This window comes from Papaver somniferum, chromosome 8 (genome assembly GCF_003573695.1).
Source record: "Papaver somniferum cultivar HN1 chromosome 8, ASM357369v1, whole genome shotgun sequence".
Lineage (NCBI taxonomy): Eukaryota > Viridiplantae > Streptophyta > Magnoliopsida > Ranunculales > Papaveraceae > Papaver > Papaver somniferum.
In genome coordinates this window covers 88391437-88461459 of record NC_039365.1, presented here as the reverse complement: position 1 = coordinate 88461459, position 70023 = coordinate 88391437, and the positions used below count along the sequence as shown (strand labels likewise).

Genomic DNA, 70023 nt, shown 5'->3' with positions numbered 1-70023 from the left:
CGCGCCATACCGTGCCGGTCTCTCTATGCGACTACCAAAATGAAGGCGTGCGATGATCCACGACCACCCTTACATCTTAGATGCAAATCTTAGCCATCACCTTTGGCCCAACGCCAAAACCCTAGTTTGGCCGAGCCTAAACCACGCCAAGCATGCCGACCATGCCACATGTGCCAATGGCATGCCACGCGCCATCCACCTTGCCGCGCCTAAGCCATGCCATGCCGGCCTTCCCTTCGTGGCTTCCAAAACGAAGGCGTGCGAAACTCAACGGCCACCCTTCCATCTTAGATGCAAATCTCATCCGTCCAAGGTCACCAACCAATACATGGTAACCTTTGGCCCAATGCCAAAACCCTAGTTTTGGTCACGCCCAAACCGCACCAAGGCATGTCGGCCATGCCACATGTGCAAATGGCATGCCAGCCACCTTGCCGCGCCATACCATGTCGGCCTTCCCTACGCGTTTACCAAAACAAAGGCTTGCGACGATCAATGATCATCCTTCCATCTAAGATGCAAATCTTAGCCATCCAAGGTCGCTAACCAACGCGTGGTAACCTTTGGCCCAAAACCCTAGTTTTGGTCACGCCCAAACCGCGCCAAGGCATGCCGGCCGTGCCACATGTGCCAATGGCATGCCATCCACCTTGCCGCGCCATACCATGCCGGCCTTCCCTATGCGGTTACCAAAACAAAGGCTGGCGACGATCAATGGCCATCCTTCCATCTAAGATGCAAATCTTAGCCGTCCAAGGTCGTCAACCAACGCATGGTAACCTTTGGCCCAACGCCAAAACCTTTGTTTTGGACACGCCAAGGCATGCCAGCCATGCCACATGTACCAATGGCATGACAACCACCTTGCCGCGCCATACCATGTAGGCATTCCCTATGCGGCTACCAAAACGAAGGCTTGCGAAGATCAACGACCACTTTTCCATCTAAGATGCAGATCTTAGCCGTCCAAGGTCGCCAAATAACGCATGGTAACCTTTGGCCCAACTCCAAAACCCTAGTTTGGACGCGCCTAAACCACGCCAAGGCATGCCGACCACGCCACATGTGCCAATGGCATTCCGCGCCATCCACCTTGCTGCGCCTAAGCCATGCCATGCTGGCCTTTCCTTCACGGCTGCCAAAACGAAGGCGTGCGACAATCAACGGCCACCCTTCCATCTTAGATGCAAATATCATCCGGCCAAGGTCACCAACCAACGCATGGTAACCTTTGGCCCAACGCCATAACCCTAGTTTGGTCGCGCCTAAACCACGCCAAGCATGCCGACCATGCCACATGTGCCATGCCGCGCCATCCACCTTGCTGTGCCTAAGCCATGCTATGCCGGCCTTCCCTTCACGGCTGCCAAAACGAAGGCGTGCGACAATCAACGACCACCCTTCCATCTTAGATGCAAATCTCATCCGTCCAAGGTCACCAACCAACACATGGTAACCTTTGGCCCAACGCCAAAACCCTAGTTTTGGTCACGCCCAAACCGCGCCAAGGCATGTCGGCCATGCCACATGTGCCAATGGCATGCCATCCACCTTGCCGCGCCATACCATGTCGGCCTTCCCTACGCGGCTTGCGACGATCAATGGACATCCTTCCATCTAAGATGTAAATCTTAGCCATCCAAGGTCGCTAACCAACGCGTGGTAACCTTTGGACCAAAACCCTAGTTTTGGTCACGCCCAAACCGTGCCAATGGCATGCCATCCACCTTGCCGCGCCATACCATCCCGGTCTTCCCTATGCGGTTACCAAAACAAAGGCTGGCGACGATCGATGGCCATCCTTCCATCTAAGATGCAAATCTTAGCCGTCCAAGGTCGCCAACCAACACATGGTAACCTTTGGCCCAACGCCAAAAACTTTGTTTTGGCCACACCCAAACCACGCCAAGGCATGCCAGCCATGCCACATGTACTAATGTCATGCCAACCACCTTGGCGCGCCATACCATGCCGGCATTCCCTATGCGGCTGCCAAAACGAATGCTTGCGAAGATCAATGGCCACTTTTCCATCTAAGATGTAGATCATAGCCGTCCAAGATTACCAGCTAACGCATGGCAACCTTTGGACCGACGCCAAGCCCTAGTTTGGTCGCGCCCAAACAAAGCCAAAACCCCAACTTTTGGCCGCGCCTAAACTAGGCCATATTAAAGCCGTACCAGCCATGCTTTCAATCCACTGGCTACCAAACGAAGGGTTGCAATAATCAACGGCTACACTTTTTCTCAAGATGCAAAATCTCGACCGTCGAAGGTCACCACCGAGCCGGCAAGTCTCCTAAGCTCAACTTGCCGAACAACAACTTGCTACATGTTTTTCACGAAAACACTCGAGACATCAACACATGTCACAAACTGGGGGATGCTAATTGGGTATTGATTTGGCGGTTTACAGCGTGCGGCGTACACTACGCCCGTTATAAGACAGTGTCATAAGGATGAGGCGGTTAGTAAATACAGGGAGTAATGGTGAAACGCTTTCTTCTATGGAACATCAATTCCAGGCGTTACCGGTTACCACCTCCTCCCATTTACTCATCCATTTTCCATTTCTTACGAGACTAGAGTACGTTTCACTTCGACTTATATAAATAGGTCTTACCTATTTCCACTGAACAACAAGTTCATGTCAGTAGGATACAACACTCAGAAAATATTTGCTAGTTTTCCATCTGTTAGCTTCCCACTTTCTGATACAAGTCGTGAAACAACTACTCTTCCAGAATCTACTATTCTGGTCTCAACACTATCTTCGCTTCCCTCCCCAAAACCAACCCTTCTCCTTCACTTTGTGACCGAAGCAAGTCTGGAACGACCATTTCTTGGTTTATGCCGGATTTGTACAGATTGATCTCTCGATTCTAAAGTACTCCCTTGCAGTACATTGTTTAGGGTTTAAACTCGTTTCTCACCCACACACCCGAAATTACCAAAATCAGCAGAAATCATTTTCACCCTCAAAAAATTGGCGACCACAGTGGGAGGTTGATCTTTCGGTCACGATGTAAATTTTCAATCCTCGATCTCATACCTCGACCCAGACGTCAGGACAGTAAAATTAAACGATCCGTTCAGGAATCGACGACTCAGCTACTAGGCGCCTCGATTACCAGTCGTGGCACGACAAGGGACGACTTGGGACTTCCGAGGGGTTAGAAGCAAACGATCCCTCCAGGGATCGACAACACGACAAGGAATTACTGGGAATTTCCACAATCACGACGATGTTTCCCACAAAACTCGGTCTTACATCCGGGAGATTCCTTTTTCACCAGAAGATCCAAAAACCGAGTAAGTCTTGCCTATACAAAATACGTGGTTTACTACTTCAGGTTTTCACAGGAATGATGAAACTAATAGCCATGTTATGTTTCATCTCATGCTCACTGTCGACAAGCAATGCTCACGATTCAGTGGATTTCCTGGGATGTTTGCACCATTCGCAATCGTAACAAAAAAACATCGTTATTCTAAAAATTGTTCGTTCAAAATAATAATCCAAAACCCTCAAGGTAACATTTGTTTGTCAAACCAAAAATCCAGGAAATCAAAACCGTAAACTAGGCGTTCCATTTGCCTTTCAAAAAAAAAACCTAAAATAAGAAGTTCAGAAGACAGAAATGCGTTCAAGGAAAGTTTTTCAACAATGGCTTGCTCTTCTTGGAAAAATGCTCTTTCGTGCTTTGGAGAGCCGCCCTCTTCAACTTCAGCTTCCTGGACAACTTTTCGACTTCTGCTTCATGATTCTTCACCATATCCGCAGAAGGACCTTCGACTGTTTCGGCCAGCAACTTTTCAACCTCAGAGAAACCTTCAACGAACCAAGGAACATTGAACTCGAATTTTACACACGTGTCACGATGGAACCTCCATCTCGAGACTACATCCTCAGAAACAGTATTACCAGTTACATTGCACATGTCGTCAATCAAAGACAAATCTTCCTGCACACGCTTAACCAACGCAAATCGAATAGTAATTTTCTTGGTCGTGGCGATATGTCCGTAGATTTCCCATATCCTGGTGTATAGCGGCCGCGTGTTTGGCTGGCATGCTAAATCCCCCGATGAACACATGATCCGGATATGGAACCGGATATGGAGGGTTGAAAGTGGCGCCCGCGACTGCATTAGAAACCGACTAGGGATTCCTAACGACAAATTCACCGGCGGCCACTGGAGTACTCTCCATTTTCTGAGTCACAACGACGTTTTCATCTCGATCAACATCCATTTCAAGGTCGCTCGGTGCAGTTGTCACAGTTGAAGGCAAAGCTGTATCTCCGCCAGTCTCCGTCTCAGGGCCATCTTCAGAAACGGCTTCCCCCTATGATATCACGGATTACATATTTTCCAAATAGAAAGGAAGAGAGTAAATAAGAAAAAACATGCGGGAGACTCACTGATTCGCTTTCAGACCGACTAGAGGAAGATTCAGCACTGCTGTCGGAAGAACTACTCTCTCCATCACTGGACTCTGAACTTTCATCCTTCTCGGGTTCCGCATCACCATGGATAGGCTCAGCACCGCCACCCTCCGTCTCGAGAAACGATGTTTTATGACTACTTGCAAGTTTGGTAAAGGTGTTCACGCTGCTGAGACCCTGGGAAAGATACAAAGATGGATACTCAGAAAAGAAACAAGGATATACGCGATCCAACTAAAATCAAGAGGAAAAGCATACGTACCCGCATATTAGACGAACTGAAAGTCGGTAGGTCTGTCGAATCTGACTGGGAACCGTCTGCACGGTTTTTAGACCTTCGCTCCTTCACTTGGGGACTATCTGCATTCGGGCTAACGGATTTTCGCTTGGTCGAAGAAGGATCCCTAAGTAGTGGGTGCTCCACTAAAACCGCAGGAGAAGGCTTACCGCGACGGTTTTCTACCACATCATTCACGAATCTATGGATAGCAAGAAACTCATTCTGCCAAAATATGTTATATTTGGAGGTTGTTGATGGATTTCGTTCCGCGAGCAGAAAAGGGAGACTTTTACCCGACACAAGAACACTAGCATCGAGAACAGTTGGTAACGAGTCTTCTAGAACAACCGGCTGACGCACGAGTGGGACCCCTTGGTCAAAACCCATATGCCGAGCCGCCCTATCGATATTGTAAGAAACTTCTTTGCAAGATCCTCGAAATAAAGACGGCACATGACCGGGCGTGCAGCTTCGCATGAACACCATCTCTCCAACACTCATATCCTCTTTATCAGAAGATGCTCGGAGAAGGAGCAAAGGTATTGATCTGAGTTATGGACGCATGCATCGGATCCCATGGACGAAATTGACCGTGTGCAAGTTGTCAAGGAATCCAACCAGGTTCGAACCAATCTTTGGGCGCCTATTATACCAGTGCAGTATCCTAGAACCACCCCAAGACTCGGGAAGTACGGCCAACGGTTTTGGAGCATACCTTTCGAAGTGCTCCCACAACCACGCTTGGAGAAAGACGGCATGAATATACGAATCCAATTTCATGTAGCCATTTGAAGCGCACATGTATGCCACCAGATGATCCAAGTTTGTGTACAAAGAACCAAGAAATAAGACGCCAATAGGGAGAACGACACCTTTTGCCAATTTTAGGGCAAAATTGATAAGTTCCTGTCTTATCTCCTTCTTACCAGAGCCGTTATCGAAAATATCTCTGGATAACCAAGGAGCCAAGAACGCTGCGACATAAAGTGTACTATTTTTCTGATTTGGTTCCAACTCAACAGGAAACCATTGAGACACCCACCATCCATAGAAGCACCTCGTCTCGTTTTCTTTCCAAACGAATCCTTTTGATTTCGCAACCAGAGCGGCGCGCATTTCTTCTTCATCTGCAGACAACTTGACATCGAGGTTTCCTATTACGGGAAGGTTCAGCAAGACGGCCACGCTCTCTAAAGAGATAGTCATTTCACCCCACTTGCATATGGCCGTGTGAGTGTTCAGACACCATCTGGAAATAAAAGCAACCAAGCCTGGATATCTTTCCTAATTTGAAGCACTGCGGAAGCCGCGACATCACTCATAATCTGCGCTTTGGTCAAACTGGCTTTTACACATTCCTGGCTCATCATGAATCGCATCCATTTGTCAAAGGGATGCAACAGACTCACACAGATTTTAAAGTCAATGGGAGAAGCAGAATACTCTTTCCTCTGAAGACAAAACCTTATTACACCTCCAGGCCGAACTGACCAGGCCTCTCCTTCATTTTCCGGACCAGTCAGAAGAATCGACACATACTTGGGATGATTTTTCCTAATTGTGGCGGATGTTGTAAAGAACTCATCGTTTATGTTTGGCTTGGAATTTCCAACATCTTTCGGTACGGCAGAACTTTTCTCAAATGACATCCTAACGAAATTCTCTCACGCTACTTTCACCTTCGAAATAACTACAATGGAACAATACGAAGAGAAATTATTATGGAAAGTGCATGGAAATTATTTTATCAGACACATGAGATCCATCCTGGATGCAAACCAATTTGTTGCAAACTCATAATGCGCATGAGCAAAGAAATGGGGACTGACAGACCCTGCATCACCACCTCATGCCAAGGCCGTATCCTGCAGCAGGAAATTTGCGCCCGGACGAGGAGGCGCTCCCCACCATGGGAACAATACACACGGCTACACCAGGAAAAGGGAGGAAACCCTAGGATCTAGGTTTTCACGGGAAGGGAATGAAAATTACTAGCTCATGCATGCCTACTTTTCACATTAATTGAGGCGGCCAACATTACTACGGTATTCACGCCTAAATTTTACTACAAGTTCACTTAAAGCATATTTACGGATAGGATTCATACCAACACAAAAGAACAATATTTTTACAAGTTCATGAAAAGGTACGCCTACAACAAGGGTTTGCACTAACACAAGAAAACAAGAAAAACAAGTTAAAGAGGAAGTGCTGGAAGACATACCTGGGATTCGCTCGTCCGCTTTACTGTTACCACATGTCCAGAATAAAAAAAATAATATAAAGGTGTGAAATAAAAGGAGAGGCAGACCCCTTTTATAAGCATGGTACTTGGGAGTTTGAATAAGAAAAGGACTTCCTATTTGAGTCAAATAAGGAAAAGAGGCAACCAGGCCCGCGAAGACAAATCACCATGCCAAGCCGTCCGCGCATGCTTTGCCTCACCAAACCGCGTCATTGCCTTGGCCCTTCCATGCCAAGCCGTCCGTACCATGCCTTGGCCCCACCACGCCAAGCCGTCCACATGCTTTGCCTCACCAAATCGCGCCTTGCCTTGGCCCCACCATGCAAAGCCGTCCGCGCCATGACTTGCCGCGCCAACACCAACAACTCGCCAAGCCAGCGTCATGATATTCCCTAACCCATCCAAGGTGATACACGGCCAAACTAAGCCGACGATCTTCATCTCACCACTTCATGGTCTACACCATAAATAGAATCTACGCAAGGCCGCCAAACATGAGCTGGACTCCTTTTTGGGGTCGTACCATTGGCACCAAGTATGAGGAATGATACTCAACTCTTCTATACAGAAAAAATTAGCGAGGAAGCTTTACGCCCGATTCTAGAAGGAAACAATAACGGGCCCCCGTTTGACGGAATCCATGATTGGAATAAGTTGCACCCAATAGTTAGATCTTTGAACGGTCTGATATGTTTTTACGTTTCACACCACGACATATAAGATCCTGTACATGTTATGAATCCAGAAACGGGTGAGTACCTCTATCTGCCACAACTATGCATCTCAATTGCACGAGATCAAGGGTGGTGTGCACGGTACAACATTATTGGGGTTTTTGGATATTGTCAACGTACCAACGAGTACAAGGTAGTTCGCATTCACATGGATGGTAAAGTTCAAGTACATACTCTAGGAGACGAGATGGGATGGAGGAACATAATAAGGGAGATTCTTATACTTTCCAGAGTTCAGGTGTGTACGCACATGGTTGTATTTTCTGGAATAATTGTCGTCCGCAGGATACTTGCATCGTATCTTTCAATTTGGACACCGAAACTTTCCATGAACATTCGATACCCCCACATGATATTCCTGGGAGTGAATTATGGGTAGATTCTTACCCATCACTTGGTATGGTCATGTTCGGAGGTCGCCTATTTTTTTTACTACATCCATCTATTGCCTGATGAGCCCCGGATAGATTTCTGGACACCCATTTCCGAAAAAAAAATATTCATATATGGGCGCCTGGCGGGGAATGGGATCGGAATCATAAGATGCGCATTTCCTTGGAAGAGGATAGGGATGTATGGTGGACGCCCAGTTATGAACCGATAGCTTATGGAATGAACAACGACCTCCTATTTTGGCAGAATAGGCGTTTATTGCGTTACAATACACTCAACGGAACTTGGACGGAAATTTGGGGGAAACTACCGTTGGAAACATGAATTAGAATTATTCCTCACATGAGGAGCGTTGTCTCTTTGAAGAATTTTGGTAGACGATAGGAAACGTATTCTCATATAGTCCATGCCACTAACACATTCCTAGTTATCTAAGTAGATTCTTTTTTCCTGTTGTTTTAAAAAAAATTGTATTTTGATTTTTTTCTATGCTGAGATGGACAATTTCGTTTTTCAACATGATAGTGTAGCCGCTAAATGTTTAGTTATTGTTTAACCAGCCAACCATTGGTTTTTTCATTTTTTCATTTTATTTTTTTTACGTAACACACCTATGGTCCAACCGTCTGGGACATCCAATCGACCTAGGTAAAATAATGGGAAAATAAAACAAAATTTAGTATGGTATTTCCTAAGATCTCATGATTTAGAGTCAATGGGTACCCATTATCCGGAACCGGTAGATTTCAGTCTGTTTCCGGGTCCTAAATTGTACTCATTAACACCATTGCGATTCAAATTATTGTTGGGCAATCTGAAAAATGTACGCCTGATTTCCCACCTCTTCAGTTTCTGGATGAAATAACCTCGACTAGAAAATTCTTTTCGAACTGCCCCATCCTTGAAAATTCTTTTTGTAACACGTAAGAATATTTTATCAAATAAGCCAGATAACAATTATTTACATTTTTTTTGTTAGTAAAATGAATTGGTACTAAAATGCAAGCGTTGTTAAATGGATTGATGATACAACAGTTTTATGTTGTTTTAGTTGTGATCATCAAAAATAAAATAAGATAACACGATAAAACAATTTGACTAGCAAGATTTAATTTCAGAAATTACTCTTAAATCAACTGCACTTTAGACCAACTTTAAAAATTATTTATATCAAACTTCCAGGTTCATAAGTTCTTATATGTAGAATTCAGTCTAACAAGACATCAGAACCTAATTAAATATAATCCTTAATTATATAATGTCGAATTACTCTTTTTTTATATGTTTTTATTAGCTATTTACTATAACCCTATATTAGCCTCATGTCGTGCCGTTACGGCACGTGATATTTCTAGTGGGTTATACTATAAGATTGGATCAACATACATTGCATTCATGTAATTATTTCGATACCATGGGTTATGTTATAAGACTGATTGACCTAATTCGACATATGATCCATCATATTCTTTCGATATCATGGGATATACCTTATGAAATTGACATAAGTATATATGTATTCTTACAATCCTATCGATATCATGGATTACGATATAAGATTGAATTAATTCGAAACATGATCCGTCGCATTCTTTCGATATCATGGGATATACCTGCTACAAATGTTATCCCAGACGACTTTGCGGGATGGCTTCCCGCAAAAGCAGCTTCTTTACCGTTGGATGATCAAATCAATGGTTAGATTCACACTCAGGAAAGGACCTGTCAGTATAAGGAAGGACCCACCAGTTTCAGGAAGGGACCCACCATTTTCCCTATAGAGTTCAAGGCTGTTAGATCTGGGTTATAGCATGATCTAACGGTAAAGAAGCCGCTTGAGCGGGATAGCTTCCCGCAAGGTCGTGCGGGATAGCACTGCTCCCTTACCTTATGAGGTTGACCTAAGTTATTGATAAATGATGTATTCCTAAAATCCTATCGAAATCATGGATTGTGATATAAGATTTACCTAATTCGACATATGATCAATCGTATTATTTCAACATCTTGGGATATACTATAAGACTGACCTAATTCGACATATGGTCCATCATGTTCTTTTGATATCATGGATATACCTATGAGATTGACTTAACTCATTGATATATAAGGTATCCTATAGTTCATTTGGTTTGGTGGGTTATACTATATGATTGACCTAAGTCGGCATATGGATTCCTGGGTGAATTTAACCATCCAGTATACGAGCTCAGGTGCCCAGGTTACGAGAGATATATAGACCTCAGGTTGTCATTCCGATGAGATAAACTCAGGTTACAATAGACCTCAGTTTGTGTGCCGGACAGTAAAATTCGCAGAGGAACAAAAAAAAATCTGAAATTTTACAGCCCCAGTTCATCGGAATATGAAGGTAGTCTAGTTATTTGCACAGGCACCCGGAATTTTTCCCAGTAAGAATAATCCGGTCATTTTCATAGTCTCCCGGAATGTCTGCTGCACTTATTTTTGGTAAGTTCATTTGGTTTGGTGGGTTACACCATATGATTGACCTAAGTTGGCACACAAATTCCTAGGGTGATTTTAACCATCCACTATACGAACTCAGGTTACCAGAGATAGCCCTCAGGTTGTCATTCCGATGAGATAAACTCAGGTTATTAGGTAACTAGAGATAAAAAACCTGACATTGTACAGACCCAGTTCATCGGAATATGAGGGTAGTCTGGTTAGTTCCACAATCACCAGGGACTTTTCCCAGTAAGGATAATCCGGTCATTTTCATAGTCTCCTGAGTATGTCTGCTGCATTTATTTTTGGTAAGGATGGTCCGGTCATTTTCAAAGTCTCCTGAGTATTTGATGCACCAGGAGACTCATTGATATATAGGCTACCCTATAATTCATTTGGTTTGGTGGGTTATACCATATGATCGACCTAAGTCGACATACGGATTCCAGGGGTGAATTTAACCATCCAGTATACGAACGCAGGTGCCCAGGTTATTAGAGATAGACCTCAGGATGTCATTCCGATGAGATAAACTCAGGTTATCAGGTTACAAGAGATAGACCTCTGTTTGTGTGTCGGACAGTAAATCCACTAAGGAACAAAAAAAAACATGACTTTTAACAGCTCCAGTTCATCGGAATATGAGGGTAGTCTGGTTATTTTCAGAGTCACCCGAAACTTCCCATTAAGGATAATCCGGTCATTTTCATATTCTCCTTAGTATCTGATGCACTTGGAGACTCATTGATATATAAGGTATCATATATATCATTTGGTTCGGTGGGTTACTAGAGATAGACCTCAGTTTGTGTGCTGGACAGTAAAATCCACTGAGGAACAAAAAAAAACGTGACCTTTTACAGCCCCAGTTCATCGGAATATCAGGGTATGTAAAATATCATATTCTCCTTGTCGAAAAATGTCAGGTTTTAGTTATCTAGCTTACCTTTAACACACAAACTCATGCTACAAATTTTTACCGTGGCTGCGAAATTGACCCGATTACAGAAAATGTTTAACAATTTTTACGGTGACCGTGAAGGAATGACCAAATTAACCATGCAAAAGCGGTGCAACGATTTTTCCTGCTACTACTCAAATGACCAAATTACCCTTCCAGGGAAACTACAAATTTGTTTTACGGTGACCGCAGAAATGACCAAATTATCCTTGCCCAAAAAATACAACAAATTTTACGGTGATCCATAAAATGACCAGACTACCCTTACCATGCCAAGTTCACGACACAAAACAATGAGAAATGTCGGACACGAACATGGTTACCCTTATCAGAATAAGTTAAAAAAAATCAACACATGCGTGACAGTTTTTTCCACCCCACACCAAAACGAATTAGAGGATTCCCTTGTATTCATCTTCCACCGACTCGACTCATCCTTTTATTTTTCTTTTTCAGTCTCTCTTTCGTTCACAGCTGCAGTTTTCTTCCCCTTTTTTCCCACTAGCTGAATCGATTAAGAGGTTTCTATATTTTTTAGGGTTATCGTTTGCGCAAGTGTTTTGTCATCATCAATTTCGATCTAAATGTTTATTTTGTGAAATCTGTTAATCTAAACTGTGAATTTGTTTTTAATTTTGTTTAGGGTTTTAACTCCGAAGAACTGAAGGTATAAGTTTGGTCTGTTTTGATTTAATGATTTATCAAATTTCTATTTTATGGTTTGGGAATATGATCTGATTTGAAGGTTTGTTGTTCTAACATGGGTGTTTGTTTTATGATTTTAGGATTTGTTGTTGCGCATCGGGATCTGAACTTTGAAGAACTGTTCAGAGTTCGAACTGAGACCATAGCCAATGTGTATGTTTCTATGAACTAGCAGGTACAGTAGTTTTGATTGATTTGGTTTCACTGGTATTATTTCATGTTAAGAGATTTGGGTGATAATATTATCATGATTTGGCTGATAATATTCTCTTCTTTGAGAGGATACTGCTGTCGTTATCCGACAGGGATTTCGCACCCCTATATCAGAAGGACTAGTTTGTTTAATTTGTGAAATGAAGTTTTCAACTGCTGAAGAAGTTCTGTGTACTCTACCCCCTTTTGGTTATCTCTCTTTGTTTGATTCGCATACAAGCCAACTGTTTGATGAAATGAGAAGATTTGACTCATGTTCTTTTATACTCACTCCCATTTAATTACCTTTTCAGGAGAAACATCACTTTGAATCATGGGAGAGGATAGGATAAGCATTTTACCTGTTGATCTGTTGCACCATATTCTTTCACTGGTACCAGCTAAATGTGCTACGCCTACTTGCATTTTGTCCAAAATATGGAAGTATGTGTCCAACTCTATCCCTACCCTTGATTTACGTAAATGGAAAACTCAAAAACCTTTTAGGGAGGAAGGAAATATGGAAACCAAATCGTTCAAAAAATTTCTGGACACGGTACTGTTTCTCCATGAAAAGCCTAGTATCCAGAAATTCTATCTTGATTTGGATGAGGATTTTGACAAATCTCAAGTTTCTAGATGGATCAGTAATATCATTAAATGTAAAGTTGAAGAATTTTATCTTCACATGATATATTCGAGGATATTCTGCACAATTCCTCTGTCATTTTTTACTTGTGATTCGTTGACACTGCTGGATTTACGTTGCAACAAAGATGGTGTTGGAAAGTTCATTATTCCAAATAATCCAAACACAGTTTATTTTCCAAAGCTCGAGATCCTTTGGCTCCAGTCTCTTCAGTTTCTGTATGAAATAACCTCGACAAGAAAATTCTTTTCGAACTGCCCCATCCTTGAAGAGTTGAGTTTGAATGGTTGTGAGATGTCCGAGCGGTTATGCATTGCAAACCCCACACTGAAGCACTTGGCCATTACTCACTGTAGATTACTAGAGTCTACGGTGGAGATTTATGCTCCTAAGCTATTGACCATTAGCTACATAGCAGAGCCAGCAGAAGACTATATCCTCAGTAGCTTTCCGTCACTAGTCGAGGCCAATATTAAAATTGATTTGAAGGATTTCAGCCAATACGACCACCCAATCGAAGTATTTGTCAAGATTTTTGAAAAGCTTTCAAGTGCAAAGTTCCTTAGAATCTGTGCTGACTCATTTCTGGTATGCGTCATTATTCTGGATGATTCTTTACATTTATTATGTTGCTGTGAAAATATTCAGTATGGAACATTTGTAGTATCAGTTTTATTTTGTCTGAATCTCAACCAGTGATTTACTCCTTTTTTTTCTTTCTGTTATTAAGTTCTAAGAGAATCAGATATCCAGATTAACGATTCACTTACATTTACCAATTTGATCCATCTGGAAGTTGATTACCTATTACATTACAATAGGTTTGATTCACCCGATTTGATCAGAACATTCTTCAAGTTTCTCCATAGGTTGCCTACTCTAGAATCGATTCTCTTTCCTCGGGTGAATTGCTCATCCCTTACCTCTTAATGTAATAAAAAAGGATTTTCTTTTTCTTTTTGTTACCATTGGTAGTCGATTGAGAACTATTGTTACCGTATTTTGGGAAACTGCTGATTCGTTTTTAAAAAGTCAATTGTCTAAACTAGAATAACTCGTCTTCCCCTTTGCAAGTCACTGAGCTTTCATTAACTTTTTATTTTTTTGCACACCCATTTGGGTTCTCTCATATATACTAAGTAGCATTCATATTTTGCTGAACATTTGCTTTGATTACTGTGTAGAGTGTTAAAATCACTTGCGTAGAGGATGATGATTGTTGGTCACTTGATCCTAGACGTTCGCCACCGCACCTCAAGGTAATCAAATTCAAAAATTTCGAAGGGCAATCAATGGAGCTAAATGTAATTAAACTCTTTCTGAAGTATGTCCGATTTATTGAGGGTGTTACCATTGTAGCTTCTCTAAGGCTCTCCGAAGACCATTTGGAACAAAACATTTTTATGAAGCAGCTTCTAATGTTACTGAAACCCCCAAATTGTATGGTTAAGTTCTTGACAAGATCTGAAGACACTTAACAGTTCTTTCAATATGTCAAACGAGAGTTGTTTTTTTTCTGATAACCGTTTAACTAAATTTAATTAAAATTTATATAATACCGGTTGAAATTGGTATGCAAGGGATATTACATAAAAAGTTTATGTAGCGCAGATTGCCGAACTTAGTTTTAACGGAGTTTTGTTATCATTGATTTGCTTAAAAGCATTTTTGTGCGAAGGATATTGGAGAGGATAGAATTCAGGATATATATAATAAAGGAGAAATATTGATGTATTATACTACAGGAGAGGAGAAGCAGTAGTGAAGGTTTAAATGCAATTTGTTAGTTTGGCATTTAATCTACTTTTTTTTACTCCTAAAACGAATTTTTTCATTAATTTCTATCTACCGGGGCCTTTGGCTACATAAGAGTTAATTTTCTAACACCCAAGCTTTAATGGGAGGATACAGTAACAGAAGCCATCTTCGTCGAATATATTCAATTTTTTTTTATGTCCAAATGACTTGGAATTTTCGCGATATTTACGGGAACATTTGAGAGTTTTTTTCCCCTCCTGTTTCGTGGAGTTAATATTGAAGATCCAACAGTATTGGAATGAAAAAATAAAGTGATATATAAATGATGATGAAATTTGATTGTGGAGGCCACTTGTTAGTTTGCAGGTTGACTTTCTCTTGCTGTAGGTTCATTTTGGAAGGTAAATATTCTTATCCGAGGGTTAACAAGTGCCATATTACCAGTCCCGAATATTAGGGACTTTTCTAATTTTATCAACGAGCTCTGGCGATTGGTCTTGGGCAGCTATACCATCCATGTGTTGAGTGAGCCCAGCAACTCTTGTCTCGAGTGTCTTCATCAACCCCTCGTCTTGGGCAATACTGGTGGTGTCTTTTACAGGAGGTGAACTTTCGTTGTTCAGATCCTCTTCCTCGGCGTAACCTTCTGATATGCCTAGAAATTCAGACGATTTTCATCACGTGGATGCTACATAATATCAGTAGCGACAACTACCTGCAAATTGTTTCGCAGATGATGTACAAAAATAGACTGCCACGACTACGACGAATTTATCTCGAGGGACAAAAAATATGTAAATCGGTTGACATACATTATCTGCATCCATTTTTGTAAGGAGGTCGGCGTATCGTGGAATGCATTTACATTTTCCAAGGGAAATCATTGGAGCTAAATGTAATTAATCTCTCTCTAAAGTATGTCTGATTTCTTGAGAGTGTAACCATTGTAGCTTCTCTAAGGCTCTCCGAAGACCATTTGGAACAAAACAACCACTTTCATTACTATGTCAATTTTCTGTAAGCATACATAACAACCAATATGTACTCATCAATCTATTTCAAGTTTGTTTCACTCCACTCGGCTATTGGTTGTCTGTAAGACATACTCACATCGACAGACGAGAGCTGCACAGCAACGCGACCATTGGCCAACAGGTGCATATAGTTGTAACCGTGCAACTATTTCAAAATAACGCATGCTCGTTGAGAATGCAACCATTGGCCAACAGGTGCATATAGTTGTAACCGGCAAAAACATTCAAAATAACGCCTGCTCATTAAGAACGCGACCATTGGCCAACAGGTGCAATATGCGGGAGATGTCTATATAAGCTTTGCTCGTATCTCCTTGTAGCAATCTGCAATAAGAAAATCCTTAATACTTGTTATTTTTTGCTGATAATAATATTTCATCAGCAATTGTGATGGAGATGTTGCCGGAATTGACTACCGAGATATTACAACGCCTCGAAACTACAGAAAGTGTTTTAGCAAGCAAAAGGGTTTACAAAGAGTGGAATAATGTCCTAGCGGACAAACAAAATGGACTCCTTTTTGGTGTCACACACGGAATGAGGAAAGACAAAGTTACTCAACTCTTCTATAGAGAACACTTTAACGAGGAAGATTTCAACCTGATGGTAACAACCAATAATAATCACGTCCCGGATGAAGGAATCTATGGATGGACTAATTCACACTCAATAGTTGGATCCTGCAATGGTCTGGTATGTTTTTACATTACACACCACGACATACAAGATCCTATTTACATTATGAATCCAACAACGCGGGAGCACATCCATCTTCCAAAACTAAGCATCCTAATTGCACGAGATCCAATACTTTCATGGTATCCGCGGTACAACGTAGTTGGGGGTTTCGGCTACTGCCAACCTACCAATTCGTACAAGGTATTTCGCGTTGACAGGGATGGTATACTTCAAGTATACACTCTATGAGACGAGAGTGGATGGAGGAACATATGGGAGAGTCCTTATACTTTTCGGGGTTCAGGTGTCCACGCACATGGTTGTATTTTTGGAAGGAGTGTCTTAAGCACAATATAGTATCTTTCAATTTAGACACCGAGAAGTTCCATGCACCCGCATCATATATCTAGGGGTCAATTTTGGATTGATTCTTACCAATCACTTGGGATGGTCATGTGTGTAGACCACCTTTTATTTTACCACATCCACGAGGCGGTTGATAAGCCACAGATAGATTTCTGGGCACCCATATCCGAAGAAAATATTCATACATGGGCACCTGGCGGGGAATGGAATTGGGATCACAAGATGAGCATTATCTTGGAAAAGTATGGGGATGATTGACCGACTTATAACCCGATAGCCTTTGGAAATAACAACGATCTCCTATTGTGGCAGAATAGGCGTTTATTGCGTTACAATACACTCACCAGAACTTGGACGGAAATTTGGGGGACAATACCGTGGAAAACATGGGTTCGAATTATTCCTCACATGAGGAGCGCAGTCTCGTTGAAGAATTTTGTTGGACAGTCTGGAAAATGTGCTCCTGATGTCCATGCCACTAACATATTCCCTAGGTTATCTATGTAGTTCGTGTTGTTTTTGTTTTCATAAGTTTTGTTTTTAGTTTTATATATTGTGTAGATCGTCATTTCGTTAGTCGCACATTCGAACTATATTATATTTTCCAAATCATGTAAGCATTTGATTTGCGTCGTGTTTCCTTAAACTATTGATTAGCACAGAAACATATTTCGTGCTATGTCAACATATAGCTAGACTCTGATTGAAGCGACGTGTTGGCATCATCACACCAGAAACTTCCATGTACAAACCTTTTACGGATCTCACCCTAATTCAAGAAGAAACGAGCAACTTGAATCAATAGAAAAAAATCTTTGTATCAGGCTTCTCAACCAAATAGTATCTGTTCAAGCCCATAACGTAACAGGCTTTTTCAATAAAATTCATAATTGAACAAGATTCCCCATAACATGGAACGCCTTTTGTTTCACGGATGGTTAGTACTGGATCTGGATGAATGAAACAAAAATTCTAGAAATATCGCATAAGATATAATGACAATGAAAGAAAAATTGTTAGTACTGAATCTGGATTAATGTGTTCCTTATATCATCTAAAGCATGTTTCATTATACTGCATTCATAAAACATTTTCGTGCAAAATTTTAATTATTACAGCATGTCGGTTCATGAAGAAATATGTCTGGATCTTACTAACCATGCAAAATATAAATCCCGCATTAATAATATGATTTCAGGTGATTTTTCTCTGTTGTGGTTAAAAGCTGAACAAAGCTCTCTTCTGAGAGCTTCTGGCCCCACCGGAGTATATTTCAGCCAATAAAATCATCCTGATTTTTCACACCACCAAAATTTCATCCGGTAGCACTCCCTACAGCAATAACAAACTTAAAAAAAAAAAAAAAAGGAGATTACCTTCTAAATTTTCTACTGAACCCTAAATATCAATTTCACGAAACGAGAACAAAAACAACCTTAAATCATACTTCTCCACTTCAGCAAATTCTTAACTGATTACACGAATCATTTTTATTATTTACAAGCAGATCTCAAGTGCTATGCACGTGCAGGGACCCTCCCTCATCTCAAATACTAAATAAGAGAGGGATTTAATCAAGACACCAAACACGATTGGACGATAATGGAACACGATTGGAACTTCCTAGATTTTACTGCATATATGTGGCTGTAGTCACCGTTTCCCTTGTGACTTTAACAAATTTCATTTCTGCTGACTCCAAAAGACTTGTGCATCAAAAGACTCCATGTGCATGCTTCCAACGATTATGCCTGCTCTCACAAATATCTTTAATTTACTTCTAGTTTAGTTATCTCCACCACCTCAAAATTTTCGAACAATCTAATAATATATTGTACTGATAAAAATACAAGTAAAACTTGCCAACAAAGATTTCTAAAAGCTTCAATCTTAAAGAGAAAATGGTTTGTTTGTGTTATTAGCTGTTCTTTACGTATTCTACCAATTCATAAGGGTGGGATTCAGAATTTGGATTTGGTTTCTCCTTTTTTGTATCATTCAAGGAATAAAAAAAGCATCCCTCATTCAAATTTAACATTCATACGTAAGACATGAAGTCGTCTTTGGGATTTTTGGTTTGATTTGATGCGTTATAGTGGGAGATATTTTACCCCGTCCTATCTTGAACATTGGCTCCACCATTAATACCAGGACGTCTCATTTAACACCCCAATGGGAACTGATATTTTGAATTATTCCGTATATCAACCGCCGAATTGGAATTTTGGTTTTTGACCTCATATTTAGCTCTTGCCAATGATATTGGAGTCGGTACAAACCTATTTATCTCTCTTTGGGGATAAGAATGACCCACAAAAATGGCGATTCTGCAAACTCAGCCTCACAATTGTTTCGATCTTAGGATCTGAATCAGTTTGTGAGTGTGCTAATTGAACTTCATCGCTGTCCAAGGAGGGATCTTCGATCCTTCAGATTTATTGGTTAGTATAGTTTTCTTTTCACTTTGATTGTTTTTATTTTGAGTTTTAGTTTTCTTTCAATTTCTTTATGTTTACAGAAAGATATAAACAAAGGAGGCAACGTATGATGAAGGGATTAGATCCATCTCAATCCCAGTCTTTGGAGAGTTCTTTGAGATCAGGAAAAGGTATCACTGGTTCTTCTCGTGAAGAACCTCAAAGAAGATTTATCCAACTGGAGAGAAAATCTTTTTCAATGGAGGAAGATTTTGTCGGTGCTGTCGAGGTTATCAAGATCACAGAAAGAGGTTATGGGGTTTTTAGTTCTTGGTTAGAAGTTGACAATAAGATGATATCTTGGATGACTCCAATCCTAGTTTCAATCTCTAAGGGCGAATCTGGGAAAGTGAAATGGTCTGAGAGACTTGGTGAAGATGTTTATTTGATGCATCTTCAAAGCAATGATGCAGGAGAATACCTAAGATTATCTAGGTTTCGGAAAGATGGTGAAAGCAAGAAGTTTAGTATATGTTTTCCTGGAGGTGAAAACCGAGAGGATTGGTCCATGTTGGCTGAAGTAATGGAGACTTTTCTTCATAGGAAACCTTCCAATCCAGTGGCTACTTTACAAGATGTTACGAGTTTTCCTCAGTTAAGCAACAAGGAGGAACGAAAATGGGGTGGGGTCTGGTGAAGATTTCTCATAAAACATCATGGTCAAAGATTGCTGGTATTATAAAAAGGAAGATTAAGACTTTCAGATTTATTGAGCTACAAGAAATCAATATGCTCTCTGCGATCTTTTCTATCGAGGACGATGAATGGAAAAGACTATGGAAGCCATTGATATGGACTCAGAACAACATCATCATTAAAATCTGTAAGTGGTTTGGCTGTGAGGACAAAGAAACTGGAGTAATCTTGAACACTAAGAAGGAGGTTATAGTCAAGCAAAAACCAATGATAGGGAATGTAAGTCTGAGACTCTGACTGTTATTCCAGTGGAGAACTATTATAAGGAAATTCACTGGTTTAAAATCAAGGGTTTGCTTTCTAAACTTTGGAGCTCACAAGTCATGATTAAGATAGGAAAGGAGCTTGGAGATGTTCATCAAATTTCATCGGAAACCTTATAGATACAAGACAAAAAAGGATGTCATTATTTTAGGGTTTCTGTTAAGGGTGGTTGTAATGGTGTTCCGGCGGTGCTTCTGATGGAGCTTGAGGGGGAGAAGGTGGTGATTCAGATTACATGGGATCCGGAGTATCAGCCAAAGGATCAGCTAACTGATTTGGACTATTCAAGGAAAGTTCAAAATTTCGACGAAATATTTGGTGCAAAGAATCCGAAAAATTCAAATTTTCCTTCTTTAACAAGCTATTCTCGGGGAGCGTTGAACGGAAATAAAGATGCTGATCCAAAGGTGGTGAGCCTAAGTGCAAGCCAGGGTTATATTACAGACGGTGTGGGGCATGTTATTAGTGAAGATCAATAAGCCAGTTGTATTTTTGTTTCTAAACCTAGAAAGAGTGTATCTATGGACCAGAATAATCCTAATAATAATATCTCATTAAACGCATCAGGTTCCAGGTTTAGTCACTTGCGTAATGAAGAAGACTCTGTGAACGGAAGTTTGGGAGAAGACATGCATGAAGAAAAAGAAAAAGAGTCCATTACAGAGGGCAGTACAATAAAGGAGATGGAAGATGAAGTAGTACAACGTCTTAACATGACCAAATCAGTTCCATATGGTGATGAAGAGACTATTGATAAGACTGTCAGCTCTTTTGTTAATTTGGCTTGTAGTTATGGCCATATTAGTGCCGATAATATTTCGTCTTCGAGAAAGAATATGACTAAGATTGTTCTCAATTATAAAGGCAGGTTTAAAAGTCAAAGTGAGGAAGATGTGAAACATTGTTTACCGCAAGAGGAGGAGATAATAGGGTGTTCTGAATTACAAGGAAGGGTCAATGATGATGGATTTTAAAATCTTATGATATAATGTTAGAGGTCTTAATGACTTTGATAAGGTAACTTCTCTTAGAAACCTTATTAATAATCAAAAATGGGCAGTCTGTCTTATCCAAGAAACCAAGATTATGAAGTTTTCTAACTGGTTCATAAGGCAGCTTTGGTATGATGATTACTTTGATTGGAATTATAAACCTTCAGTAGGAGCAAGTGGAGGTCTCTTGTCTATATGGGATAGTAACAGGTTCACTAAGGAGAATGAGAGAATTGTCCTTAATAACATCTCAACTCAGTTAGTGAACGAATCCAACGGTTCTAAATGGGCTATTATTAATCTTTATAGTCCTTGTGATTACAATGATAGAGCTTCATTCTGGGAAGAATTGGAAGAAGTAAGACATTGGTGGACTGTTCCAATTTGTTTTGCAGGAGATTTTAATGCAGTAAGGTCTGATGATGAAAGGAATAGGGGGGATGCAGATAGCAGAAACTCTGGATTTCTGAATAATTTCATTCTGCAACAAGATTTGGTGGATTAGACTTTGGTGGGTGGTTCTTATACTTGGTCTAATAATCATGTTGATCCTCTCCTGTGTAGGCTAGACAGATTTCTTTTTAGTGTTATTTTTGATGAAGCTTTCGCTAATGTTTTACTAATCGCACTAACTAGAACAGACTCTGATCATAACCCTTTGATGGTCATTACTAGTCATTCTATCAGTAGAAAGACTTATTTCAAACTAGAGAAAAGCTGGATTGATCACAAGGACTTTGCTAAACAAGTTAAAGTTTGGTGGAATTCTATGTCTTATTCTGGAAGTTCTAGTACCATTTTCTTTCTCAAACTTCAAAACCTTAAGCACTTCATTAAGCCTTGGGGTAAAACTGAATTTGGAGCTGTTTATACTGAGAAAAAGGTGTTAAATGAAAAGATTAATGAGCTTAATCTGTTGGAGAAAAAGAGTCCATTAAAAATGCTGAAAATATGGAAGCAAGGAAATGGCATCTTAGAGCAAAGCAAAATGGTTCAAATAGGGAGATGCTAACACTGGTTATTTCCACATAATAGCTAGTTCTACAAAAATAAGGAACACTATTGCTAAGATCCAAATGAAAGGTGTTGACTGCTTTGATCAAGCTGCTATCAAAGAAAGGTTAAGAAACTACTATATTCATCTTTTCTCTGAACATAATAGTGTTTATTCTTCTTTGAACTCTTTGAGTTTCCCTAATGTGGGTGAGGAGAAGAAGGAATGGTTGGATAAAAGGTTCACTGAATTTGAAGTTTGGGAATTCATTAAACACTTGGGAAACAACAAGTCTCCAGGCCCTGATGGCTTCTCAGTTGAATTCTACAAAAAATGTTGGAATACTATAAAAGGTGATTTTATGAGAATGGTTGATGATTTCTTCAAGTTTGGCTCCCTTGATTGGAGGTTAAACTGCTCTTTCATATCTCTCATTCCAAATAAAGAGGACTCTTGTGCTCCTAGAGACTTCAGGCCTCCAAGTATTATAGGAAGTGCTTACAAGATTATATCTAAGATGCTTGCTGACAGATTGAAAAAATTAATGCCTTCTCTCATCTCAGATTACCAAGGAGCTTTCACACATGACATGCAAATTCTGGATGGTGTTTTAATTTCCAATGAGTGTGTGGATAGCAGGTTGAAGTCCAAAGTTCCAGGAATCTCGTGTAAAGTTGATATGGAGAAAGCATTTGATAACATCAATTGGCAAGCTCTTTTCTGTATTTTGCACAAGCATGGATTTTGGGAAAGATGGATTGCATGGATAAAATTGTGTGTTTCCTCTACTCATCTATCAGTTATGGTAAATGGAAACTCAATTGAAAAGTTTAAGCCAGAGAAAGGATGAAGACAGGGAGATTCACTCTCTCCTTATTTGTTTCTTCTTGTAGTTGAAATTCTATCTAAGCTTATGAATGATGCAGTTGAGAGTGGATTTAAAGTGGTAGAATCAGGTACAATGATATCTCATCTTCAGTTTGTTGATGATACTCTTATTTTCCTCAATGCTGATACCGATGAAGTTACCAGACTTTTCATCATTCTTTCAATATTTGAAGCTCTTACTGACATGATATTAAACCTGGAGAAGAGTACCATGATTAGTGTTGGAGATGATGATGTTATTGAAGTTCTAGCTAAAGAATTAGGCTGTAAAACTGAGAAGCTGCTTGTTAAGTATCTAGGACTTCCTATTGGTGTTAGCTCTAGAAGTATATATATTTGAGACTCTGTGCTTGAGAAAATGCATATGAAATTAGCTACTTGGAAAAGAAAGTTTCTAAATAAAGCAGGGAGACTAGTTCTAATTACGCATTGCCTTTCCAGATTACTCATATATTTCTTATCCTTATTCAACCTTCCAGTTAGTGTTGAAAAGAAGGTGATTGCTCTAATGAGAAATTTTTTATGGGTCTCTACTCAAGATAAGAGGAAGATGGCATGGGTGAGATGGCCAAAAATTTGTAAAACAAAGAAATGTGGAGGCTTAGGTGTGAGGAGTCTTAGGCAGACTGATAAGGCTTTGCTAGTAAAATGGGTCTGGAGATACTCTACTCAAAAGAAGACTTCATAGAGAAGGATAATGCAACAGAAGATGAAAGCTATTGAAGATGTGATACTGCCAACTGATGATAATGAAGCTCAAGGCAAAAGCTTATGGAGAAATGTTTCAAGATTGGTTCTAGACGTTCAAAATTTTACGACTTCCAAGATGGGTAGTGGCAAAGGGATAAGATTCTAGTATGATAAATGGTTAGTCAATGGCTGTATTAAAGATCTCTTTCCAATTATCTTCAAAGCGCGTGTTAATAAGCAAGCCGCAATGGCTGACATGATTCATGAAGGAAGATGGACTGGTGTTTTTAAACATTCACTTAATGTAAATGAAAATCTTGGATGGGATCTTTTAACAAGAGATTTGGGAGTTGTCCCTGTTTTGACTGATGGGGAAGATCAGGTGCAGATTATGGATAAATTCTCAACAAAAACTTGCTATGAAGTTCTGGTTGGAAATATGGAAGATTGCACTTTCAGCAAGTTATTGTGGATGAACTCAATTCCTCCTAAAGTAACTTTTATGTTGTGGGATGCTTTCAATCATTCTTTACCTACAAGAGGTATGTTGCATCACAGAGGAGTAGAAATTCCTAGTTCTGCATGTGTGATGTATGGTGCGATGGACGAGTCTGCAGATCACCTTTTCTTACACTGTCAAACTACTTTTGAAGTATGGGATTACTTCATTAAGGCCTTCCATATTTCTTGGCCTCTATCAGGTACAGTCCTTCGGTTGTTTCAAGCTTGGGATAACAACATTTTGTCAGGAAGGTGCAAGGAAATATGGAATATTTTCCATTACGCTTTGTTTTGGATCATTTGGGAAGAAAGGAATATTAGAGCATTTTGGGGAAGGAATAAGTCTGTGTATGAGCTTATTATGCATATCAAGCAGACTTTGGTCTTATGGAGTTGTGATAAAGATACTTTTAAATTCATTGACAGTGTGCAAATATTGCATAACTGGGAAGCGATCATTCATATGTAATCTAGCCTGAAATGGCTAACTTGTTGTATTTGGTTGGATTCTTCTCTTTAGTATAACTTTTTCCTTTCGGAAAAAAAAAAAAAGATATTTGAGTCAATACTCGTCAAAGGGAAATCTTGCTTGTAAAAAAGGAGCAAGACTTCGGATCCCGTTGAAATAAAGCAAAATTTTTGTCTAATGGGCATGTTGCAATTCAAAGGCAATATATGGTGAGCTCTAGCAGCATAAAAATCATGACACCTGATAGTGATGTGAATCGTATGTCGTGAATAATACCGCGTGCAATGCACATTTAGTTCCGGATAGTGGATACTACTAGACTACAAGTGGTACAGCAATCTATATTTCTTTGAAAATCGACTCAAACAAATTCCCATTCTAATTCTTTTTTTATCAGCAGAAACAAATTCCTCATTGCTTCTGGAGGAATATATGCACCCTGCTTCTAGTTTCCAAACAAGTAAACGGCTTTGTTTGATTTGTTGCATGATGAGAGACTTGAACTCTGAATTAGTTTTACAAATTCTTAGCTAGCTACCCACTGTCACTCATATTGTCAAATATCTTTTTAATATTCGATGATGTCGTGGAAATAAATCAATATTTGGCTCAAATTGAAGCGCACAAGTAGAAGTACTAACTACTAATTATGATTTACAAGAATTATTCTTTAGATATTTTTCTTTCTCCATAAGAAAAAAGAAAATTTGTTACCCTCATCAACCTCTTACTCATATTTGATCTTTTTTGTACCAGATATCTGAGCAACATTTATTTTCTATTTTTATTTTTATTTTGTCCAAAAAGCTTATATCTTTTGAATTTGGTTTCAAACTTTTTATATCAACGGGCATGCAAAATGCATCCTTACAAGATGTAGCACATTATTCATATACAAGACATGACATGAAAGCTTCTTAAAGTTCGCATGAGTTTTGGTACGATGTACTACTGGACAGTGGCTACGAGCTAGTGCCTACTGCCTAGGCCCTAGGGGTTACACAAGTAACGCAAGTGACGCCGTCGCTAAGAGAGGCCTACATATATTCTAGAGATTGTGAAATGAGGCCCACACCTTAGCCCAGTAAGAGAAACCTAAGTAAAGTACTCTGAATTTTCATTTTTATTTTTGGACAGCTTAAGCAATTTGTTCGTTATTCCTTGGAGCATCTTCTACAATTTTTATGCGGACATTGTCATCACTCATTTGCTCTATATGAGTATAGGATCCGAAAATGTATGGCATTCTCTTAACCCAAACTTAAATTGTTTCAATCGCCATTCATGCCATCAGTGGCAAGTCCCAAAGTTCGGATGGCAAACTTACAAAATATTTGTGGTTGATCTAAATGGATGCTAGCTAAATCACCAAATAATGGAAATTGTTCATGCCTTCCATCTTAATAATTCTTTCTTTGAAGTGGTTTCCCTCTCCTTTCTACATAGAAAAACTTCACTTCACATTTTATCTGTGTCCATCATCTCAATATTTTTGAGGTCTCCGGTTAAAAAACCTTGATAACACACAGTATTGGTAAAAATGGAACTCGTCAGTAAAGATTTCTAAAATCTTAGGTATCCGAGAGAATTGGTTAATTTGTGTCAGTTGTTGTTCTGTATGTAACCTACCAATTCATATCGGGGTGATTCGAAACTTGGATTTGGATTCTCCCTTTTTTTTCAAAAAATCATCAAGGCATAAAAAAAGTGTTCCTCATGCAAATTAAACATCCCATTAAAACAAAACACCTCTTTGCTACACTACTAGATTGAATATTTTCTTGTAACATCCTGAATAGAAGACTTTTGTTAGAAGGGGAGCAAAACCGGATCTGATGAGAGCGAAAATTGTAGTCGACTCACTAACTCAAATCTAGCCAATATATTCACCTGAGTAAGACCAAACTACCCATACTAAATTCAACCATTAATCATGCAAAATTCACATCCATGTTTAAAGGTATTCCACCACAATAACGGCCAAGATAAACGGGAAAAAAACTCATATGATGACATCTTCAAGTTCTTGAATGATGAAATCGTAACTGCTTCTGTAATTAGCAAAATAGCTCTTTAAAATCAAGCAAATAAGTAAAACAACCAACAAATCCATAAATTAAATGTTTACCTAAACCTAATTAAAAACATCAAATGAGAAAAAGAAATACCTCAACCGTAAAAACTAAAAAGTAAAATATATATGCATCAAATCATGCCTACCTTACATCAACCAGTGTTTCTTATCAAGGAAAACATATTAAAAAATAAAAATCATCGGAAAGAATTAAATCATCAAGATCCATGGCCGTGATTTGGTTAGGGTTTATAGAGTTGATTGAATACTTAATCATGAAAAATATTTGGAAGAGGATAATTTTATAGAAAAAAGAGATGGAGATCTCTGCTATAATTGTTCATAAAGGTGTTCAGATCCTTCATAAAACAGAAAATTGCGCATCTTTTTTTCTTTCGGACGTAATCGGTTTTATCAGTGGTGAAAATCGTTGGGAGTTTTGCGGTAGGTCTTAGTATTTAGTAAGGTTAGTTTGGTCTGAGCTAGTAAAAGTATCGACTAGGTCCGACTTATAGAGTTGACTACGACTTTTGCTCTCCTCGGATCCATTTTTTATCTCCCTCTAACAAAAAATCTTTCATTTAATATACAAAAAGCCTACATAAATCTTATAAATCTAGGTTAGATACTTTGATTTCTTTGTCTATTGTTAATCGATCCATAACGTTTTATACTAATTTGGTTTGTTGTATAATTTCGACAATGATAGATGGTAGGAATTAAATGTTGCAGAGCAATAAAGGGTCGTTCTGGAGCAGAAGCAATTAAATAGATTTCTGATGCAGACTATATCCCAAGTAATATATAACTTTGATAGTCTGAGAACACCACCTTTTCGTTGTTTTTGCAGAATATTGTTTTCTTTGTATGAGACTTGTTATTACAGATGACTAAACTTTTTCGTGAACAACTTGACTTCATGGATGAAAATCTATTTTGGGATAAAATATTGTGTGAATGAATGTTTAAGAACGCGCGATTAGAGATATTGAAACTAATTAGAGGATAGAGGAAAAGGACAAAAACCGGATCCAAATATCAATTCAGGTCACCCCTTATCTAAGTAATTTCCTAATTCCTAATCTACCTCTCACTAATAAGGATTAGTGGTTAATAATAATTAGAAAAAAGTATTTGTTAAAAGATTAGTGTGTGTTTTTATTTGTATTTGGGTGAGGTGAGAGTAGAAGGAAGGAAAAAGTATTTGAGAAGGAACTTTTTTTGGTGAAAATGGAGGATGATTGTGAACAGAGAATTGCTTCTAAGAGGTTGAAATTTTTTTTGTTTCCCTTTAATCCACCAGTTTTGCAGATGAAAAAGCTCGGTGCCATCATGGACGTGGTATGAATACAATGCCGAAAGCAGCCATACCGGCATGCTACTCATACCACGTCCATGCCGGCACCGAGCTTATCCCCCATTTTGAAATTCAAGTCGGCATAATATTCAACCAAAAAACTATGCTGGTACGCTATGCAGGGGGTTTGGGGGGTCCGGGGGGCGTAGCCCTTCTCGGCTGCGTTCATCACTTCCGACATGGTCTTCATCTATACCGGCATGGTCATCATCACTTACGGCATGTCTACATCACTTCCGGCATTGTCTTCATCACTACCTTCATGGTCTTCATCACTTCCAAATATTAAAAAAAAAATTGTTTTCAAAATGAGGAGCTGACAAAGAAGGAGAATAGAATTTGAAAGGGAGTGGAGAAAATTTCGAATTTGAAAGGGAGTGGGGAATATTTAGGTTTCAAAACCCCTAATCTTAAAAGAAATTAGGGGAAGGATATTTTAGTATTTTAAAATGAGGGATATGATTTTCTTTTTTGATTTTAAGTTTTTTGATTTTTATTTTAAGGGAAGGATATTTTAGTATTTTTGTCCCCAAAACACTTCTTAGCAGCACTATTGGTTGGAGGAAGTAATTTATATCCCCAATTATTTTGAATATTCCCCAATCGCGCGTTCATGTTTAACTGGGTAACCGGAAAGTATCCTGCCAAATAAATTAAAAAGTAAACTTTAAACATTTCCTCTCGGAAAAAATACTTAAATTTTTTAAACTTTAGCAACGGATATCAGGTGTTGCTATTGAGTCATACGCGGACGTGAGTTTTAGACTAGTGACAGTTTTTTAGCCGTCCGGAAATATACCTGGGACGGATTTAGAAACCGTCCCTACATCCCCTGGCAATTCCAAAAATTCCATGTTCCCAATCCTCCCCCAAAAACCGTCCCAAATGAGTATTTTGAACGGTTGTAATGCTAGGTGATGCATAATTAAGATCAGCGAAGAGTAGCAAGTAGTATTTAATAGGTACATTTTAGTGCGGTAGATTAGTAAAGGAATATTTTAAAGATCAGCTTGATTCTGTTGATCCACTATATACTAAGATTAATTTGGATTTTTAAATCTCAACTTTGCGATGAAGTTATTTGGAAATTTTCAAATTAATATCTTTAATTTTAAATTATCTTCTTATATTCACATGTTGAATCGTTAATCGGAAGAATGCATTACAAACAGCCTATACCTACTCTATATTAGCTAGTAATTTTCAGCCGATTATAAACTATATTTATATTTTGGTCATTTGTCCATTTCGTGTATGGCAGATCGCGTTTTAGTGTGTTCGACACAGAGGAGAAAGCATTTAGGCCAAACACCACTTACCACTCCACGCCTCCCGCAAATTTCCCTGATTATTGTCTCTTTAGCAGATTTGTGGGCCGATGGACTCCATGTGCATACTTCCCCTGATTTGCCAATTAACTATTTAAATTTACTTCACATTCCGTTATCTCCACCTCTCAAGATTTTTCGGATTCCCAAGGTATCCCTTTCCAGAGACATAAGTTTTATGACATTTTTTTATCACTTACTTGTTTCCATAGCTCCATGAAAATGATTCAATTTTTTTTGAAACTTTTGCCGGAAAATGAATCAACAGTTCCAATGTTTTATGAAGCTGCATAAAGGATCATGGAGGTGAATTACAATTTGGACGATAAAGAGAGCACATTCATATATCCACTGAGCAGATATTTTAACGTTGGACAGAATTATGTACATATGGATTTTCTAGTAGCGTTATTTAGTCCGGTGTGTAAAAACATTGTTAGTCGACGATGTTAATATCGGAATTTTTGTTGGGTTCTACCCGTCCTAGTGTACCAAGATGATCTCACTTTTTCAGAATAGTATGAGAGAGAGTTGTCTTTTCATTGTAACTTGTCTTTCCTTATATAGATTTTTCAAAAACCCTTTCTTTTTATGGCATCTTGTCATGTGTCCTAAATCTCCTTAATTACTACTAATGACATCCCTTTTCTAATATAACCTCCTTCTTCCTTGTTAATTCCTTCATTGTTCCTTCCACCTCATGGATACTTTTTTGGTGGATTTGGGCCCTAGTCCCCATGTTCCATGTGTGACCTATCCCCTCTTTGGGACACCCTAGCATGGTTAAGGGGAGTTATTTTTCATGTGTCAACATTAGTCCCCTAACTATGAGGTTAGTCGTAAGATAACCTTATAGTTATACTTATATGATCGAGTCGGCATACGCATTCCTTTGCGCATGGAGAAGATCGTCAGTTACTGCCTCGTAAATGATGTCTCTCTTTTATATATATATATATGTACAGCTGGTACCTTCTCATCTTATTTCTTATTTTTTTTTCTCTTATCCTCTTTTCCTTTTGTGAGTTACTCGACTCGCATGGCTGACTCTCTTCGCGGGTACGTGCTAGTCTTAGCGCCTATTTCCGCGTTAATCTATGTGATGTCCAAGCATGATGAACTGAAACACCTGCTGCTCTTGAAGGCTGAAGTCGAAGCGCTACGGGAGCGGAGAATTACTAACAGACATGGCGCGAATACTAAGTTTAGGGAGGTGTCTGAAGCTTATCAAACCGCGCTTGAAACGGAACCATCGGGTCGTGTGTCGCCAGAGACTCAACGCGCTCTCAATGATGCTGCTAGCACACATGAGGCGGCTAATCAGTTGTATGCAGATTCCCTGGCGATGGTGGTTACGATAGACCGGGCTATTTCATATTATCGCCTCTGGATTTCCAACCGAGTGATGCAACCGCTCCTTGGTCATACTTTGGTCTTAACAACGACCTCTTTGCTTGTACCTCATCCTTACATCGAGGACGAATCTGCTAGTTCTAAGGGAGGAAGAGGGAATGTTATGGAATCTTCGTTCGTTCCAACGGAACAATACACGCAGAGAATATGATGAACATGAGAACACCCTTTCACTCGCCCAAAGAGATGGGGCCGAAGATAAGATCATTCAAGCAATTATTAAACGATTTCACGAGGCTGATCAAGATTTGCGCTTGGCTGACGCACAAGGAAACGACAGTCGCTTGATGGTGGAGGCTCTGGACGTGGATATTTCTCACCGTCGTTCACTGTTGGCAGAATAAATTATTATTATTTATTATATATTTTTTGTTGCTTCTCTTTTTTTTTAGTATTTCTTTAGAATTTTGGGGTTTGAAATTGTGAAGGTGTCCGATTTTCCAAAGACACGGTTTCTCGAGATAAGGCCCCCCTTCGATGTTGTCCACGTGCCATCCATGGTTTCTGTGGTCGTTGTAATCGTTCATACTTTCATGATTCTTTATAAATATGAAATATTGGCTTCTTTAAGCTCCAACTTGTTTGCTTCTTTCTTTTGTTCTACATGGCATATGTTCTTCATGGTTACATTCTTTCGTTTGCGCCAATACCCTCGCTGGTTGACCTTCGATACAAGGAGGAGGAACTCGCGAGGCTTTTGTTAGTAAAAGCGGAGGTTGAAGCGCTCAAGTCGCGGAGGGTGATTTACAGGGATGCCAAACGAGCCCAATTTTCTGATCAATACGATACATTCCAGATGGCTGAAAGGGTTCGGGCGAAGGGGAGCGTGTATGTCCAAATTCGACGTGCATTAGACGAGGCGGTTGAGATCTGTCAAGATGCAGATCAGCTGTTTGAAGAGTCTGTTGTCATGACGGAAAGTATAGATCAAGCCATGGCTGACTGTCGTCTGTCTATCTCTGAGCGAGCTTTTCCTTACTTGCACGGGTGTACTTCAACCCTTGCAGCAGTTTCCGCGCTTGTTCTCACCTTTGATATTCCCGGTGAATTGAGGCGTTTGCTCCTTCTCAGGGGGAGATAGATATGTTATTGGCTTCTCGAGTAGTGCACGTAGATAAGATGCGCACGATTTATCATTATCGAGAGAAAATGCTAGCTGTTGCTCGTAAATCAAAGGTTCCCAGCGAAATAAAGGGGCTTGCTGAATTGGCTAATGAAGCCGATTATACGTTGGCTACTTCTATTGATCATCGTGAGGAAGCGCTCTTAATGGTGCAGTTCATAGATGCAGACATTGCTCATTGTCGCGCGTTACTATCAGATGATGAATGAGTGACAGACGACTTGTTGTCATTATTTTTTTTAATATTTTTTTTGTACTCGGGTATTTATTCTATGTAGTGTATTTTCACTCCGTCTGCCTTCCTTCTCCCTCTCTCTTCGTGAGGGTTTAATTAAGGATATGCTTATTTCATCTCCTTTTAACAGGGACGCTAGGTAGGAACTTGTGATGAAGTGTATTTACCATCCTCCTCCCCCTCCCCTTTTTTTAGCGGGGATTGAGGGGGGCGGGATGTATGTTAAACGCGCCTACTCCCACCTTCATTTTTCTTAATGGGGATTGGGAGGGAGGGATGTATGTATGTTAAACGCGCCTACTCCCCACTCTGTTTTACTTAAAGGGGATCCGGAGAGCGGGGTGTATGTGTTAAACGCGCCTACTCCCCCCTCTGTTTTTGTCAACTGGTACTGGGAGGGCGGCATGAATGTTAAACGCGCCTACTCTCCCCTTCATTTTTCTCAATAGGGATTGGGAGGGCGGGATGTATGTTAAACGCGCCTACTCCCCACTCTGTTTTACTGAAAGGTGATCCGGAGGGCGGGGTGTATGTGTTAAACGCGCCTACTCCCCCCTCTATTTTTCTCAACGGGTACTGGGAGGGCGGGATATATGTTAAACGCGCCTACTCCCCCCTTCATTTTTCTTAATGGGGATTGGGAGGACGGGATGTATGTTAAACGTGCCTACTCCCCCCCTTCATTTTTCTTAATGGGGATTGGGAGGACGGGATGTATGTTAAACGCGCCTACTCTCCCCTTTTTTTCTTTCTCAACAGGGAACCGGGGGGCGGGATGTGTGTTGAACGCGCCTAATTAGTAGGCGCATTTTTGGCATTCGCGCGGTACTTCTATTGGTTAATCAGGTGTCGTTGGCGCTCCTGCATCTTTTAGTAAATTTTTCAGCCAATCGGGTGCCATTGGCATTCCCGTGGCCTTGCGTTAGTCGATCGTGCACCATTATCATTCCCGTGATCTTTTGTTAGTCGATCAAGCGCCATTAGCATTCCTGTAACATTTAGTAAATTTGTCAGCCGATCGGGTGCCAGTGGCGTTCCCGCAGCCTTTTGTCAGTCGATCGGGCGCCGTTGGCTTTCCCGCAACTTTTTGTCAGTCGATCAGGCGCCATTTGCATTCCTGCAACCTTTAGTAAATTTGTCAGCCGATTGGGTGCCAGTGGCGTTTCCACAACCTTCTGTCAGTCGATCGGATGTCATTAGCTTTCCCGTAATCTTTTGTCAGTCGATCAGGACTCATTAGCATTCCTGCAACCTTTAGTAAATTTGTCAGCCGATCGGGTGCTAGTGGCGTTCCCGCAACCTTTTGTCAGTCGATCAGGCGTCATTGGCATTCCCGCAACCTTTTGTCAGTCGATCAGGCGCCATTAGCATTCCTGCAACATTTAATGAATTTGTCAGCCGATCGGGTGCCATTGGCGTTCACGTAGCCTTTTGTCAGTCGATCCAGTGTCATTGGCGTCCCCGTAACCTTTTGTCAGTCGATCAGGCGGCATTAGCATTCCTGCAACCTATAGTGAATTTGTCAGCCGATCGGGTGCCATTGGCGTTCCAGCAGCCTTTTGTCAGTCGATCGAGTGCCATTGGCGTTCCCCGACCTTTGTAGATGTTTACGAATCATATATCAAAAGTTGGCTTTTATTCGAAACGAGAGTTTTTTACTTTGATTTATTTATGCATAAAACTTCTTTAGCCATTTACCATTGGTGACTTGACCTTTGTGCCATTCATGCGTCTGAGCTTGTAATACCCGCTTTCTTCTACCTTCCTTACTTTGAAAGGTCCTTCCCAGTTTGCGGCGAATTTCCCTGCACTAGCATTTCTTTGCACATGAGGAGCGATCTTAAGGACCAAATCGTCTACCTCTAATTTCCTTTCTTTTACATTCTGATTATAAGAATTTGTTGTGCGCTTCATGTACGCCTCCGCAAACCGTTCTTCCCGGGCTCTTCGTTCTTCTATTGTATCCAAATGGGGAAAGCGGCTTACTTCGTCTGGTGTCGTATGACTAGCCATTGCTATCCTCGCGGATGGAATTGCAATCTCTGCTGGCAATATCGCATCCTCTCCACAGACCAGAAAATATGGCGACGCCCCCGTGGAACTTCGTTTCGAGATTCTGTATGCCCATACCGCGAGAGGGAGCTGCTCATGCCACTCTCTGGGGTGGTCCTCCACTGTCCTGCTCAAGATCCGGATGGGCGTTTTATTGATCGCCTCGGATTGCGCGTTCCCTTGAGGATAGTAGGGGGTTGACATATGAAGCCTCGCATTATATTGGCGTGGCAAATCTATCATGTCCTTGTTTACGAACGATTTTGCATTATCCGCCCTGATAATCATGGGCGCGCCAAATCTGCAGATAATGTATTCTTTGATAAATGCTGCAATAGTTTCCCCGGCATAGTCTTTAAGAGGTATCGCTTCGTCCCATTTCGTGGGGTACTCGGTGGAGGTTATTATGTACTTGTGGCGCTTCGAGGACATCGGGTTGATCTGTCCTATAATGTCTAAATCCCAACTGTGGAACGGCCATGGTGTTGCCACGCTATGCGGCAGGGTGTGGGGTGTTCTGATTAGGTCTCTGTGTGTTTGGCAGTTGAGGCATCTTCTCACATGTTCTGCGGTATCGCTTTCCATAGTGGGCCAGTAAAACCCGCCTTCATAGAGCTGTAGAAACAAGTTCCGCATTCCTTGATGTTCTATATTGTGGGACCAAGTCATTACTTCAGCAGCCTCCTCGTCGTATAGGCACCTTAACATAGCGTTACTATAGCTTCTGCGGTAGAGGATCCCCTCATGCATGAAGAAACGCGCCGCTTTCTTTTGGATTTTTAGGGTCGCCTGCCTGTCGCTGGGTAATTTTCCGTTTTGGATGGAATCCATATATGGTTGTCTCCAATCTACCCCGTCGACTGTGCAGACCTCGGCGGGTTGTGGCGAGGCTTGGAAATTGGCGCAACTGTCTTGGAGGGCCGCTGTTTGCGCTGACATACTAGGCCAGTATACCCCTCTCCTATGAAGCTTTCTGTAGAGGTGAACTTCTGCGGTTTTCCCACATGTTGTTGCGTGTAGCTCCTGGAGTATGTTTTCCGCTTATCTCTTATTTACGCACCTGGAAAGATATCCCCTTGTTGCTCGATAGTAAAGGGATCCTTGGATCAATACGAATTGTTTCAGAGCTTGGGTAGGTATTACACGATCCTCCTCCGTTTTGGTCAGGTCGTCGATGTAAGTCCGTCTCCAATCATCTGCCTCTTTGAAGGCCATGTCTTCTTTCCATGTGCTGGGCAGCTCCTTCCTTCTAACTGTTACCATATCCTCTTCTTTATAATTTAGCTGTGTCTTGCTAGATAGTGTTGCCAGGGCATTAGCGTGTTTATTCTTTCTTCTACCTATATGATCTAGGGTCCACCCTGTCTGATTTATCAGGTTTTGAGCCTCTGTTGATATGGAGCTAAATGTGGCTCTTTGACGTGGAAATCCCCATTGACTTGGTTAGTTACCAACCTCGAGTCACCTTTTATCTCAACGCATCCCAAGCCAAGCTCCTTAGCCATTCCGAGCCCTAGGATCAATGCTTCATATTCAGCGACATTATTACTGCATGTGAAGTCCAAATTGAATGAATATGAGAGCAATTCTCCTTATGGTGCTTCAAACACTACTCCCGCTCCTCCGACAGTATCATATGATGATCCATCAAAAAACATGGTCCAAGGCTTGTTAATATAGGCGACATGTACCTCTCCCGACACCCGGTCATAAATCTCGTCATCTCCTTCTCCAGGAAACATAGCCATTACGGCGATCGCTTTCCCTCGTACTCCTTTAGGTCGCTGATAGTCGAGTTCGAACTCCGATAGTTGTAACAACCATCGGGATGTTCTCCCAGTCAGGACAGCCTTAGAGGCGAGTTAAGCTATGGGGTTTGCCGCGGCTACAACGATCGTCTTATGCGTCACAAGATACGGCCTTAGTTTCTGTGTTGCGTAAATGAGGGATAGGCATGCTTGTTCCACTCGTGGGTATCTCAATTCTGCGTCTCTTAAAACCCGACTCACGTAGTAGATGGGTGATAATTTGTTTCCTCCCATATCTTGTGCCAGGACTGCCCCTATGGATGAGCTCGTAAACGCCGTGTATAAGTAAAGAGGCACCCCTTTTATTGGTGGTTTGAGGACTTGTGGGATGACGAGGCATAGCTTTAGTTTTTCAAATGCAACCTGTTGAGTTTCCTCCCATTTGAAGATGGTACCTTTCCTTAGTAGGGGCAAGAATTCCGACATTATCTGAGCCAAACCAGGCACGAAACACCGTATATAAGATATCTGTCTTATAAACCCCTTGAGATCTTTGGTATTAGTTGGTGGTACCGTAGTCATAATCGCCTCGATCTTACTTGGATCCACCTAAATCCCTTCATTGGTTACAACAAATCCCAAGAACTTTCCAGATGTTACCCCAAAGGCTCACTTGAGCGGGTTCATCTTGAGTTGGTACTTCCTACATCTTTCGAAGACCGTCTTTAGGTAAGATTCGTGGCTCTCGGTCTCTGAGGTCTTAACAACGATGTCGTCCACATGTACCTCTACCGTCCGATGCAGTAGATCGTGGAATATGGATGTCATGGCACGCTGGTATGTGGCACCGGCGATTTTTATCCCAAAGGGCATCACAACGTAGTAGAAATTCCCATATGGAGTTTGGAAAGCAGTATTCTTTTCATCTTCCTCGGCCATCTTTATTTGGTTATATCCATTAAACCCATCCATTAAAGAGAAATGCATCTTGCCTCCAGTCGCATTCGGCGTTAGGTCGATGTTGGGTAGTGGGAAATCATCTTTGGGACAGGCTCGATTGAGATCCCTATAATCTACGCAGCATCGGATCTTTCCATTCTTCTTCACCACTAGGACGATGTTGGCTAACCAGGTCGAGTGCTGGATAGGTTTGATGAATTTGGCTTTCAATAAGCGTTCCACTTATTCCTTTATTGCGAGAGCGGTAGCCCTCGGGAACACTCTACTTATTTGTTTTATTGGCTGGAATTCAGGAGACACTCCAAGGTTATGAGCTACGAGGCTGCTATCTAAACCCGACATTTTGTCATAATCGTAAGCGAAAACATCTATGTATTCCCTGGGCAAGGCGATCAATGCTTACCTTTCTTCCGCGTCTAAGCTTTTACTAATCATGATCGGTCACTTATCTTCTTCTGTTCCGATGTTAATTTCTTCTATGACGTCCATGGTGAGATCTTCGGGGGATCGTAATTCCTCATCATCGATTTTATTATATGGTAGCTCGCTTAGGTTTTGCTCGTCCGAGGGGGCCCCTACATCAAGTGTTTCGGAGTTTTGCATGCTTGTAGACGCTCCCTCGATTAATTGCTATAAGCGGTACACGTGCCCCCCGTATGGTCTTGAGAAACGCTGGAACCTAGGTTGTTCTTCATGTTTCCGCTTTCTTTCCGCTGGGAACGTCATCCTACTTGGCCGGCTCCGTCTTCTCTTCCTCACTCCATTTCGGTAGCGGGGTAAGTTTCACATCCGGGATTTCATCCGCCTCCTTAGCCAAGTCATAAAAAACCGCATCTTCCATGTAAGCTTCTTTTGGGTCAAAGGGGTGACTCGTGGCTGGTATCCGAAATTTCCTTCCTCCTACGTTAGTCTTGACATACTGATGGTGTGTTGCCGCTACCACTTTATGGTTGAGTAACCACCCTCGCCCTAACAATACATGGAACGTTGTGTCGTCTTCTAGTACATAGAAAGGGGTAATCCCACGAATATGACCAATCTTCATAACTAAATGGACAATCCCAATTGCCGTCTGAGTATGCCCTCCAAATCCTTTCACCGTCATGGTTCGCATTTTAATTGCCGACCGTTGTACTCCAAGAAAATCTAGTGTATGTGTAGAGATTACATTTAAAGATGAGCCCCCATCTACAAAGGCCCTCATCAAAGGAACCTTATTGATATACGTAGTCAAATATAAGGGTCTAAGGTGCTCTCCCGGATAGCAAATATCCTCGTCTGTGAATACGATAGCTTCTTTGGGGAGGGAATCGTAAGGCTTTCCTGCCGCAATTGCTGCAATAGCTTTGGACGCTTCCCTGCTTTGATCCTCGCTAAAACCTAGCGAGTCAAAAAACTGTTGGGCCAAAACTGCGCCCGCGAATTTGCTAGCGACGGCGTCTGTATTTGTAAATGCGCGGCCTTCTATGGAGATCTCGCATGCTTCTTTATCCTTTTCTTCCCAGGGTTGCCATTTGTCTCCTATGGGATCATGAGAAAGCATCATTACCTGATTTTGAGTCGCTTTTCCTCCCTCGGAATCTCCCATTTCGATTTCGCTCACGTCCAGTTTCTTCCGAAACATTCTTCTTAGTTTATAGCAGTCGACCGTGGGATGTTGTACTCTGCGATGGAAGTGACAGTACCTGGCATTGCTCTTCTGGATATCATTGGGATCCGCCCTTGTTGGAGGCAATTGAATTTCTATGTTCGCCACCCACTTCTCTAGGAGCCCGATGATCTGCTCTTTACTGCAAGGCAATGGGGGAAGAAGCGGTTGATCCCTGTATGACTGATTTGTTTGCGCGCCCCAGCCTTCTTGGTTGTTGTTTGCCTGGGTGTTCCTTGGTGTTGTTGAGACAGTGTTGACTGCATTGCGCCAGACATAATCCGAGTTGCTCTCTTCAACACAGTCGGCGATTCTTGATGCCTCTTCTTCCAGCTCGACGAAGGTTGGGAATCGGAATTCACTAGCTTTTCTTGAAACATGGTATCATTCCGCGTATGCAGATCTCCACTAGTACATCTTCTTTAAAGTCCTCATGGCAATCCAGCGCGAAATGACGAAACCGAGTGATATAATTCCCTGTGTCTTCCCCTAACCATTTACTCAAGTCGATGGTCGTGACTTTCCTTTTTGCGGAGTAAAACTTTCTGAGGAAGTGTGTGGACAGATCCGTCCATGAGTTGATGCTTACGGGCTTTAGGTTATCATACCAAGAGAAGGTCGTCTCAGTTAACGACTTCGGGAACTCCCTTAGGCATAACTTCCCATCAGAGGCTCGATCATTCATAGAAGCGATGAATCGGCTAAGATTTTCTCGCGCGTTCCCTTGTCCGTTGTACACTTTGAACTTTGATGAATTATAATCTTCTAGGTATTGATAATCCACGACCTCAGGGGTGTACGTGTTTGCCATAAAATAATAATTATTTTGTTTTACCAATTTGTAGTTCCTTTTGAAAAACTTGGCCATCGCCTCCTGCGTCATCATTTCATGATCTCTCCTTTATCCTCGGCGCTTTCTAAGGCTTCCTTGGCGCTTTTCTCGTTGCTAGCTTCTTTCAGCAATCTTCTCAACTCTCTTTCCCTGCGAATGTGTTCCTCTAACTCTTTCTGCATTTCCTTCAAAGTAGGTTGCGCGAGTGACGTGCTTCCGCCCTCTAGTTGCTTGTCCTTCTCTTGCGTCGCTTCAGGTCTTCTCGCTTGTAAGATTCGGTCCGTCACTATCCCTATCCGCTCCCCTTCTAGATTAGGGGGCGGATTATTCAACTGACCGCTAGTCATGTTTGGGATAGTACCACTCGGCTGCATCATGATAGACTAGGCACGAACCTCCGGGTGTGGTCGCCAAATGTTAATACCGAAATTCTCGTTGGGTTCTACCCGTCCTAGTGTACCAAAATGACCTCACTTTTCTTAAAATAGTATGAGAGAGAGTTGTCTTTCCATTGTACCTTGTCCTTCCTTATATAGATTTTCCAAAAGCCCCTTCTTTTTATGACATCTTGTCATGTGTCCTAAGCCTCCTTAATTACTACTAATGTCATCCCTTCTCTAACATAACCTCCTTCTTCCTTGTTAATTCCTTCATTGTCCCTTCCACCTCATGGATACTTCTTTGGTGGACTTGGGCCCTAATCCCTATGTTTCATGTGTGGCCTTTCCCCTCTTTAGGGCACCCTAGGATGGTTAAGGGGAGTTATTTTTCATGTATCAATAGACGATACCGCAGACACCCTTATGCGGAAGTATTTTCTCATCCAAAATTTTGTATTCGAGCAGAGTAGACATGAATTCACATGATTAAACTTTTTCTCAATGAAATAAAACATACTATACTAGACATGTACGCTAACTTCCAAATTGGTGAAAATGATACAGTTTATTTTTTTTAAATAAAATGAAAATATAATAGAAACTACGGAAAATTATATACTGAGGTATCACATCATTGTACAAGAACTCTATTACATTATATTTCAGGCTGTCATGAAAGGAATTACCAGCACAGAAAATACCTTTTTTTACTTCTTCCGCACTTTGCTAGGCTAGTAAATGATATAGCTAACTAATTGATTTGAGACTAGTGAAGATATAAACAAACAAAACCAAATTAATTAGATTTGAAAGGAATATACATCCAGTAAACTCCACCATCTCAAGATTTATGGACTTTCCAACATAGATATTCCATCGAGGTATCATATTGGTAACGATGTAACTAGTTAATGAGGATTTTGAAAGATTATATCTTTAAGAAAATTGGTTTATTTTGATTTTAAATGCTCTAAACTCTACCAATAAATAGTTTTTGGATTGAAATTTGAATTTTGTTTCAAACTGTTTATATCATCAGGGCACGAAAAAAGCATCCTCATATGAACTAACACATTCATATACAAGATGTGAAAGGTCCTTCAACTGACTAGCTATGAGTTTTGGTTTGATGTACCATAGTGTCCAGTGGTTACACAAGTGACACAAACGCCATGGCTCACACACTCTATAGGCATACAAGGATCATACATGCCCATACATCCTATAGGTTGTGAAATTCGGCCCACATCTTAGTCTAGTAATAGAATCTTAAGTCAAGTACTTCGAGAGAGCAGTCATCTTAATATTTGGAAAACTTAAGCAAGGTTGCATTTGTCGGTACGGACCTTGATATAGCAGGGGCTTTCCAGATTTGGAACATGACGTGTCACAATCTTAATAATGAAGAGGGGAATGACTCTAATATTGTGATTGGTAGTGGGGTGAATATGGAAATTATCAAAAGTCGGGATCGATTGTCCTATATCTCGCCCATGTTAGTTGTCCGAGTTTTAGAGTTTTTCTGTCGGTACCGTAAAAGAGACAGAAACTCTCTGACCAACCTGCAATCTCAAATGTCCAAACAAATAACACCTCTATTAATATATGGTTCGACTGGACGGGTAACATAGGATTTGGGTTAAATTGACAGCTAAAAAAATAATAATTGATACATACTATTATACCCCTCTTCTTCATTATCTTCTCCCACAAAGTATTATCTTCTTCGTTATCTTTTTTCTTCCCCCATCAAAACCAGAACCAAGATTATCCAAGATCTTTATCATCAATACCATCATCAACAAATAAGACCATCATCGTCACGACCACAAACACTAACACCAAAATCTCTCGGATTCACCACTGCCGCTATCACCAATACAAATATCAACTGGATTACAAATCGTCACCATGACTATTGACTGAACTCCATCATCGATTTGTACTTCAAATTCGCTAATTTATTGAAAATAATAGTATTATGTTGTTATCATCCATCAATCCAAGACGAATACCCTAAGTTTCTTAACCCTAATTCATGTTTTTAATTTTAATTTTAGGAAAAACATGTTTTTTGATTGAAATGTTGAAATACAAATGAAATTTAGGTTAAAAATGTTGTTTGATTATCATTAAAATAGAATCTTGTTTGAATATGGTCATGGGAATTGAGATTTTTTTTGTTGTGTGTTGATTTTACAAAGATATATGTATTGATATAGTCTATTTTGAATGATTTGATCCATGTTATATCAGGATGAAAACCAGTTTCATCATGTTTTGAATAAAACTTCAATTATTTTTATCCATGTTATACTAAGATGAAAAGCAGTTTCATCATGTTTTGGATTGAGCTGAAATTGACTTTATCCATGTTATACTTGGAGGAAACTGGTTTCATCTTGTTTTGGATTGAGCTGAAGTTATTTTCATTCATGTTTTTCCCTACTCTCATTGTAAGTAACAAATAAAAATCAATTATTGATCTGGATATGTTGTTTATGATTGTAATAGAGCTAATGCAGTAATGGCATAATCTATTTTAAAAATAATTTTAATCTCATCCACGCTTATACTTGGATGGAACTTGTATCATCCTGTTTTGGACTGAGCTAAAATTGTTTCATCTAAATTTAAACAAGGATGAAACTGGTATCATCCTATTTTGGATTGAGATAAAATTGTTTCATCTAAATTCAAACAAGGATGAAACTGGTTTCATCTTGCGTTTCTATTGGATACAACTGATTATAACTTGTATTATTAATGGATGAAACTGATTCTATCCATAAATTTAAAATCTTTGCTATACGGTTTTCGTATAAATTTAAAATTCACAACCGCGTTTAAAGCTATTCCACCACCTTAACGACCAAAACAAACGGAAAAAAAAAACTCATATGATGATATCTTCCGGTTCTTGAATGATGAAACCATTACCGCTTCTTTAATTAGAGCAGAGAAGAGTGTTGAAAGCAAGGTAATCATAAAGTTTAATATCTTATATCTCCCCATCTTTGGAGTATGTTTCCAGATAAGAAATTTTCTCTTTTCTGTGATTTCAGTACTCTCTTTAAACGAAATGACTACTCACATCAATTTTATGACTAACCAATATAATAAATTGAGGTTATTCTTACCAATGGTAGATATGACGTTACTATAACTTAGGGAAGGCCATAAGGGTGACCAAAAAACTGAAATTAATATTTCAATCAGATTTGAGTATGCACTTTTTGTGACTGTATGGCATACTAATTTTATCAAAAACATTGTTGATTTTACGTGATTGTATTTTAGTTCGCAAAGCTGCTACATTGAGTAGTTTGTGGGACCATGTCATTGCAGAAAATGACTGCTGGATTTCCAAGGAACTTTACTGATCATTCCAGATCCAGTTGGAGTAGTCATGTATATCGATATTGATGTCATCGCATGGGAGGGTAAGTAGCTAATTGTTATTGTATCAAGTTGCTCTTTTGTTAAGTTCGACTAGCATTCTGGATCTCAATAAGAAAGAGTATAATTGTTTGTGATTTCTCTGTTTCCATTTGCGTACATTAATTCTACTTTTAGCTAAGTATACGATTTAAAGAACATTCAATTGTGACAGCTACATGTTTTTTTTTATAGGGGTAAGATACAATGTTGCTTCCATGGATCAGGCTAACATTCTTAATTTAGATAATTTATTTACTTTTGTAGTTCCTAATAATAGTTTAGTGAAGAAGGAATTGAGTGCTGGTAGTGGTTGAAATCGAGGAGTTGGTAAGATGCAGAGAGTGGTAAATGGTGTTGAAATGTGGTGATGGGTGTGTTGGTGGTGCAGTTATTAGCCGCGCTTCAATGTTTGGATAATTGACAAGGAATTGGTGGAATGAATGATTACAGGAAATGGTTGTGTGCAGTCCTTTTGTGTGCCCATTCAAGTGATGTTCTGTTGGGTCTATTAAAGAAACCTGGCAATTCTAGATAAAGGATATTCTATGTAAAAATTTTATTTTTATTTTTCTGGGTAGATTATTCAAGATGATTAATAGAAAAGTATCTTTTTGATTCCCGTCCATTTAAACAGTATCAAACTTTACATTTTTTTTTTACCCATAAATTGTTGTTTTAGGGTTAACTGACCAATTTCATGTCTATTATCAGGATGTCTCATTTAACACCCGACTCAAGACCGATAAAATAAAACAAAAACCGATTCAAAACCGATATTTTCAGAAACGATATTTCAATTGTTACGTATATGAGCGACGCAATAGTTGGATCGTCATGCTCACAAGCAAACTCCTCAAGCAGATTCAAACATGTGACTTGACTATATTACATTAAAAACTTAAATTAGTTGCACAAAATATCAATGAGGTGGGGATCGAACTTAAATTAGTTTGTTTGTGAGCCTGCTTGTACATGCTCACAAGCAAACTCCTCACTTACTCTTTCCAATCCCACTTGTACTTGAATGTGAATCTAAACTTAGATGTGTGGTTTAGATTGCAAAGAGGTGAATAGGGAGATGGAAAAGAGGGAGTCCAAAAACTTCTGACTTCTTTTCCAAAGTGATGTAAATAAACAGCTAATTAATTGAAATTGGAAAGATACAAACCAAATGATTTGCAAAGCCAGATGAATAGGGAAACTCTATCTCTACAATATTAAAATGAACACCATGTTTGACGTTCGGTAAAGTTTTTATCACGCAACGTTCATATTAAATAAAAAGTATGAACTGATTTTGTCATGATAATACTAGTATAGTATATACTAAAGGACGAAGTATCCATGGACAATCTTGTTTGCACGTTATCTCACAAGGATTTGGACCAATTTTTTTTATGAATATCAAAAGACCATAAATTTGAAGCCAATATTTGATGATACGTCCCTCTTGTAAAAGTCTATATTGTACAAAAAAATAAACATAATCCGAAATATCAAACTTAACCATCTACACATCTTAATTTCAACCGTTAATTTTAAACGGTTGATTTTCAAAGTGGTAGATGCTGATATTATATATTTCGAATTCTGCTCGTTTTTTGTAGGAATGTAAAGTGTTACAAAAACAAAGAATTATCATTTTCAAAAAATCCCATCGTCGTTTGAACTTTATATTATAATTGGTGTAGATTCTGTGAGTAGTGTGCAAGTAGGATTGTCCATTAATCCTCCCATGTACTAGAGTTAAAATGTAATATATTTTAGAGAATTGCTCGGTGGAACCCACTAGCGTTGGCATGTCAAAATATTTGACAAATTTAGTTGCCAAAACGCATTCTTGATTTAGTATACTAAAGTTAGTTTCGAACTAGATTAGGTCTAAGAAGATCTATTCTTGAAGGATGAATATTGAAGACTACAAGAAGACATCAACGAGGACTTCATCAACAAAGGTATGTGGTAATTGATTTCATTTGGATTATTGTTCAATTCTACCTTTCTAATCTATCGAAACAAATGCTCATTCTATGGAACAATTCCTATGACGGTAAATGTACATTTATGTATATATACTCGAGGTTATTTGAGCCACAACTTTATGACAATAAATTTTATCCCTGGAAAGGTTCTCATGTTATAGTGAATGACCTTACGAATTCAACGAGTCAAGAATCACTCAATTCAATATTATAACGATGAAGTCATGAGTGATTTATTAAAGTAATAATTATAAGTGTTGTTGTAATCGTTACAGTTCATTAGTAGGAAACAATCCACGAACTGTTTCTAACGGTTCACGAACTTAAGCCCAATTACGTGACTAGAAGCCTTTTTTAGTCAAGTTTTTAATGTTTCCTTATCAAGGCAAGATAGCTATTACTCCAGACATATTTGATTACTATATTAAAATGTTTGTGATATCTTTTAATTCCTTCCTAAGATACATTGTGATTTATTCACATAAATACAATATTTTCTAAATTAATTAATTATTTTGGCAAGAGTTGTAATTTAGGAAAGACTCCCAAAATTAGAAGAGTCTTGCAAAAGAAAAATAGCTTTGCTTAGCTTAGCTTTCAAGCTACCTTGTTCATTATAAATAAAGGGTTCGTGAGTGCTACACGTTTTTCATTCCCTTTGGAAAATTTGTGTAAGCTTCATAAGGTTGTTTTCCATGTTTTATGTTATTTATGAATAAGTGTGAGATAAAAGTATTTGTATTGGAGATCACAAAGCCGAGTTGATAATAATCTTCGTGATTGTTGTACAACTTGTAATCTAGTTTTTTCACCTCTTGTCTATTCTAAGGTCTTCTTTTCTGATATAATACCATTCAAGAGTTGTTGATCATAAACCCTAAGTTTTGATAGATTTCAGTTCTCGATCGTATACCAATACTTTTTAGTCGAAATCGGAACTAGAAATAAAACTTCGATTAAGGTATCTCGTAAAAATCCTTAAGAAGTTTTAAACAAAATATCTCTAGATTTATTCTAATTGTTCTTGTTGTAGAATAATTAGGTTTCTCTTCCATTTTTGAAGAGTATAATAAACCCTAATCTACAAGTTTGTTTAGATATTAATTTTACTTAGTAATTATTTTTCTCAAAACAAACACAAGATTTCCAAAACCTTGATTCACATCTAAAGGGAAATCAAATCGGTGTTTTGTGAAAACAAAAGATCGAAAAGTATCAGCGTTGTTGTTACATCTTCTAAAGAGAACTAACATTCTGCTAGACTTTTAGAGTACTTCTGAAGAGAACCTTGTTCTGCCAGAAGATTTTCGAGAATAACTTCTATAAAGAATTTGTATTCTGCTAGAAGTTTTACGAAAATAATTCGGTGTTCTGCTAAGAGTTCTACAAGTGCTTGAATACAGCTGAAGCAAGTATTACATCTATTCCGAATAGGTAGTAGGAAATTGGTGTAACATCTTATAATCAGTGTGTGTTTATGATGGACTAGGTCCCGCGGTTTTTCTGCATTTGCGGTTTCCTCGTTAACAAAATTTCTGGTGTCTCTGCTATTTATTTTCCGCATTATATTGTTGTGCGTTAATCAATCATCATTGTTAAATCTGACCTTGGATAGGATTTTGATTGATCTTGGATATTGGTCTTTGGTACCGTCCAAGTATTTCTCACATCAATCAGGCTCATAGATTTCTATCTGTTTGATTTGCTGATTAATTTGTGGAAAAACAGATAAAGTCTTTAGTATTATTTTTTGATTGAATTTTTTTCTCAGAATGTTATTAAGGTTTAGTCCATACAGATTGTCGAATGAATTAGGGCTTTTCACAAAAATAGGCCCGTTTTTTTGGTGCTTTTCATTTCTAGGCCACTTTTTTTATTTATTGCAAGACTAGGCAAGTTTTGACCAAAAGTGATGGATGGAAAGTTAGCTACAGTTATCTTCTAGCTGTCCATATCTTCTTAGCTAAAAAGACGTTTTAGTCCTTCAAATCTTCATCAACGACACAGATTGCATAATAAAGAGAACGGCAAAGATGTAGTCTTCGATTATCGAAACCATCACTGCCAAACACCATCAATACTTTCTTCACAAACTGAACCTTAATCTATTTTGCTTCTCAATTTCTATCAAACCCTTTTTCTTCACTAATGAGCAGAAGAAAGAAAACAGGAGGAGAAGAAAACAAAGAAGAAGAAGAAGAAGAAGAAGAATGCATTAATCCTCGATAGCAACACGTGATGTCGTCTGGTTCTCAGATAATTAGGCTCGAGTGGTTTATCATGGCCAGCTTCAACAATAGCATAATCTCCACTGCAAACCAGCTTCAACAAAAACACCTGTTGTACCAGCCCTGTATCCTAGACATACATCTAATCATGGCAACAACTCATCCCACAGCTGCAATCTAACCAAACCATTTCAACCATTTCAAAAATGCATATATCAATTCGGTACCAACCACTGCAGCAGAATGGCTTCACTGCATCTGAAGTCCCAACCATCAAACTCTATGTTTCCCTTCTTCTCAGCTTCTCCTTCTCTAACCATCACAACCACTACTGATTCTAATTAACCCCAATTTGTAAAGACCTTCTACAGAACTCAAAAATTCAACACAACCACCAAAAATTGCAGTAATAAGGAGGTACAGAAAATCCTATTCTTTCCTTCCCCGTCAGCCACCATAATCAACAACATCAATTACCCATTTCTCTCAATTCACTGACAACACCACCCCAAAATTCTTACCCCAAAAATCAAATGAAAATTTTTGAACACATCCCCTAGAGCCTGTTAACACATCAATTTTCGGTACCCATTCTAGCATCAATATTAAACAGAATCAGTTGCCTCATGAATATGAATCGAACCCCCAGCTCCTTCTTACAATCATATACACCAACCATTCTCAGTTCATACTTCTCCGACCACCAGCTGCACCATCACAGATACATCATCTGTAATTTCAATACCACCATCCCAGAAATCATTAGCTCCATGTTCCTATTTCTCAACTGCAGCACTACCAGAATTTTTGCTAAATTCGAAATCTAGCTCAACCCAAAATAAAAAATCGGCTTATAGATAAAAAATCTAGCTTCTTTTCTCCGACCACCAGCTGCACCATCACAGATAAAAAATCTAGCTAATGTTCATACTGTTTACAAGTAACATCTAGTCTAAGTGTTGTTCAATAACCATATCCAGAATCCAGAATTCTTAAAATACAAATTCTTTATGTAAATGCATACCACCCTTTAACTTCTTTTCTTGATTTGCTATAAATCAAAGATTTTATTGAGTAAATACTAGTATATAAGATTACCAGATGGACACCATACATGACGATAATGGAGCCTGGATCTTCTGAATTCCTTCATAGGAAGGAACGGTGAGCTCCCTCATTTTTCTGGCCTTGTGCAACAAGCAGCGGATCAATGATGTTTCTCCACCCATTGTAGTCTATAGCTGAGCCACTATCAGGCAGAGAGAACCCATTCACAAAAAAGAATGGTGTCCCAAACACTCCTCTAGTGCATCCATACTGTACCACCGACAAGAAAGACAAGCACCACTTACATGAGATACGTAAATGATAACACCACGGGAATCCAATAACAGTGATGAGGAGTAACAACAAAAAAATTGACTCCACCGAGGGTAATTAGGTCTGCTGTTGTGAAAGTACTCCATGCATATCTTAAGAGATAATTAGAAGAGAGATCGAAAGGATTTGATTGTTGAGAAATAGGAATTTTTGCTAAATTCGAAATCTAGCTCAACTCAATCTGATTCAATCTTCTCTGAATTCAACAACGTCATCACCAATTTCTCTTCCTTCTCTCAATTTTGAACTAAATCAATTTGATTCGAACCCATTCTTTTCCTTGTTCTTCTCACAAACCCTAGTTGTCTCCATTTCTTTTTTCTCCATTATCCAGCATCAACGACAATAACAACAAGTGTTCTTCCTTGAATTAATTTCTCCAATCTATCTCACTAAAATCGATCGAAACTCAAATCTGAGTCGAACCCATTCTTCAATCCATTGTCCCCATAAATTTCTCCATCTCCAGTCCTTTGTTCTTCTTCATGTCCACTGAACCAAACCCATCTTTTATATCATAAATTAGAACCCAAAAAATCAGAATCGATCTTGTTTTTGCGCTATTGGGTAGCAGGAACCACCATAGTTTGTTCACTAGTTCTAATATATTTTGTTTCGGCTGGTGAAGAACGTAGATGGGGAAGAAGAGCGGAGATGGAAGACAGGAATGAAGGGATTTTAGGGTAATGATGTAAATTGGATATCATTGTCATTCAAAAATCTTCGAGATATCCTGCTCTTAGATAAGGGGTCCAGATAGAAGCACGTGGGGGATAATAATTATGATACTGACACACTACAAAGAGGGCGTTTTAGTAATCTTACCCAGCTCCGGAGATCTCCCTATATGATATTTTGGCGAGATATTGACAAGTCAACGCGATAATTTGACCGAGATGGTTAAAGTGGATGAAATCCGTTTAACTTGCCTAATTTTGCAAGAAATAAAAAAAGTGGCCTAGAAATGAAAGTGAGGGTCCAGACCAGGCCTACTTCTGCATATAATCCAATAAATTATTGGGTGTGGTGTACCCCGCTTTTTCAATATACTAAAATAATAATAAAATAAGAATTGTTTTGCTCTTTTCTATTACTGGCGCGACTAATAACAATTTGAGGATTTCCTAAATTGATTTAGCCATTTTGTTGATCCATAATGAGCACAATCGCAAAGTGAACAAATCTTGGACTTGTTCATTCTATGGGCATTTCCCATATTATCACATGTTGAATCCTTAATCAAAAATGCATTACGATCAGCTCATACTATCTTAACATTAGCTAACTTTTAGGTGATTATACTAATTATTTTTTTCACTTCACTACTATTATTAAAATTTTATTGTGAATGTTGATACCTGAAACAACATTTGTTGGTGCATATTCAAGGTAATAACCAGAACAAGATGGATATGGATTGTATACAAGACGGTTAAAACAACAGAAGTAATAAGATATCAAAAGATCCCAAAAGATGAAAAGATTAACAAGAAAATTTGGAAAAGACGTTTGAGTTATCCGTAGAAGATAACTGCATTTTAACATGTTTGAGACTTGGTTGAAAATATTTTACCTAGCGTTTTTAGGGGCCACTCAAAAAGAATTAGGGGCCACCTTTTTATTCCCATCCATTGAAAGAGGTTAAGGGATGTCTTAAAAATAAAAAATTGTCTATATTGTCCTTCACCTTTATACTAAATCTAAACTTATATCCTTTATTTTCATAATCATATCATTCCACTTCTTCTTCTCTTTTCCACCCATTGAAATTTTTTTCCATCATTTTAATTTTGATTGAAAATAAAGATCATCGATCAAACAAATGTTATGATTGATTGTTTAAAATTAAAACCCAAAATTCATTAACCTTAAAGTTGAAACTTAGAACATCAAAAAAAAGGAGTTCAACAAACAAAACGAATAGATGATAGTAGTTGTGATTCAAAATTAGGATTTGATTACTTGATATCAAAAATTTGATCCGAAAATTTTCTTGGATTTACAGTAGCAGAAACATAATCGGTAGATAACTATCTATTTTACCTACCGATTATGGTTGATGTTCTTTGATTTACACTAGCAGAAACATAATCGGTAGATAATAATCTACTTTACCTACCGATTATGGTTGATGTTCTTCGTTTCTTAAGAACATCAACCATAATCGATAGGTAAATTGATCGATATCTACCGATTATTCTTGATTCTAAAAATTAAATTTCTCTGTATAAAAAGTTACGCACAATCGATAGATAATGAACACCATTAACTACTGATTGTGAAAGTAGAAAATTTTGAAATTTTTGTTAAGTTTTGAAAATTTGAATTTGAGGCCATGAACACAATCGGCAGATAATAAGCATCACTTATTAACACAATTCACTTCCGATTATGGTAGTACTAAAATTCAAAAATTTAGTATATTCGGAGGTTAAAGTAACACACTTTACTACCGATTATGGTAGTACCAAAGTTCGAAAATTTTAGGATTTTGGCAAAATCATATTTTGGGGCCAATATACATTCGGAAGTCAAATTTACTACCGATTATGGTAGTACTAATATTCGAAAATTGAATATATTCGGAGGTTAAAGTAACACACTTTTACCGATTATGGTAGTACTAATATTCGAAAATTGAATATATTCGGAGGTTAAAGTAACACACTTTTACCAATTATGGTAGTACCAAAATTCGAAAATTTTAGGATTTTGCAAAATCACATTTTGGGGCCAATATACATTCGGAAATCAAATTTACTACCGATTATGGAAGTGCTAAAAGTTCGAAAATTGAGTATATTCGGAGGTTAAAGTAACACACTTTACTACCGATTATGGTAGTACCAAAGTTCGAAAATTTTAGGATTTTGGCAAAATCTCATTTTGGGGCCAATATACGTTCGGAAGTTAAATTTACTACCGATTATGGTAGTGCTAAAATTCGAAAATTTAGTATATTCGGAGGTTAAAGTAACACACTTTACTACCGATTATGGTTGTACGAAAGTTCGAAAATTAAATGATTTTGGCAAAATCTCATTTTGGGGCCAATACATTCGGAAGTTAAATTTACTACCGATTATGGTAGTACTAAGATTCAAAAAATGAATATATTCGGAGGCTAAAGTAACACAATTTACTACCGATTATGGTTGTACCAAAGTTCGAAAATTTAAGGATTTTGGCAAAATATCATTTTGGGGCAAATATACATTCGGAAGTTAAAGTAACACACTTTACTACCGATTATGGTTGTACCAAAGTCGAAAATTAAAGGATTTTGGAAAAATCTCATTTTGGGACCAATATACATTCGGAAGTTAAAGTAACACACTTTACTACCGATTATGGTTATACCAAAATTCGAAAAACAAAAAAAAAATCCCTCAAATTTTTTTATCACCCGAATCCTGCTCAAACTACCGAATATTGAAGGGTAATTTTGTCATTACGAAATATGGAAGATAAGGGATGAACACAATTTAGGATTGGGTGACCTTTTTTGTTTTATTGTTGGCCCCTAATTCTTTTTGAGTGGCCCCTAAAAACGCTAGGATATTTTACTCCACAAAGATGGCAACGCGCAAGTTTAGGTCTCCATTCCACCAATATTCACTAATTCGAAAATTATAATTAGTTATATGAGATCAAGTTCATGCAGTCAAATCGTGCATACCTTTCATCTCACTTTTTCTTTCCTCTACTTAAAACTAGGTGTTTCTTTTTCCACTCTCCCTGTAGAGATATAATTTACTTCACATTCGGTTATCTCCACCATCTCAAGATTGTCGGGGTTTGCAATATAAAAACCTCCACAACAACAGAACTTGTCAGTAGGGCTAGTTGCTCTATATTCAACCACTTTTGGATTTGGTTTCTTCCTTTTTATATCACCCGAAGCATAGAAAAAACATCCCTCGTCCAAATTAAAAGTTCACTTATAATACATGAAAGCTTCTTCAACTACACTTCGATTTTTAATTTGATGTACTATTGTGGGACATAATGGCTCCACTAATTTAAGACCCAAAACTAGAACTGCTATTTTGAGATGTTGCATATATGGTAATATGGACGGTGGCATTTGAATGTAACGCCCCTAACACTAATTCCTACAGAAGAGTATATTGATCACTGATATATAGTCCAGAGTCACATTGCACACCTCTCACGGCTGTTAAAGGAACACATGTCATGCACCAGCAACATGAAAATCACCATATTATGTGACCGAATGATATGGATTTTTTTATCATTGTATGACACGAATAATGCCAGATTTTTGTTAAAGGGAAAGTAAAAAGGGATCCGAGGAGAATAAAAATCCTAGTCAATCCACCGACTAAGACCTATTCATTGTATTCTTATGACTCAAATCAAATTATACCTACCTAATACAACCACAAATCATAAAATTAATATCGATTTCATAACTACACCACCAACATGACTCCACGAATGAGTTTTAGATCAAAAATTATGTTTGATTCGTGTTTTGATTTACTAAAATACTTAATTAATTCACTTGATTAAAATTTTCATATCCACTCTTACCCTAATTAACAATTCACTATCTGTGACTGGTGGAAAAAAAAGCGAGCTTTAATCAAAATCTCCCTACCTGACAGGCATTTTATTGATCAAACAAATACACTAGTATTAGTGGATTCGTTATGTATTTACCTACCAAAAATTAGGACATCAAATCAAAAATTAGGACATCAAATCTACCTTTGGTCAAGTTTGGGAGACCATTTATTTTTCTTCTAAATTACACCTTCTCTGTATCTATTTTGGGTTAACATATTTATATGATTTGATTCTCTTTATTACTTTGATGAATCAATAAGAAACGGATTTTTATTGAAAATAAATAAATCTGAGGATGGATTTGGGAAAGATGGTGGAAGTAATGGAGGAAGCACAAGAAGATGAAAAGGTCCAGTTACAAAAACTAGCCAAAAAATCAAAAATGGATTGATGGGTAGGCGGGGAAGAATGATCATTGTGGAAGGAAAAATATCGAGTAAATATGTAACATCCGGTGTAGTCCACGGTGGTAATCTGGTCTGAGTCGAGATAATAGATTGACTAGGTCATAGTCAGTGAGTTAACAACGATTTTTACACTCTTCGGATCGCTTTTTGCTCTCCCTTTAACAAAAATCATAATACCATGGGTGGTATAGGTGTAGTTATGAATCCTAAATAAAAAGTAAAATTGATAGGCTTTGCTCTAATTATTACATATAAAGTAGTGTGAAAATTGAACATTGAATTAGTTTTCAAATTCTTTCTTTTTTTAGGTAAAATTCACTGTTCATATTGTCAAGCATGTTTGAATATCATTCTAGAAATTACTTTTGAACTTTGATAAATGAAAATTTCATAAGTTAGTTTGGGTATCAATTTTAGAGTGATTTCCAGAACAAACAATTTTTTTTACTTGCGTTATCAAAATAGGCCGTTACTATTCTCAGATCTTGAAATAAACCAATATCTCGATATTCAATCATATCATACCGGTATGAGTAGTAATCATGGTCATAATTATAGCCTGCTCATTATAGGATTACATAGGTAGTTTTATGTAATCCTATGTTATTATATTAGCATAGCCTGCTCATTGGAGAAATTGTCTCTTACGTTCGAGTGACATTTGCATTTCAAATTGATTAGTTGTTGAGATTTAGACATGCTTCATCACAACCTACATGTTCTTAGGACTAGCTTCACGAAAATGTTATATGAATAAAGGGTCGTAATGATGAAACATCCTTAATTTGGATGATATAGAGAACATATTTATTCATAAATAACATTTTTTTCTTTGTCAATAATGTTTTTTTTTGGAGTATTTTAAGAGTTTTAGTGAAATTCAACATGTAGTTTGGTTTTTTGAAACACAAAAGTGAGTTAGTGTTTTTGTAGGCATAAAAACGCCTACTCAACTTTAGTATAATTATTTTTTCTATTTCCCTCATTTCCACTTGCATTATTCAATTTGGCGTTATAAAAACATGGGGTATTAGCCGCCGATAGCATAAGTTCAGTTAAGGCTATCCGCAAATGTTCACTCATTCGTGGGTTTGTATTTGGGCGGTGCAAACACGAAATCAAAATATAAGATTGTTTTCCATTACTTAGATACTTTTCATCTTACATATTCTTTCTTCCGCTGGATGCAACTGAAGCACACCGATTTCTCTTATGAAATCAGACAACTTTAATCTACTTCATCTTCAGTTATCTCCACCATTTTAAGATTCTTCAGGTTTCCAACAATAAAGATCTGAACAACATACCACATATCGGTAAAGATACAACATGTTAATAAAGATTTCTAAATTTTCAGAATAATTGGTTTATTGTGTTAGCTTCTCTATATTCTACCTATTCACATCGCAGTGCTTGGGTTAGAATTTTGGATTCGGTTTCTCTCTTTTTATATCATCAAAGGCATAAAAAAAAACCTCATAAAAATTAAACATTCACACACAAGGTATGAAGCCTTCTACAATTGAATTATATAAGAGTTTTTTGGTTTGATGTACGAAAATGCACATTGTCTAACCTGTCTTATCCTAATACTGGCACCACCAGAGATACCAGCGCGACTCATTTTAGACCTGAAGTGGGATTGACATTTTGAACTGCTAAATCCGTTTTATATATGAATGCCAGAATAAATTAAAAGGTAAGGAATGTGGGGAATACCCATAAAAATTCGGGATATTTTGTTATTGCAGTTAGCATTGTAAAGCCATTCCGAGTGCATCGACTGGCATTGAAAAACCATAACGACTATAACATAAAGTATACCTGAATCTATAAAGGGTCTTATAGGTAAATGTTTGACCCTCAATAAAAATGTCAGGCTCATAAACACCTCCTCATACTGAAAAATTACATTAACTCAATATATATAATTGATCACACACATATTTTACCGGATTTGAATGGAGGTGTATTGTTTGCAACATGACTGGTTTGTATTTAAGAAATGAAATGATATTTCCAAGAATTAAACCTATTTGCGAAAATACAAGATCCACATGGCTACCTAAGATTTTCCTAGTGTCATTCATTTTGAATTCAATATATCCACAAATGTAAAGCTTAATTGTAAAAGACAGAGCAAGATTTTAAATCCTGTTTGACTAAAGCAACAACTCTGTTCCAATGAGGCGCACTGATCCTCGCGGAAAAAGAAGATTGAGTGAAATAACGCGGAAGAGCAAATATGTTAACCATAGGTACATTTTACTTGTGGTGTACCAATCAATGTATAAAGAACATTTTTTCATATGTGCAATTTGGTACACCCCAAGAAAAATGATACCCCCTATTAAGAGGAATCACGTTTGGGAGATACCGCGCAAATTGGGGGATACTCATGATTAAGTGGAGCTGGATATTTGTTATAAGAGTAAGTTTTAGCAGATGTTCATAAACTATTTTAAAAAATATGTTTGACATTGCTACAACTCATAAACATTCTAAAATAACTTTGTTCACTAAATCACTTTGTATTTGTGAATTACGATTTAAGTCTTGAGTGTCAATGAACGCGATTTATGTTTGTAAATTCATAAGGAATAATTTCCAGGAACTATCATTGTACACGATTTCAGTATTTGGACCAAAGAGTATATTTTTATGTGTAATTTCAAGACGACTCTTCACATATGCTTACATGAATTCCTAATTAGAATTTAATCTAGACTGAGAAAGTGTTTGATTGAATTTCAAGTTATCTTAGCTTGAATTCAAAGCTACAAGAGTCTTGAAAATCTATAAATAAATAGACTTATGAAACATGACTTCTCAATCTCTGACACTTTTGTGTCCTAGTTGTTTGCTAGAGTCGTCATCTGTTAACCTAGATTTCTTCTATGAAATATAATTAGGTTTACGATCTGAAGACTTCACTTAGGGACTCGTGAAGCCATGAACAATGATCTTTTACCTAATAATAATATCTTGATCTTGTTTTTATTGATCGTTGGGGTTTTCGTTAATCCCTGATCAGGAACGAGATAGATAGAAATGGCAAAGTTTTCTTCGTCTCAACTTTGTGATTCCTCAAGATAAATATCTAAAAATGTTCTTCATTGATTTGTTTAATTCAGGCTTCTCAGCTAACTGGGTGTAAGGGTTCCAGATTCATGAGGTTTGCTAGACTTTATCTACTGCAAACAGATTTCGAAACCCGGATCGAACGAACAAAAGGTAAATCAAATAGGCTTGTATGTTAGAGGAAGATTGGTATCAAAATTCTTATCTTAGGTTGAAGCAACTCTTAGACTGTAAAGGATATCAGCTAAGGAAATCAATTTCGTAGAGCCTTGCAAGGTTCAAGAGACGTAACAAGGACGGCAGCAACTGAATTTTGTAAAGGATTATTCAGTCTCAACTACATTCCATTCCGAAACTGATAGTAGGCTGGTATATGTATCGGCTTAGTATAATTTAATGCTCAAACCTAGACGAGGTCCCGGGTTTTCTGCAGGTGGATTATTCCTCATTAACAAAAAATTTGTGTGTATGTGTGCTTTTACTTTTCCGCATATTTGATTGTTTAAGAGTATTACACAGATTCATGTTCTTATCAAACAGAAAAGTTGGTAGTACAACTGGTACCCTTTTCTTTCAATAGATTATGGTGGATCCGATTATTTCACTACCAGATCAATATTTCTTGGGGTCATTGAGAATCAAGAATCTAAATATTAAAGGTTTCATTAACCTTTTAAGTTAGTTGAAATTTGGTTTATGTATGTAATTCTTCGATTATAATCTTTGGCTTAATAAGATTGTTTGTTTTTTTAATATTTTTTTTAAAAAGAAGGAAAAACGAGTTCTTGTAAAAGAAATTCAACTAGTTATTTTTGCATAAGAATACAAGATTTAAATTGATAAAAATGCATGAAATAGAAATTTAAAATCTACATAAAAGGTTTTGTAGTTCTAATATTTTAACTCTCAAGGCATGTATTTCTAGATTCAAAAAAGAATAATATTTTTTAACTGAGCAAGAATCTATGATTCCGCGGACTCAATAGCTAGCCTTAAAACTACAAACAACTCTGAATGGACAACTTCAATTTACTTCAGATTCAGTTATCTCCACCATCTCATGAATTACGAGGTTTTGATATAAAGATCTCGAGTCTCGACAACATTCCATACCGGTAAAACATCCAATTACTTAATAGGGATTTCTAAAAAGCTTAGATCTTCAAGAGAAATCAATGTATTTAAGTCAGATATTCTAAGTTCTACCGAGTTGTAGTTTAAAACTTTTTATATCAATAGGGTATCGAAAAAGTATCCTCATACGAAGTAAAATATTCACACACAGGACACGAAAGCTTTTTTCAACTTATTATGAGTTTTAATTTGATGTCTACTTCCTAAGGGGTTAGATAAAACAAGTAATACGAGTGATATTGGGAGGGAGTGATGTATGCCCTTGTTAGTTGTTGTTAATTATGACTTATTCAGTTTTATTCCCTTTTTTGTATTTGATTAGTGATTTGTGTTATTTATTTTTATTTTTTTAATAAGAAAGATTGATTTATTAGTGAATAGAAGACTACATATGTCCATCCCGTTGGATACATTGCATTATCCAAGCAGGGAGATGAGCAGACCATTCATTTGGTACTACACTTTCTGGCGGTGCTATTCACCTCCCTACTCTGCTCCCTCCAATCTAAACCCCACATCTGGGAAATGGTGAACCCCATCTGTACCTGAATATGATTCAAATTCAGGATGTGTGGTGTAGATTGGAGGGAGCAGAGTAGGAAGGTGGAGAATAGGGAGGTGAATAGCATTTCCGTACATTTTCAATGCCGTGATTTATTAATTAAGACCTTTCTTTGTTGAGTTCGACTATGTGCACCCCCACTAAACCAAGGGTGCACATTCCTACCATCCCCATTGGATTAAATCTAACCCTAGTTTAACTTTTTTCTTTCCTTTCTTAGCATTTTTTCTCTTTCTTCTCCGGTTTAATCTTTATGTCTTCTCTTTCTTCTCCCTTTTAATCTTCATGTTCATGGAATTAAATCGTATTTTTCTCCGGTTCAACAATAATCTCCAACAGTTCAATGTTTGACTGATCTTTACCTGCAGCAATATGAGAATCAACTGAATTCCATCACTATGGTGTTGGGGTATTTGCTAATAGTCCACCCATGAAACCATCACCCCATGTTGATGCTGCAGCAGGTGGTATTGCATTATAATATCCTAATATTAATGATGATAAGCTTCTGATATTTGTTTACCACTTGCATCATATTGAAAATCGATTGTTATTTAATTTTGGTTGACGGGATTTTGATGTAGATCTTTATTGATTATTACATACTTCTTTCATCGACTTTTTCGCACTGGATTCTCGAGTACATCTTCTGTTTTTGAATGAATATATTCAAAAGAGTTCTATTGGTTTTATGTTAACATTGTTAGATGAAATTCTAAAATATTTTGTAAATTAGTATATACAACGAAAGATATGTGTTTGTAATATTATGATTGCTAAAATTAAACAAGCTTTTCCAAACATGGAGCAGCTGAATAATTCAGAAGAAGGAGGAAAAAGAAAAATGTGAAGAAGATGAATAAACGATGATTCAGTTTCATTTCTCCAATTCCCAATATGTCAAATAACCAGAGTTAGTTTTAATCCAATGGGATGGGAGGAATGTGCACCCCTGGCTTAATGGGGTGCACATACTCGCACTCTTCTTTGTTATATTTCCTTTATTTTTTTCTACACATGCATATGAATCCATATATCCTAAAGATTGTGAGATGATGGCCACACTTTGGCCCTATAAGAGAGGCCCAAGGAAAATAATCCAGGTGAGCAATTTGGTCGTTATTCCTTTCGGCGTATACAATTATGTTGCGAAAAATTATCATTTAAATTGCTAGAATCTGAATGAAACACATAATTAGCAGTAAATTAAAACCCCATTAAGTTTCCCCCAAATATTTGTGGTTGCTCTAAATAAACATTGGCTAAGCTTCATATATTTTTATTTATTTTTTTTATCGTTCAAAAGGAAGAAATTTATTGAAAAGAGGTACTTAAGAAATACCTCAATCTGATAAATACAACAGGAGAAAAAAAAAAAGAAAAAAGGAGACCAAATGAATCACCCAAAAAGAAAAAAGACCCAAAATAGTGTGAAAATAATAAAAATAATCTACACCAATCATCTTATATCAACTCAAAGTGGACGATAAAAATACGAAACACATGTTAGCTGTTAAACATTATAGCCTTTGTGTCCGCCATAAGCTCGAAAATGAATATAGTTTCCCGTTTCCTTACGGTAAACTATTGGAATATGCCTTTCATTTTACTTACGCTTTCTCGTACTTGAAAATGGAAATAGTTTCATGTTTCTCACTCTTTGCCACAATGAACAACTTTATCTACCTCACATTCAACTATCCCCACCATCTCAGGTATTCCAAGTCTCTACATAAAGATCTCACCAACATACCATATTCTTTCTTTTTAAGAGGAAAAAAAGGAAATATTAGAAAGATCTCAACAACATACCATAATGGTTTATGTGTATGCCGGCTGCTTTATATTCTACAAATGAACGTTATTAACTTTAGAACTAAATTTTGGAATAGAATTCAAAATTAAAATAACAAAAATTCTAAAGAAACAGTGGAAAAACCATAAAAGGAAACCGCCTCCTCACATTTATTGAAGTGGTCGGGCCTAAAAGTGGCCCCTGCTAATCCCAAAAATGGAGACCCAGCAATAATGTGAGGAGACGGTTTCTTATTAGTTTTTGATCACGGTTCATTAAGAACTACTCTTAAAATAATTGTTTATAACTTTTGAAAACTACTCGGCCTTTCACTTCTAGTTCTAATTGCCGAACAGGAACATCCACTATTAGTAGCATTCAGTTGATTCAGCCGGCTACAAAATGAAAGATCCTTCATTTCCTTATTGGGAGGGAAAGTACTGAATTGAAGGATCTGTCGAAAGAGGGAAGCGCTCGTTCTTCGCCACTCCAAAAGAGGTGCATAATTGCTTGCAGCAAAAGACCACTTAAACGAGTGACGGGCAATATTTTCTATTTGTCGCACAATGCAAACACTGAACTTTAAATTAGCTTTTCAAAATTTTATTTAGGTATATGCATCATGATGTTGAAATAAATCAACTTGGGCACAAACTCAGCCATACCTATAGGAGTACTTTCATACACATAGGTAGTTTTATGTCGTATTATTATTATTTTTTTTATTTTTTAATCAATGTCGTATTATATTATTATTAGTACTGCCTGCTCACTGCGTAAATTACCACACACACTCAAGTGGCGTCTGTATTGGTTGTATGATTTAGTCATTTAGACATAGCATATTTCATCACAAACTTGTTCCCATTGCTCCACGAATAGTAACTTTTGCACGCAACCAACTAACAGTTCAATGTTCCAACAATTCAGCATAATGGGCCATAGTGATGAAATATGACTTGCATGATAAACAAAACACATTCATCCAATGAAAAATAAATACACTTCGAACAAAATTATATTCATATTCATACGATTTTCAAGCATTGTTATTCAGTTTTGGTGCCTTGAAAACATGTTGGGAATATATATTTAAAACATAAAATTATTTTTCAATAAATATAAAGAAAGTTTTTAATAGCATTTAAGTTTCTTAAATAAAAACTAATTTTTGGTTATAATTGAGTTTGACCGTTTCATATTTTGTTTTATTAATAGTATTTAATACACCATAATAACTTCTCATTGAATGGCATTAAAAAAAAGAGCTTTGAGTACAAAATCAGAATTTGGTTGGAAGAAGAAAGAGTTTTTCATCTTTTAAGAGTGAGTTTCTATTATGTCTCTTGAGTTTAAAAAAATAAAAATGAAAATGAAAATAATTAGAGGAGTTGTTGAAGCCTTTTTTCTTATGGAGAGTTTTTCTTATATCTTTCTTGAATTTGAAAGCAAAATGAATTATTGTGAGAAAGAAAAACAAGTGTGTGATCATCCTTGGTTTTTCCAAATGAGTTTCTGAGCAAGAATGAAGTGTAAAAGTTTCACATCCTCTCACCGTGCAAGAGTGATTGTGTAAGAGATTGATCTCGGCTGTTTTATCCTGGGGACGACGCGACATTGAAGAACTGCTTGGACAATCTTGGGCAGAGCCGCGAAACGTCTTAAAGAAAGCGACCTAGTCCGCGACTCAGCCATGACATTATTTGTTTTATGTTTGATTTTATTTGTTGTGCAAGCATAATTTGGCAATTGTTCCAACAATTTTAAGACGATTCATTCTGCCATGGATATCAAATGAAAACAATAGATCAAACATGGTAAGTATCATTGTTTAATTTGTTTTATAGAATTATATGAATGGTATAATTTTTCTTTAGCGATTTAGCATGATGCTTGGAATTAGGTTACTTGGTACCTAAAGTAAAAATTTATGAATAATGTTAATGGACTAGGATTTTCATGGTTAAATATTTTTCTTCATTAATATTTAGCATAGATAAAATATATATATATATATTTGATGATAAACAAATGTTTTTAAGATGTTGTAGAGTTTTATTTTTATCTCCTACATGAAAATGAATTGGGTCTAGAAATTTTTACCAAATATACTAGACATCATGAGGATAATGCACGTAAAATTTCAGAATATTTGGATACGAAAAGTATTTTTAAGATATTTTATAAAACCGCATAACGTTGCTGAAATTTTTGATGGGCAGAAATTTATCCCTAATTGAATTCGTATGTCTCAATCTTTGTATAACTATTTTGAATTTGTGGACATGAAACTTGTAGATCGAGATTTTATTTTCAAAATCCATTTTGAAATTTCCCAATTATATTTTTGATTTGAGAAATGTGGTGATTTTAAAATCGTTGTGTATGTCTATCCAAAATAAGGGATTGACACTTCAGATTAGAGATTAGAGACATAAGAAATTACATTAAAAAAAAATCATATTTTGATTCTAGTACTTCATAGTCTAGTTTTTTTAATGTAAAAGAAGATCATTGTTAGAAATCAAACTATTCCACATGTGTTTGATAATATGCTTAGTAGAAAGTTATAACTACATGTATGATGTTATGACTATATACTTTGAATCTTTGTTTGAAATTTAAGAGAAACTTGAAGTGATATGTTTCATTTGATTTTTAAGTAATTATGTGAGTGCATACCTTACTTATTTTTTGGCTTCAAATGCTCACATGTCAATGATTGTGGCAGGTGATAATTCACTTACTTGAGCAAGTTTTTATTTTCCAATGAAATAAAAATTACGGGAGATTAATCGAGGTGAGGAGCAATGAGGTTGCTGATTTCTTTGTTGGTGCGCAGAAAATGGAAAATGGTTTATAACCAATTGATCTTTAAAAGCAATTGAGATATGTTTGATGAACTATTTGTAGTAATTGTAGTGATCAAATAATGGCATTCTAAATTGAGTAAATTGATTGTTCAATCTTAGAATAAATTTTAGGGAAACGAGATATTGAGAATTATTGTGTATGACAATAAACATGTGACTCATATAAGTTTGGAACTTATGAGATGGAATTTTATACGAACCCAAAACCGAAATAATTAAAAACCTAGTCAAAACTAATGTGAATATCAACTCTCTCCAAGAAATGAACAAAATAGTTATTATGAATTTATTTGCTATTCTTGCATGACATTGCAAGGATATCAAATGTTATTAACAACGCTTTTCAAGCTAAGTTAATGTGAATTGTGGATACGGTGAGAGGTTGGTATATATAGGTGTTTTACACCATGTTTGTTTTGATAGGTTATGGTTCAAAATTTGAACCAAATCGTTTGAAATAAATTGGTGTTGAGATATACTCACATCACTAGGATTTTCGGTATTGGTATGGTCTCAAAGTTTACTTCGGGTAGAAAAATTTTATTAAAAATGTTCATACTTCCGAAATGGGAAAGAATCTAGTTTCCTCCTAGATTGAGATTATAAATTTGTTGAATTTGATCATTGCAATACTACAAATGATATGTTATGAATAAAATGTTTGAGCATAATATTGCAATTTTATCATAACATAAATTGAATTTTCAATATTTGAAATATCATATTTTGTCATGCTTTTTAAGGAATCAATGAGTTAGTAATGAATATGAGCATGTTATATTTTCTTATAAAATTGGTGAATTTTTTGAGTAACATGTATGTAATGTTACCTAACTCATAAAAGCATGTACACTTTCAAATCTTACGCAACTTGATATCGGATGAAATAAAATATTTGAGAATTTTATAAAGATGCTTCGATTAACTTGTCTTGAGTAGTGAATTAGGCGATGTTGTTTTCACAAAAATTGTTTGAATTTTTATTCATTATATTGTGCAAAACGCTTTGAGTTTAAATCATTGGTTCACTATTTTTCACAATTTTTGGAGTCTTTTGATATTGTTTTGAAATTCTTGTTTGAGTCAAAAAATAGTGGGGGTTCCATATCCTATGCTTTAACATATTTGATTTAAATTAGAGGAACTAGAAAAATGAAAGTGACAAGTAATTAACTAAGAATGAACCTAGAAAAGCATATATAGTGATATTAAATTGTAGTCATGAATATTTTGTTGATTATAATTTTGAAGATAACTTCTCATAGAAAGCTACTTCGTTCTTAAAAATTTAATCTTTGGAGAAATAAATTCGTGAGCCTATTGTTTTTAGACAGGCAACAAAAAATCATTGACACTTGTATTCATGTCGCTAAAGTTAACTCACATGCATGTTTTGTTGATGTTTTCTACGATGTATGATTTGTTATAGTCATAAGTAGAAATATATATACTTTTTTGTAAGTCAAAGATGAGAATATATGTAAACCAAGCATGGAAAACTATGTAGTTTCTATCATAAAAGAAAACATATAAGTTATATAATTTATCATTTATATTCTGAAAACAAATTTAAAACAATTTAAAAGAAATAAAATTATTTACTTGATTCATTCGGATGATTTCAGAATTGATGAAAGTGTAATGCACAATACTCTTTGTTTTGTATGCATATGTGATGTGTTGAATTTTATTCTAACTTATAGGATGAAAATGAAATTAAGAACATGCTTAGTTTACTATTTGACATGAAAGACTTGAATGAAGATGGTGCATGATGTTAATAATAAATTTTTCTTTGGATCTATTTCATTTCAATGAAAATAGAATTTTAAGAGAGATAGAAATTTATGTAGTCTGACTGTAAACTAGCTTTCACTCATTTGGTTTAGTGCTAGTGCTTTTGAGATTGTGTGTGATTGCACTAGACATGAGTATGGTAGCTCAGTATGTTTCTTTTCTACATAATTCACTATATATAAGTATTTTTTGTAGTGGGGGTACATTACCTCCGTAGTGGGGGTTTTATATTCAGATTTACCAATCTTAGTATGGAAAATTGGTAAAATTTTGAAAAGGTTATGAGGTGTTTCAAACACACCTTACACCTAGAAATACACTATCTAAATAGTTAACGCAATCCTTTAAGGATGTTGCGAAGCTGATTGGACATCCTTTCAGTTGAATCCTTTAAGAGATGGGGTGATTCGATCCTCTATAGTGGATAGAGGAAAAGACATATTAATCCAATGTGATAGTACCGCCGCTATTGCAAGAATTCAGAACGTTATGACAACTACAAGAGTTGATGTTATGAGTTGATGTTATGAGTTGATGTTATGTGATAACCTATGCTTTAACATATTTGATTTAATTTAGAGGAACTAGAAAAATGAAAGTGACAAGTAATTAACTAAGAATGAACCTAGAAAAGCGTATACGGTGAGATTAAATTGTAGTCATGAATATTTTGTTTATTATAATTTTGAAGATAACTTCTCATAGAAAGTAACTTCGTTCTTAAAAATTTATCTTTGGAGAAATAAATTTGTGAGCCTATTGTTTTTAGACAGGCAACAGAAAATCATTGACACTTGTATTCATGTCGCTAAAACTAACTCACATGCTTGTTTTGTTGATGTTGTTTCTACGATGTATGATTTGTTATAGTCATAAGTAGAAATATATATATTTTTTTGTAAGTCAAAGATGAGAATATATGTAAACCAAGCATGGAAAACTATGTAGTTTCTATCATAAAAGAAAACATATAAGTTATATAATTTATCATTGATATTCTGAAGACAACTTTAAAACAATTTAAAATAAATAAAATTATTTACTTGATTCATTCGGATGATTTCCGAATTGATGAAAGTGAAATGCACAATACTCTTTGTTTTGTATGCATATGTGATGTGTTGAATTTTTATTCTAACTTATAGGATGAAAATGAAATTAAGAACATGCTTAGTTTACTATTTGACATGAAAGACTTGAATGAAGATGGTGCATGATGTTAATAATAAATTTTTCTTTGGATCTATTTCATTTCAATGAAAATAGAATTTTAAAAGAGATAGAAATTTATGTAGTCTGACTGTAAACTAGCTTTCACTCATTTGGTTTAGTGCTAATGCTTTTGAGATTGTGTGATATTGCACTAGACATGAGTATGGTAGCTCAGTATGTTTCTTTTCTACGTGATTGACTATATATAAGTATTTTTTGTAGTGGGGGTATATTACCTCCGTAGTAGGGGTTTTATATTCAGATTTACCAATCTTAGTATGGAAAATTGGTAAAATTTTGAGAAGGTTATGAGGTGTTTCAAACACACCTTACACCTAGAAATACACTATCTAAATAGTTAATGCAATCCTTTAAGGATGTTGCGAAGCTGATTGGACATCCTTTCAGTTGAATCCTTTAAGAGATGGGGTGATTCGACCCTCTATAGTGGATAGAGGAAAAGACATATTAATCTAATGTAATAGTACCGCGGCTATTGCAAGAATTGAGAACGTTATGACAACTACAAGAGTTGATGTTATGAGTTGATGTTATGTGATAACCTATGCTTTGACATATTTGATTTAAATTAAAGGAACTAGAAAAAATGAAAGTGACAAGTAATTAACTAAGAATGAACCTAGAAAAGCATATATAGTGAGATTAAATTGTAGTCATGAATATTTTTTTGATTATAATTTTGAAGATAACTTCTCATTGAAAGTAACTTCGTTCTTAAAAATTTAATCTTTGGAGAAATAAATTCATGAGCCTATTGTTTTTAGACAGGCAAACAGAAAATCATTGACACTTGTATTCATGTCGCTAAAATTAGCTCACATGCTTGTTTTGTTGATGTTGTTTCTACGATGTATGATTTGTTATAGTCATAAGTAGAAATATATATACTTTTTTGTAAGTCAAAGATGAGAGTATATGTAAACCAAGCATGGAAAACTATGTAGTTTCTATCATAAAAGAAAACATATAAGTTATATAATTTATCATTTATATTCTGAAAACAACTTTAAAACAATTTAAAAGAAATAAAATTATTTACTTGATTCATTCGGATGATTTCCGAATTGATGAAAGTGAAATGCACAATACTCTTTGTTTTGTATGCATATGTAATGTGTTGAATTTTTATTCTAACTTATAGGATGAAAATGAAATTAAGAACATGCTTAGTTTACTATTTGACATGAAAGACTTGAATGAAGATGGTGCATGATGTTAATAATAAATTTTTCTTTGGATCTATTTCATTTAAATGAAAATAGAATTTTAAAAGAGATAGAAATTTATGTAGTCTGACTGTAAACTAGCTTTCACTCATTTGGTTTAGTGCTAATGCTTTTGAGATTGTGTGTGATTGCACTAGACATGAGTATGGTAGCTCAGTATGTTTCTTTTCTACGTGATTGACTATATATAAGTATTTTTTGTAGTGGGGGTATATTACCTCCGTAGTGGGGGTTTTATATTCAGATTTACCAATCTTAGTATGGAAAATTGGTAAAATTTTGAGAAGGTTATGAGGTGTTTCAAACACACCTTACACCTAGAAATACACTATCTAAATAGTTAACACAATCCTTTAAGGATGTCGTGAAGCTGATTGGACATCCTTTCAGTTGAATCCTTTAAGAGATGGGGTGATTCGATCCTCTATAGTGGATAGAGGAAAAGACATATTAATCCAATGTGATAGTACCGCCGCTATTGCAAGAATTGAGATATGACAACTACAAGAGTTGATGTCATGAGAATGGATTATATAGTGTCTGGAAAGAGCTTTCATTAGTCCTTTAACGAAAGGATTGATAAGAAGATGTGAATATATATCTTAGGGATGAGGTTGATGTTCATTGAGGTTGAGTCATCTATGATGGATACCCAACCTAGAAATAGGTTCAAAGGGACTAGACAAAGTCATAAATGATATAGAGATGCGAGAATCATGCTTTGAAGAATTCATCCCACGACATGATATCCTGAAGCGAGGAGAGGTTGAGTTTAATTTTTAATTTTTAATTTTAAACTCTTAATGATGTTTATATCTATATTTAGAGTGGGGTACTTTCAAGAGTACTCTTGATAAAGTTACCTATGTGAATGTGAAAGTGTGGCCGCTTTCTATGAGAATATGGGCAGTTCTCTAGATCATTTATTAAACTGGGATACAAGCGCAGGGCCGTAATGCGCTGGCTTTAGGCTTTACACTAGTGTAGTCGTGTGTGTTAAGCAATCTTATTATCTCATTGAGTTCAATACTTATGTTCACTCTATGGTCGGATTTTAAGGGAGCCTATTAACACTATGTAAAGTTTCAAGTCACAGACACCTTTTCTTATGCACAACTCTATACGTTCTTGCTCAATGTTTTAAAAATATAAGTGGGGGATTGTTGGGAATATATATTTAAAACATAAATTTATTTTCCAATAAATATGAAGAAAGTTTTTAATAGCATTTAAGTTTCTTAAATAAAAACTAATTTTTGGTTATAATTGAGTTTGACCGTTTCATATTTTGCTTTATTAATAGTATTTAATACACCATAATAACTTCTCATTGAATGACATTAAAAAAAAGAGCTTTGAGTACAAAATCAGAATTTGGTTGGAAGAAGAAAGAGTTTTTCATCTTTTAAGAGTGAGTTTCTATTATGTCTCTTGAGTTTAAAAAAATAAAAATGAAAATGAAAAGAATTAGAGGAGTCTTGAAGCCTTTTTTCTTATGGAGAGTTTTTCTTATATGTTTCTTGAATTTAAAAGCAAAATGAATTATTGTGAGAAAGAAAAACAAGTGTGTGATCATCCTTGGTTTTTCTAAATGAGTTTCTGAGCAAGAATGAAGTGTAAAAGTTTCATATCCTCTCACCCTGCAAGAGTGATTGTGTAAGAGATTGATCTCGGCTTTTTTATTCTGGAGACGACGCGACATTGAAGAACTGCTTGCACAATCTTGAGCAGAGCCGCGAAACGTCTTAAAGAAAACGACCTAGTCCGCCACTCAGCCATGACGTTATTTGTTTTATGTTTGATTTTACTTGTTGTGCAGGCATAATTTGGCAATTGTTCCAACGAAATATTATTATTAGCGGCCAACACCACCATAACCTGTTCAGATATATTTTCGCAACCGGAAATTTTTATTCAAGCGGATCAGACGTGAAAACGAAAGAAAACTGAAAAATGTAAACTAACTTCCAAGGTGGTGCAAATGATACATCTAATTGTGAAGATACAAAATAAACAAAACCAAATTAATTGGGGAAATTTGCGTTACCTTCCCCGTAAAAATTCATAATTTGCTCCCCTACAGAAATAGAATTAGCAAAACCTCCTCTCGTCAGTAATTTCGTCTATTCCAAGCTATCTGACTCAACACTAACTTACACATGGTTTTTATTTTTTTGGGGGTAATTTGCATTACCTTCCTTGTAAAGATTGTTAATTTCCGTTACTTCCACTGTAAAAATTGGTAATTTACGTTACCTCC

General features: G+C 37.3%; 3 protein-coding genes across 3 annotated transcripts; all 3 read left to right on the top strand.

The window, feature by feature from the left end:
* Positions 1-12759: 12759 nt before the first annotated feature.
* LOC113305745 (F-box protein At4g09920-like) lies at positions 12760-14552 on the top strand. The gene is made up of 2 exons (XM_026554751.1): positions 12760-13662; positions 14259-14552. The coding sequence occupies exons 1-2, from the start codon at positions 12760-12762 to the stop codon at positions 14550-14552; spliced, it is 1197 nt and encodes a 398-aa protein (XP_026410536.1).
* A 4760-nt stretch (positions 14553-19312) lies between these two features.
* On the top strand, positions 19313-20901 carry LOC113301378. The gene is made up of 2 exons (XM_026550151.1): positions 19313-19351; positions 19429-20901. Exon 2 carries the CDS (start codon positions 19455-19457, stop codon positions 20022-20024), a length of 570 nt encoding a protein of 189 aa, XP_026405936.1. The 5' UTR covers positions 19313-19351; positions 19429-19454; the 3' UTR covers positions 20025-20901.
* A 3017-nt stretch (positions 20902-23918) lies between these two features.
* On the top strand, positions 23919-24881 carry LOC113305744. Its single transcript, XM_026554750.1, has 2 exons — positions 23919-24051; positions 24136-24881. The coding sequence occupies exons 1-2, from the start codon at positions 23919-23921 to the stop codon at positions 24879-24881; spliced, it is 879 nt and encodes a 292-aa protein (XP_026410535.1).
* Positions 24882-70023: the final 45142 nt, after the last annotated feature.

Bases quoted from the DNA above. Each gene is read 5' to 3' on its own strand.
- LOC113305745 (XM_026554751.1), top strand. From the start codon at position 12,760: ATGGGAGAGGATAGGATAAGCATTTTACCTGTTGATCTGTTGCACCAT. The intron at 13,663-14,258 runs GTATGCGTCATT...ATTACTGTGTAG, and splicing joins TCTGTGCTGACTCATTTCTG to AGTGTTAAAATCACTTGCGT.
- LOC113305744 (XM_026554750.1), top strand. From the start codon at position 23,919: ATGCAACAGAAGATGAAAGCTATTGAAGATGTGATACTGCCAACTGAT. The intron at 24,052-24,135 runs GTAGTGGCAAAG...TTATCTTCAAAG, and splicing joins TTTTACGACTTCCAAGATGG to CGCGTGTTAATAAGCAAGCC.
- LOC113301378 (XM_026550151.1), top strand. From the start codon at position 19,455: ATGATGAAGGGATTAGATCCATCTCAATCCCAGTCTTTGGAGAGTTCT.